The 72,089-nt window shown below is 34.5% G+C and overlaps 6 protein-coding genes across 10 annotated transcripts in view; 3 read left to right on the top strand and 3 right to left on the bottom strand.

The window, feature by feature from the left end:
* The window catches only part of LOC111914513 (pentatricopeptide repeat-containing protein At1g03540), a 2,102-nt gene extending 327 nt beyond the window's left edge, over positions 1–1,775 (top strand). Inside the window, exon 1 of the mRNA XM_023910249.3 lies at positions 1–1,775. This exon is cut by the window's left edge and continues 327 nt beyond it. Within this exon, the coding sequence (XP_023766017.1) occupies positions 1–1,701 (1,701 nt within the window). The 3' untranslated portion in view covers positions 1,702–1,775.
* Positions 1,720–4,884, bottom strand: LOC111914512 (pentatricopeptide repeat-containing protein At1g73710). Of its 2 annotated transcripts, XM_023910247.3 has the most exons (2): positions 4,742–4,865; positions 1,720–4,659 (listed from the first exon to the last, which is right to left on the bottom strand). In XM_023910247.3, coding segments are annotated over exons 1-2 (2,808 nt in total). In that variant the 5' UTR covers positions 4,744–4,865; the 3' UTR covers positions 1,720–1,853. The 2 variants fall into 2 exon arrangements, with proteins under 2 accessions (XP_023766015.1, XP_023766014.1); XM_023910246.3 differs by having other exon boundaries at positions 1,720–4,884.
* A 126-nt stretch (positions 4,885–5,010) lies between these two features.
* LOC111914453 (secretory carrier-associated membrane protein 1) lies at positions 5,011–7,429 on the bottom strand. The gene is made up of 12 exons (XM_023910192.2): positions 7,403–7,429; positions 6,969–7,046; positions 6,814–6,876; positions 6,637–6,670; positions 6,419–6,541; positions 6,254–6,316; positions 6,018–6,111; positions 5,883–5,928; positions 5,715–5,782; positions 5,533–5,581; positions 5,398–5,463; positions 5,011–5,304 (listed from the first exon to the last, which is right to left on the bottom strand). The coding sequence occupies exons 1-12, from the start codon at positions 7,427–7,429 to the stop codon at positions 5,218–5,220; spliced, it is 798 nt and encodes a 265-aa protein (XP_023765960.1). The 3' UTR covers positions 5,011–5,217.
* A 10,907-nt stretch (positions 7,430–18,336) lies between these two features.
* LOC111914514 (uncharacterized) lies at positions 18,337–19,620 on the top strand. Its single transcript, XM_023910250.2, has one exon. The coding sequence runs from the start codon at positions 18,488–18,490 to the stop codon at positions 19,427–19,429; it is 942 nt and encodes a 313-aa protein (XP_023766018.1). The 5' UTR covers positions 18,337–18,487; the 3' UTR covers positions 19,430–19,620.
* Positions 19,621–33,984: 14,364 nt separating this feature from the next.
* LOC111914515 (indole-3-acetic acid-amido synthetase GH3.10) lies at positions 33,985–44,116 on the bottom strand. Of its 4 annotated transcripts, none has more exons than XM_023910254.3 (6): positions 43,948–44,116; positions 43,728–43,819; positions 43,302–43,627; positions 42,671–42,772; positions 41,702–42,564; positions 33,985–34,934 (listed from the first exon to the last, which is right to left on the bottom strand). In XM_023910254.3, exons 3-6 carry the CDS (start codon positions 43,601–43,603, stop codon positions 34,399–34,401), a joined length of 1,803 nt encoding a protein of 600 aa, XP_023766022.1. In that variant the 5' UTR covers positions 43,604–43,627; positions 43,728–43,819; positions 43,948–44,116; the 3' UTR covers positions 33,985–34,398. The 4 variants fall into 4 exon arrangements, with proteins under 4 accessions (XP_023766022.1, XP_023766020.1, XP_023766021.1 ...); XM_023910252.3 differs by having other exon boundaries at positions 43,720–43,819; XM_023910253.3 differs by having other exon boundaries at positions 43,728–43,868.
* Positions 44,117–46,034: 1,918 nt separating this feature from the next.
* On the top strand, positions 46,035–49,407 carry LOC111908178 (nuclear pore complex protein NUP205-like). Its single transcript, XM_052769258.1, has 9 exons — positions 46,035–46,342; positions 47,606–47,719; positions 47,808–47,978; positions 48,099–48,154; positions 48,269–48,341; positions 48,473–48,663; positions 48,761–48,887; positions 48,972–49,040; positions 49,113–49,407. The coding sequence occupies exons 1-9, from the start codon at positions 46,340–46,342 to the stop codon at positions 49,275–49,277; spliced, it is 969 nt and encodes a 322-aa protein (XP_052625218.1). The 5' UTR covers positions 46,035–46,339; the 3' UTR covers positions 49,278–49,407.
* Positions 49,408–72,089: the final 22,682 nt, after the last annotated feature.

The following is a 72,089-nucleotide window of genomic DNA, read 5'->3' on the forward strand; positions in this document are numbered from 1 at the left end:
ATACATCTCCTAAACTCCATTCATTCCCACAAAAATTTCAACCAAAAACCACTCCTCTACGCTACTCTCTTGCAAACATGCACAAAGTGCCAGTCATTCAACTATGGCCTCCAACTGCACTCGCATGTCATCAAGACTGGACTCGAAACCGACCGCTTCGTAGGCAACAGCCTACTCGCACTTTACTTCAAACTAAGCTCCGACTTCATCGAAACTAAACGGGTTTTCGATGGACTGTATTTTAAAGACGTTGTCTCTTGGACTTCCATGATTTCGGGGTTTATTCGTGTTGGGAAACCAAGGTGTTCGCTTGATTTGTTTAAAGGAATGTTGGGACTCGGTGTTGAACCAAATGGCTTCACATTGTCTTCGGTGATCAAGGCGTGTTCGGAGCTGGGAGACGTAAATCAAGGTCGCGTATGCCATGCGATTGTCTTTCGACTTGGTTTCGATAACAATCATGTAATTGCTAGCTCATTGATCGACATGTACGGCAGAAACTACACCCCCTATGATGCACGTAACCTGTTCGATGAATTGCTCGAACCAGATCCCATTTGTTGGACTACAGTAATTTCCGCCTTTACAAAAAACGATCTGTTCGAAGAAGCATTAGGTTTTTTTCTCTCAATACTAAGGAAGCATAAAATGTGGCCAGACAGCTACACATTTGGAACAATTCTATCAGCTTGTGCGAACTTAGGAAGATTAAAGCAAGGTAAAGAAATTCATTCCAAACTCATCACTTCTGGAATCCAAGATAACGTGGTTGTGGACAGCAGTTTAATCGACATGTATGGTAAATGTGGATCTTTAAACAAATCCCGCCAAGTGTTCGATAGAATGTCCAAACCAAATTCAGTAAGCTGGTGTGCACTCCTTAATGGGTATTGCCAAAAGGGTGATTTCGATACTGTTATCAACCTTTTCAGAGAAATAAAAGAGGTCGATCTTTACAGTTTTGGAACCCTAATTCGCGCATGTGCAGGGTTGGCATCTGTTAGACAAGGAAAAGAGGTTCATTGCCAGTATTTAAGGAGGCATGGATGTCGATACGTTATCATAGAATCAGCTTTAGTTGACCTTTACGCAAAGTGTGGAAGCATAGATTTTGCTTATAAACTCTTTAAACAAATGGAAGTTAGAAATCTAATAACATGGAACTCAATAATCAGCGGGTTTGCTCAAAATGGACAAGGTTTAGATGCTATTCAGATGTTTAATGATATGATGAATGAAGGAATGAAACCAGATGGGATTAGTTTCATTGGTGTTCTTTCTGGTTGTAGTCATGCTGGTTTGGTCGATGAAGGGAGAGAGTATTTTATGATAATGAAGAAAAAGTATGGAATTGAAGGCGATGTTGCTCATTATAGTTGCATGGTTGATTTGTTAGGGCGAGCTGGGCTTATTGCAGAAGCTGAAAGTTTGATAATGGAGTCAAGATTTGAAGATGATAAGTCTTTGTGGACAACACTTCTTGGTGCTTGTAGTACGAGTAGTGATTTTATTGTTGCAGAAAGGGTGGGTAAGAAGATGATGGAGTTGGATCCGGATTATCATTTGAGTTATGTTCTTTTGAGTAATGTGTATAGAGCGATTGGAAGGTGGAGTGAATCGGATAAGATTATCGGGGTTATGAAAGAGAGAGGGATTCAGAAAACACTTGGGAAAAGTTGGATAGATATAGATGTGGTGTAGTTAGCTCACATAATCACAGGATTCAAACTCTCAAAGATATTTATGTTATCTATAATTTTTTTTAATCAACTAAATTGGTCTAAACATTGAATAACACAACAAAAGGTATATACATATCGTTTATATGAATACATACCAAATTCTCATTTTGTTCACACAGATAAACTTACAGAAGCTTCCCCTACTTCATCTTCACTCCCAGAATCCGGCAATGATTCAGTCTGAAAAGTCAACCTCATTTCCTGGTCAACCAATTCAGCAAGATCATGCCTGTTCACAACTTTATAAGCTTCAATAACCGCTTTAAACAAAGACTCATTCGGATCAATCTCCCCATATTTTAACTTACTATAAACCCGTTTCACCCCTTCAACCATCCCCGCTTTCCCATAACAACCCACCAAATATATATAAGTAACAACATCAGCCCCCAAACCTTCATCTTGCATCTTCATAAACACCTTCAATGCCTCATCAACCCTCCCCAAACCCCCATAAACATAAATCCCAACATTATACACAAAAACATCCAATCCCATCTCAAAGCTTTCAAAAAACTCCAACGATAAAGAGCTCAAACTCAAACCAACCACCGAAAAGACCAACGCCACCACCGCCTCACCGGAATACCGCTTCCCTTCCCGGTAAGCCGCCTCGAGCTGCTCCACCCCTTCCGCCGGAATACCGCCTTTCTTCAACACCGTGAACAACACCTTAAAAGTTCCGGCAGTTGGGAGGAGCTTCCGTGTCACCACCATCTCCCGCAACATTTCACCGCACTCGAGGAGGCGGCCGGTGGTGGCGTAACATGCCATGGCTTTATTGAACGAAGCACAATCGGTTAACAAACCGGAATCTTTCATGTTTTCTACAACTTCAATAGCTTCGTCAAGCATACCCATGTTTTTGTAAACATAAATCATGGTAGAAAAAGAAACCGCGTCTGCTTTATGTGTTTTTTTCAAATCATCGAATATCAAAATGGCTTCTGATACCATGCCAAAATCAGCATAAAGATTGATCATGCTATTCGATGCCACCACATCGGGCCCACCCGGTAATTCCTTCATTTTCTTGTAAATTGTTCTTGCTCCTTCCACAATTCCGGTTTTACTATACGCTTTGATTAAAGAAGTTAAAATTACTTGATTTGGTGAAAAACCGGATTCTTGCATGATTTTGTAATACCGAAGCGCGTCTTCGAGATTCCCGGTTTCTGCAAATCCGTTTATTAAAGAACCGAATACAATTTCATTCGGTTTAACCCCAGATTTAACCATTTCATGGTAAATCTCGTCTAATTCGTTAACCATGGTTAAACGAGAATAACATGAAATGATCCCGGAAAAAGTCAAACACGAGGGTTTAAAACCGGATTCTTGCATTTCGTGTAAAAGATTGTGTGCTTCATTTACCAAATCGCCCCCGGCAAACATTTGAATCAAGGAGTTGTAAGTGCACTCATCGGGCCAAATCCCTTGACTTTTCATCCCTTTAAATAATGAAAAAGCTCGATCGTGTAATTTCGCGATTCCATATGCTTTAATCATGACATTATACTCGATTATATCGATTAAATCGCGTTCACAATTAAAAACATATTCAGCTTCTGTCCAAAGTCCCTTTTCAGCATACGCGTCTATAATTGCAGCATAAGTTTTAGAAGATAATCCGCCTTTTTTATGACACTTTTCAAATATAAACTTTGCACAATCGATTAACCCTTCTTCCACATACATTTTAATGAGAATTGGAACAGAGTGGTTATCGATATATAAACCGGATTTTTCGATTTCTTTAATTACATTTTCGACTTCATCGGTCATTCTTCTTTCACATAGAATTTGAAGAACAGCTCTATGAGTTACAACATCTGGAAAAAGACCCACTTCACGGATCTTTCTGTAGCATTTAAGAGCTTCATCTATGTCTCCCATGGCAGCATATAGAGATAAAAAGATGTTGTATGTTTTTGTATCGGGAGATATTCCTCTTTCTTCCATTTTATACAACAAAGATTCAGCTTCTGATAAATTCCCATGACTCCCACAAGTAAAGATCATTGTGTTGAAAGTGATTGTATCCATAGCGATTCCTGACTGAAGCATTTCAGCGAACACATCGCCTGCATCTTTTAATCTCCCTGCTTTCCCATATAAATCAATCAAAGTGTTGTAAGTGGCTGTTAAACGAGGCTTTTGAACAGAGTTTTCTGTAATCATACTCTTTGTATGATCTCTCCCACCAGTTCTAAAAAGCTCGGTCAACAAGAACTGAGTCAAACTAATGGGTTCTGAACATGAATCAAATTCCAAATCATTTAACTCAACAATACCAACACACCAATCTTTGTAAAATCGATCTGCTCGATCATACTCACCTCCATCTTTCAATACTCGAACCACTGTGTTCATGGTGACTTCATCGGGAAAGATGCCTCTAAGCTTCATGTGTTTAATCCATAAAAGAGCTTCTTTCACAAGACCTGCTTTTCCATACACATCAACGAGCATTCCATATGTGTTATTAGTTGGGAAAACACCCTTATCAGCCATGTCAATCCAGCAACGTCTTAATTCATCCCATTTCCTGGCACGACCTAGGGCACGAAGAACAACGTTGTAGTGAATCACATTAGGTGAATACTCCGGCTGTGATTTCATCCACTCGAAAACTCTAATAACCCTTTCCCAGCTCCTTTGTTCTTTGAGAATCACCGTCTGTTCTTTAGGATTTAGTTTCCCGTAGTATAAATTCAGGGTTTTATCAACATCGTCTTCGGAATCCGAATCCAAAGACTTTAAAATCGAAGGCAGTAGACCTCCATATCTCTTCTTATTCTTCTTATGATTAGAACTGTAATTACCTACAGTATTTCTGATGGTACTAACAGTACTCGTGGTTGAACACTCAGTTTTTGAACGAATTTGAAGCTTGAAGTTGAAACCCAGATAAACCCTATTGGGGAATTTATCAGGTTTTCCATAAAACCTTTGAACAGAAATCAAATTGAACCAAGGGTTAAAGGTTTGAAGCTTACATGTCGAAGAAACAGCCTGTAAATTATATGGTCTGTGCAGATTCTCCCGGCTAACTTCTCTGTAACTGCAAGTTTGAAGCATTATGGCGGCTTTTTTCGGCTTGCAGGTTCCAGCCTTCGTTCCTCTACGAGAAGCCTTCAGTTTCTCCACTGCTATTTGTTTTATTTAAAATAATTTCATGAAAACCCTTGAATTATTACAACTTTTCATTTTTTGCACCTATGTTTATCTCTTTCCTTTTCCCGTGACAAGTTTACATTTTACAAGACTTTACCTTGGGTTTCAATAATTACAAAGAGCTCTACATTTAACTGTATAAACATACGGTAGAATACAAGTTCTAAGACCCAAAATTACCATCAAGATATTAAATCTTTGCAACAAATAAATTAAAAAATGAAACTAACTTAGCATCTAACTATATATACACATGTGTTAAGAGTTCTTGAAAAGTGTTTTTCTTCGATCATGCATGTCATAATGCTGCCATCATAGTTGACCTTGTAGCCTCACGTTTCATCTCTGCAGCTTTTCCACTACCACGGAAGTATGAATAAACTTGCTACATATCCATAAAAAAACCACATAAATTGAAATTAAAGAAAAAAGGGGAAGATCATGATCTGATCAGAAGATGAAGATCAATATTTCAAACCTGAATAACCCAGATGCTGATTGCTGTTTCAATGAAAAAAAATCCAAATCCAATGAGGTAGATACCCTGAAAATGAAGTCGGATGATGAACATATAATGTTGAATAAGTGTTTTCTTTTAAATATTACTACGTACCCCAAGCATAGCATTTCCTACTAGAAGATTAAAAGCTGGCAAAATCCCTCTGTAATATATAATTAAACCCAAATCAAGAATCAGATTTATAAGACACGTGTCATTCTCTTTCTCATATCTTATCATTTACAGAAAAATGTGAAGAAAAATAATAAAAATAATCGTTATGAAATGTAACTTACGTGATTGATTTCCCTTCGATGAATATAGGAGGAGCAAGTGAAGCAAAAGCACAAAAGAAGACGTGAAACTACACCAATAGAAATGTTTCACATGCAAATTTTTGTCACAAAGAAGTAAAGCAAAAATAATAATAATGATAATAATAATAAAGATGACATGGAGCTTACGCTGTATGTTATGAGAAAGAAACTAAACTTTACAGCGCTATCGCTCCTGTGAATAAAGAAAATAATAAAGAAAAATATTACAACTTATATCACGAATAAATGTGTTAATTTGACTAGTAAAGATTGGAGTTATACCTAGTGGCTCGATACAAAGGACGATACCATAAAATGTATGACCCTGGAATTCCTAATATGATGTAGATAACAGCACATAGCCAGATTGTAACACCTGTTCATTAATATATACATGAAAAGGAAAAAAGAAAAAGAAAAGAACAAAAAAGATAATTATTTCAGTAATCTATACACAAATGTTTTTTTTTTTTTGACTTAATGCAGAAAGAATGACCTAATAGAGAAAGGGTATATACCTTCTCCTTCGAACCAGGCAACAGACACTGCTATAAGATTCCATACAAGGCATACTATGATACCTTCAAATGTTACAAATGATGAAAGTATAAACGAACAAGAAAAAATAAAAAAATTTTGAAAATTAAATATTGTAGAGCTTGAAGATAACTACATTTACACACCTAGCCATGAACCAAATGCAACATATTGTACTTTCTGTAAATGGATAGGAATTTCGGATTTTATGTTGTGATGGATTATAGGGTAAAAAGGTGGCCAATTGTTTTCCTCTATAACAACTCCAGCTGCAAAACAGATAAATGTTAGCAAGATTTATGTGCATCACTCTCACATTAGATAAGAAAAAAAAATATATTTTTTCAATAACTAATTGCATTACATTTTGCAATTGCCTCCTCCCTCTTCTTTAGCTCCTGCATGATGAACATGTGTTCATAAAAAACAATGGCATAATCACAGTTGAAAATGAATATAAGTAAAAAAATTCTGAAGTCTAAATGATATATATAAATATGTGTGTGTGTGATTTGAAGTTCCTAAGTTAAAGAACATGCACCTCTTCCCTCCTTTTCAGTTCAGCTTCTTTATCCTGGAGTTCCTTTTCTATAGCTTTCAAATCCTAAATGCAAGATAAATGGAAAACATTTGAGAAAAAGCCATAATTATGCCTAAATTAAGGACAATGTGGGGGCATATGAGTAAATATATTACCTTGGTGTTATTAATAGGGATATCAACAGTTGTACCTTCTGGGGGAAGTGACGATGGATTTGAGGTTGCAGTAGGATTCTGATGATTTCCATGAATTAATAGATATTCAAGAAATGTATGCAAACACAAAAAATATAAGAAACCTCGCATGGGTTTTTGAAAATTTCAATGTAATAACAGAAAAGCATATTCAAAGAAACAAATGACACAAAAAGCAACGATTCTATTTATGTTAAACCGTTAATTATCTCAGGTTTTAAAACCCAAAAACCAGAATAACAAAACTGAATCACGAATGGATACGATAGCGTCATAGCAATCAAGAACAAGACTCCTAAAACCCATGAATGCAATAAACAAAAATCTCACCTTTTGGGATATCATAAAACAAAATGTTAATTTGAGAAATAAATTAGATAATGAAATTGGATTACCTCATTGGGATCGTTACGGCTACCCATTGGATGAAAATCAGAAAATGATGCAACAATTGGTGATTTCTTGCAATGTTGTTTTGAAATTAGTTAAAGAAATTAATGGGTAATTGAATAAGATCGAAGCTTGTTTGATTTGGTAGGAAGATAATTCATAGGAAAGAAAATGGGAAGGTTTTTGGCGGGTGAGAGAGCTTGAAAAGGCTTCATTCGTATGGTTAATATAGCGGCCTTTGCCTATTTCGGTGCTCCACTCGGTTTGACTCGTAACATCTTCGGTCAATAGGTAGTCAAATTTTGAACAAGTTACAAATTAAATCCCTGAACTTGCTCATACTGCAAGTTCAGTCCATAAACTTGCTCAATAACTTTTTAAAAAGTTTTTAGGGTTTATTTGGATGCAATTTTGTAATTCACAACTTGATGGATTACGAAAGTAATAATCATTTTTGTTATTAGCAAAAAAATATGGTCAAAAAAAATATGGTCATATTTGTTGCCAATTTTTATGAATATTTCTTGATTTCAATTTTAGTCCAAATTGTATTTTGCATACTAAATAAGTTCCTAATGCAAGGGGGTATTGACAACCAAATAAACGGGTTGAACAAAAGCAAGTTGGAAAATTCATTTCTTCATGACCCGGTGAGTAAGTTTCAGAAAATATGAAATCGGAACATGGTTTGGAACATGAAATCAATTGACTAAGTCCAATTAAACCTATTGAGTCGTTTATTTGATGTTTTAGTTCAAACTAAGTGATAGTTTGGTAGTCTTTTAAGTCAGAAATTAAGAGGAAAGCTCTTAAAAATTCACATTTAGATTGTTTGGTAACATCTTAATTTTTGTCTCTTAATTTTTAAGAAGGCTCTTAATATTTCAAATGTGGGGATGTGTCTCAAAATAAAAAAGACGCATTTGTTCCTTTTTTACCCTACGCTTCTTCCCTTTCTCACAACTCTCCCCCCCCCCCCCCCCACCCCCTCCGATGATTTGCAACCTCCACCAGCCCTTCGCCAGCAGCTCCCATCTCCGACCAATTCTAGCGCTGACCAATTCCGACCTACTCTTGCACTGGCTACCACCGATTTATTCGAGTTTTTTTCCTTCTTTTGCCCTAACTTAACTTTGACCGCCAACATCTCTGATTCACACATCTCCTATGCCACTGCACAACCCAGTTGATCGTACAGTACTGTGACATCCCCATTTTTCACGGCCAGAAAAGACCGATTTTGTTTATGCTTTGTAAAAATTAGAGTACTTCTTTTCATAAAAATGTTACGGAATTTGTTCCCAGAAAAAACACGAAAAATACGTTATCAAAACATTTTCGAAGAAACATATTTTATTCATTTTAAAACGTTTGGGATGTCATCGTCAATACAGAAACATAAGCATAAACGAAACTTACATTTATTTACACTAGTGATCTACATCTCTTTAATCTCTCAGTGTAATGTGACTTCATATCAACACCTGTGATATAAATAAATTGAGTGGGTCAGGTTGGGAAACCTGGTGAGTACATAGGTTTTCAACCTACAATAATATAATTATTATGTTTAAACAATCAAACAATCAACCCAATTACACATCCCCATTATCTTCTTTACTCTTAAGGATCTATCCTAAGAGTCAACTATGTTTATTCTGAAGTCTCTTGCTTCCAGGGATATAGGACTGGCACTAAATCCATAGCTGCCAATGCTCGTTCGTAAAACACTAATTCCATAGCTGCTATAGTTTATTCATCGGGTACTAAATCCATAGCTACCAATGTTTATCTAATAGGTACTAAGTCCATAGCTACCAATTCCTATCAGGTACTAAGTCCATAGCTACCGGTGTTTGTCGAATAGGCACTAAGTCCATACCTGCCGATGTTTATTAGGCACTAAGTATATAGCTGTCAATGTTTACTCATATCATCTTTTATCTCTCATCATTCATCTACCCATGGCATACCCAACATATTCGTATATATAAAATACGTATACAGTTTAAATCATTTAAAACATGTATAAAACGTTCATCCAGCATAAACAGCAAGTATTCAGATAATATGCACACATAGCAAGTAGTTTATATAAAATATTTCATATCTATGTGTAAGATGAAAGTAACTATGCACTCACTTGAAAGGTGGTGACTCAGCACTCGGACAACGCTTCGATACTCTCAAAACAATTTTCCTTCGATAAAACCTAGTATCAATACCACTAGAGTTTAGTCTAACGATAACCGCGACAAATTAATAGTCTGACTATTATTACTATTATATAAGCGTTAAACGATACTTATATAACTCATAATAATAGCTCAAATAATTATTTTAAGGACCTAATAACATTACTATAATTATTTGAAAGCTATATTAAAATTTGCGTAAGCGTAGCTCAGTTACAACGAATTTTAAAGAAAACTGGGTTTTGCTCGGAGCAGTATTTCGAAACCGAAAGACCATTTTTCTCGGGACTCCGGGAGCCTCGGGGCTTCATTCGGGAGCTAAGGGTTTACTTAGGGTTTAGGGGTGGTTTGAGATCCTAGAGAGAGAAGTGATTTTTGGTGTGAAAAAGCGGCTGCCCTCGCACCCATTTTATAGGTGCGAGGCTTCGCACTACGCGGGGCGTAACTTCGGATAAGAAGACCAGGTGGCGAAGGCTCGGTGGTGCGACGTGGCTTCTCCTGGACAGAGTAGGGTTATGCGAACGCGACGCGTACGAGACCGGACGTTGGGCGTAGCGAGGGGTTACGTGTCACGATCTGAGGCGACTTCAGCAATTATCATCGGATGGCTGGGAAAGCGCCACGTCAACGACTTCGTATTAGATCTCACAAAATCGAGTACAAACTTTAAAAATTCGTAACTTTCGTGTGCGAGCTCCGTTTTCGATGTTCTTTATATCCACGCGAAGGTGGGAATGTATTCTACAACTTTCGTTTAGACTCCGTCGGCTAATTTTGACTTTATTTTAAAAGTTATGTTATTAACAGACCGGGACACGATTGGTCCGTTAAAAATTCATAACTTCTTCATCCGACGTCTGTTTTCGTCTGTCTTTTTATCGTTATGCTACTATTAACGAGATCTTCGATTCTCGTTTAGGTTGTGTCGTCCAAAAACCACTCGATCTAATATTTGAATTTCATGCTGTACATTGCTAAGCCGAAACTTCGAAAAATCATAACTTTTTCATATGAAGTCAGATTTGGGCGTTCTTTTTATGAACGCTCTCGGTTTAACGTATTCTACGACTTACGTTTAGATCGCTAAGGCTAAAACTCGCTCTATTGTAAATTCAATATTTACGCTTCCTGGTGCCGTGTCGGTTTTGCCGTAAAACTTCGACGGGTCATAACTTCTTTGTTATAACTCGGATTTCGGTGTTCTTTATACGTACGGAAACCTTGTGACATATTCTACAACTTGGTTAAGATTATTTATTCTAAATAATATTTTGCCGAAAAGTCATTTTCGACACTTATTGCCTCTAATTTGACTAGCCCGGATCTACGGGAGTTACAAGTACCATCACCCTTATAATTGACCTCTCACAACACCAACACCCCATCTGCTCCAACTGGTAAGATTCTCGTCCGTGAAAAGGCTGTGATTCCTCATAAACCCAAATCAAACGACCCCATAAGAAGTCGTGACTTTTGGGTTGTTCATGTTCTAGATGTTGATTTATTTCTTGATTTTATTAATAACCTAAATTCAATATCTCAGACTTTGTCTTGGTTTCAGTCAAAGAACCATTCATTATATTTGTGTTCAATAGATAGTTTATGCGAAATCAGTTTTAAAAAAAATTTAAGTAATGTACTTTTATTGATTTCTTTACTATAGAGTCAAACTTTCACTTCTTTCTCTTAGACAATTATATTTTGAAAAATCTATTTAGTTAAAGCAATGTCATCCAAAACAAAGCAACTATGATTGCTAATTGGATTAGATTTGTTAATATATATATATATATATATATATATATATATATATATATATATATATATATATATATATATATATATATATTATCCAAGAAGTTGGTCCGGTTATATTCTAAACAAAAACATTTTTTCAGAAAATAATAATATACAAGGGTAAAATAATCATTTTTATAATTCAGATAACAATTCAGAGGTTCCAACCAAAAATCATAATAAAATTTCATATCTTAAAAATCAAGATCCTTTTAAACATTCAGACCTCTTAAAAATTCAGATCTTAAAAATTCAGATCCCGCAAAACAGTCCCTAACATTTTTGTTGTCATGGGGGAGCTAGCTTGTAACAATGTGTTTTTCCGAGACCTATCTAAATTTTTAATTCTATTTAGTATTTATATAGGAAAATTTTTAAAACTTACTGTGAAAAAAAAATAGAAACTACCTTATAGTATTAGATAAAATAAGAAACAAATAAACTAAATAAATGATGAAATGTGTTTGTAACTTTTTTTTTGAAGTACTTGGCAATAGATAGTATAGTTCATTCACTTCATTGGGGCTTGGCAATAGATAGTAAAGTTCATTAGGCCGCTATAAAATATCATAGGCGCAAGACATATATTTTGTAGGTAATCATATGCTGTTCTATTCACTTTGCTGTTTTAATATTACAACTCTTAACGTTCTAAATGTCATCATTTTGAAGCTAAATATCTTAAATGTTGATGTTCATCATTTTTTATTTTCCTTCGAACTTGAAATAATTTACTATATAACAATGTTTTGGTGTTAAATGATAAATGAACAACCTAATTTGGTTTTTAATGTTTCATTGCTAATTTACATATGATCTTATATGTATTGTTAAATTTGATATTATTTTTAAAGGCAAAAGACAAGAGTGAAACAAAAACATCCATCGTTCTTTAAAAGGTGCAAAATCATATGTTTGAATATTTTTTGAAGTATTTGAGTTATGGTTAGGGCTTGACCATAAATAGTATTTCTCATAAGACCGCTACGAAATATCGTAGACCGTAAGATATAGATTTTGTATAAATCTTATAGATATTTTATTGTAGTTTGTAGGACATAAAAACAAATGTTTAGTTAAATACTAAATATATAATATTTGTGGAATGAAAATTTTGCAAAATGTTTTACTATTCATGATTATGCAAGGAAGTGTTACATTAAGTAAAACATATAGAACCACCATCAAGGTGACATATTTGTAATTGTTTGGTATGAAACACTTTTAAATAGAGTTGATCTATGTTTAAATCCCACAAGATCCAATCTGGGTGACATTAATTCTTTAACATTAGTACACCCATAATAAAATAACTAGTTCTCAAACTATTTTTATGAGTATTTTGGATATTCATATTGTAACATCCATATAAGTTCATAAAATTATACTTTTCAAAACAATCTTTTTTTTTAAAAAAAAAATGTTTACAAAAGCCGTTGTTCCCAAAACATTATTTAAAAATTAGAATCTCTTTCAGCGTAGTTTTCAAAACATTCACATTACCAGAGTTTCCCAGAAATCATAAGTCCAAAACGCGAGGATGTGTACGACCACGCCTTCACCTTGTCACGATCCACTGAAGTACCTGAAACCATAAACAAAAATTGTAAGCACGAAACGTAGTGAGTTCCCCCAAAGTACAAACACCCAAACATATAACATATACAAATAACAGAATGCACACAGAGCCTTCAACATGTATGGACCGCCTCACCGAGCCTTCAGCCTATCTAAACCGCTCACAGAACCTTTAGCATGTCTGGACCACCTTACCGGGCCTTCATGTGACATCCCCATTTTCACGGCCAGAAAATACCGATTTTGTTTATGCTTTATAAAAACCAGAGTACCTCTTTTAATAAAAATGTTGCGGAATTTGTTCCCAATAAAACATGTTATCAAAGCATTTCCGAAGAAAAATATTTTTTTATTTATTTTAAAACATTTGGGATGTCATCGTCAATACAGAAACATAAGCATAAACAGAACTTACATTCATTATCACGAGTGATCTATATCTCTTTAATCTCTCGGTGTAATGTGACTTCATATCAACACATGCGATATAAATAAACTGAGTGGGTCAGGTTGGGAAACCTGGTAAGTACATAGGGTTTTCAACCCACAATAATATAACTATTATATTTAAACATCAAACAATCAACCCAATTACCCATTCCAAATTATTTTCTTAAGGATTTACCCTAAGGATCAGCTAACCCTTGTTCATTCATTCCTAAGGAAACAATATGAAGTCCATTGTTGCCAATGACACAGTGGTCAAGCGCTGCTGCTAATATTATCACTTAGGCGCAACTGCCAGAATTGGGACTTTTTCTATGAGGCGCTTCTGCCGGTATTGACCTTTAAACGCTACTGTCATGGTCATAAGGCTCCCTATTAGGCGCAACTGCCGATACTGTCCTTAGAGCGCAGCTGCTAGGACGTTTACCGTAGATCTAAAACATCTACGGGTTGTGGCGCAGCTGCCAATGCTCATCTATAGGGTACTAGGTCCATTGCTGCCAATCTTTACCTATAGGGCACTAGGTCCATACTACTAATGTTCCTCTATTTTAGCTTTTATCCCTCAATCATTCATCTACCCATGTTTTACCCAACATATTTTGTAGATATAAAATACTTTATACAATTTACATCATTTAAAACATGTATAAAAATCTTTCACCAGCATAGACAACAAGTATTCAGACAATATGCACACATAACACGTAATTTATATTAAAATACTTCATATCTATGTGTAAGATGAAAGGGACTATGCACTCACCTAATACGTTGGTGACTCAGCACTCGGACATCGCTTCGATACTCTCAAAACAATTTTCCTTCGATAAAACCTAGTATTAATACCACTACGGTTTAGTCTAACGATAACCGCGACTAATTAATAGTCTGACTATTATTACTATTATATAAGCGTTAAATGATACTTATATAACTTATAATAATAACCCAAATAATTATTTTAAGGACCTAATAACATTACTATAATTATTTGAAAGCTATATTAAAAATTGCGTAAGCGTAGCTCAGTTACAACGAATTTTGAAGAAAATTGGGTTTCGCTTGGAGCAACGTTTCGAAAATGAAAGACCCTTTTTCTCGGGACTCTGGGAGCCTCGGGGATTCCTTCGGCTGCTAGGGGGGTTTCCTAGGGTTTAGGAGGGTTTAGGGCACTTAGAGAGAGAAATAAACTAGAGAGAGAATGAATTTTGGTGTGAAAAACCGGCTGCCCTCGCTGCCGTTTTATAGCCTGCGAGGCCTCGAACTATGCTGGGCGTAGTCCTTGGCTACGCGGGGCGTAAGGCTCGGATAAGAACAACAGGTGGCGCTCCTTGGATGGGTCATCATGGCATGCTCCGGAACCGCTCAACCGAAGACCGTTGGGCGTAACCCTCTTCCAACGCGGGGCGTACTCGGACGCAGGGCGTTCCTCTCGTACGCGAGGCGTAGCGAGGCCAGGAGTCCGAATCCGAAGACCAGACCGTGATCAGCAAGCGACGGCCCTGATCGAGCCACGTCATCACCCTCGCACCAGCTTCGCAAATTCGAGTTCCAACTTCAAAAATTCATATCTTCCTCATACAATCTCTATTTTCGACGTTTTTATATCCACGCGAAGGCGGGAACGTACTCTACAACTTTTGTTTAGACTCCGTCGGCTAATTTTGAATTTATTTTAATTTTTATATTTTTAACAGGCCGGGATAGGATTAGTCCGTTAAAAATCCATAACTTCTTCATCTGACGTCCGTTTTCGTCTGTCTTTTTATCGTTACGCTACTATTAATGAGATATTCGATTCTAGTTTAGGTTGTGTTGGCTAAAAACTGCTCGATCTAATATTCGAACTTCGGGCTGTATACTGCTAAGCCAAAACTTCGAAAAATCATAACATCCTCATACGAAGTCAGATTTGAGCGTTCTTTTTATGGACGCTCTTGGTTTAACGTATTCTATGAATTTCATTTAGATCGCTAAGGCTAAATCTCGCTCTATCGTAAATTCACTATTTACGCTTCTCGGTATCGTGCCGGTTCCGTCGCGAAACTTCGACGGGCCATAACTTCTTCGTTATAACTCGAATTTCGGCGTTCTTTATATGTACGGAAACCTTGTAACATATACTAAAACTTGGTTAAGATTATTTATTCTAGATAATCTTTTGCAGAAATGTCATTTCGACACTTATTGCCTCTAAATTGACTAGCCCGGATCTACGAGCATTTCACTTCAGCTTGTCTAGACCATTCTTCGAGCCTTTGACCTGACTGGTCCGCCTTACATGCCTTCAATTTATCCAGGCCGACCTGGGTATGTTGGCCTTTATCACAAAGCAAGCCCGCCTCAACCCAACCACACACAAACCATGTCGACATATAGATAACAAAGAAGCATACATATACGGTACCGATATAAACATTATCGGGCTTGTTGACTGGTAGCACAAAGCAGTCCAGTCTCAACCAAACTACACCAAACCTGCTACTGGAAAACATATAGCCAGAACGAATAACAGGCAGATCTAACAGATCACCAAATATAACATCATCATATCTACCAAGATACCGATCTAACAGATCACCACAACATAGCAACATCCTATCTACCAGGATATCAATCTAACAGATCAGAACAACATGGCAACATCCTATCTAGCAGGATAATAATCCAAATGGCCGACATTGGTGCATTCAACCTAAAAGTATAGTGAGGAAAACTCACCTCGCAATGCCAAATCATACTGAAGACCTCCGACAGATGGCTTATGATATTTCGAACTATCACAACAAAACAAACATCCAATTAACAATTGGATTACCATCCTTGACTAATGATCCATACTTAGGGTAAATATCAAATTTACCTTTTTCCTAACTGGGCCAAGGCCCAAGTCCAAATCTTTGATCCAAAAGGCCCAAATTACCTCAAGGCCCATAATTGGCCTAATTTTCCAAATTGGGCCCAACTCCTTATTGGGCCTTATCCTAAGGTCCAATCCTCCAATTAGTCCAGAACACAACTACTCAGATAGTCCATTTGGGCCCAATCATCAGAGCCCAAACCCGAAGCCCAAAGTCCGAAACTTAAGCAGAGGCGTACGCGGGGCATACCTCGCCTCACATTGACCACCTACGGGGTGGTTGACTCAGTACGCGGGGCGTACATCAACTTACACGTGGCGTACCCTTGCAAGGCTTAAACTCGCATAAGTGCTTAATTGATTAAGCACTTGAGCTCAAACTTCAGATCCATGATCCAATAGCCCTCTAGAACCATAAAGTCTCAAACTTTAAGACTTTGGTCGACCAAAAAGGGCTTAATACACGGTCTTAATCCATTATGAACTCTTACAAAGAAAAGGGACCAAACTAGCTCAAGGGACCTCATTTTTATGTCGTAGGACCCATCCAAGGGTCCGAAAGGACAACCCAACATAACCAAAACAAAGCATGCACAATATTAGGACTCTAGGGACAAGAAGAATACCAAAAAGAAACCACCACAAGATCTACACAATCCAAGCATAAAGGTAGAAGCTTTATACCTTCTAAAGCTTCCAAGAAGATGATAACCCCAAATCTATAAGCTTGTTTCCTTCCTTGACTCCTTTGATGCACTAACTTCTTCTTTTGGCACACAAAAACCACACTATAAGCTCAAGATGCTCAATATGGGGGTTAGTGTTTACTCAAAACGGCTTGAGGATTTGGAGGCTGAAAGAGTAGGGCAAAAAGATCCATAATGATGCTTAAATACTCCACAAACCCTAAGAGTTAGGGTTTCACTTGGACACACGTACGCCCAACATACATATGTGTACGCCCAGCGTACTAGGGCACACCCTAGTACACTTAGCGTACTCACATGTACGCCCAACGTACTACTCATGTTCCTATAATTACCAAATTGCCACTAGGGCTTCACTTAGCCACTTCCTTCCAATCCAAGGACCAAAAATGACCTAAATAAAACTCAAGGGATGAATTAGAATTTTCTTGAAAGTTGGGGTGTTACACATATGGAGATGGTGTTTCATCCTAACCAATCCACCTCCATATATCTTTAATAAATGATTTCACATGCCTTAAGTTACGGAGAAGTTGACAATAGCCTAGTTTTCTATCCTTAATCCAATTTTCCGCCTCTTAAAATTCTATATGGTCTCTTAATTTGATGTTGATTAAGATATCAATAATGAAATCAATTTTAACTTCTTAAGCATAAACTATAATTTTTGTTGTTATAAACATAAAAATTAGGAAAAAATATCTTAATTAACAAAAATTCATTGTGATCATGTATACAAATCTGAGAAGGGCGTCCACATCTAAAGGGTTTGCATCATCAAATATATTCTTTATAGATCTTGAGTTGGACATAAACAATTGAGAGGAAAAAGAAGTAGCCATTACAAAAGATCAAACATAGACGCCGTTTGTTTTTCTCTTCTCCAAGCCTAAATCGATATATAAAGGACAATTCTAATATGTTTATTCCATGTCATTAAATATAATGTCATGTCATTTGTCAACTAATTATCTACCTAATGAATCTGGTTGCCTATGAATTGAACAAAAGTGTAAATTAATTGAGTTTTTTGATCAAATAAAACATGATTAATGTTTTTTTAACAGTTTCGAAACTTCGTTGGTCTTACAAGTCATTTTCCTAATATTTAATTACACATTATAAGTCATGTCATTCATTGACTTTCATTAGCCGGTTGACCCTAATAAGAATTGAACAAACGTGTAAGTTAGTTGGGGTTTTTAGACAAAAGATTAAGTTCGTTGAGTTTTTTTGAACATACAAAACATAATTGAGGTTTTTTTAATGGTTTGAAAATTTTTATTGGACTTATAAGTCTTTTTTTCCTAAAAACCAACTATAGAGAGGCCAACCAAATAGAAAATTAAAATCATTAAAATCATAAGTACCATCAGGATTAGCAAAAGAAATATAGGACATGCTATGCAATCTTTGACAAACCAAAGGACTAGAATATAACATAAAATTCTCATATTTCAAAGAGATTTTGTTTCTGTAACCGAATCCGGTTGGTAAGCAAGCATGGTTGAAGAAGCAAAAGCAATGCAGGCATATTTCTTACACGCATCGCTTTTAAGTTTTATCCCTCTCAAAAGCCCCTCCACTACACACACACACACACTAGAACAGACCCAAATGGGTTGTTGTTTGACCACCCCCGCAACCACCAATAAAACAGCCCACCGCCGTTTGGATGATTCCAAAAGTAGAATCGAAGAACCAGCTACGCATGCTACTCCGTCGCCACCATTTGAAAAAGAGTCAGTCAAAGAAGTCCTCTCCGAAACTCCCATCTCAATATCAATACCAATCATCCAAACCACCACACAGATTCTTCATGAAAATGACGCCGGCAAGAAATCAAACCAAGAAAATCAAGAAAATGTAACTGAGATGTCGGAGATGTGTAGTTACAATGACTATGAGAGCTTATCTGCTGCCACCACGTCCAAGGCGGCGATGATAGATACAGAAAGAGATGTAGTTGAAATCGAAGATGATAGGGAAGTTACACAGAAAATCATTACGTCTCCACCACCCAAAAAGGTTCCCAGGAAACGGCCGGAGAAGTTCACCGGCGAGATATCCAAGGAGAAGGACGGAGGTATCAGGCCACCACCTAGAAGGTTAGTAGCTCCTCCACCGAAGAAGAGAAATCGGTTCCCGTCCAATACAACGCCGACAACCCACCGCCACGGGTATGTTGGACCATCGGATATTGTCCGACGACGTCTCCGCCTTCCCGGTGAACGATCAAGGTCGCCCGCGATTAGGGGACTACGTCCGAATACGAGAGAGGGAAGCCCTGCACCTGTAAAAAACTCCGGTGATCAGATAATAGTGAAATCCGATGATCTTGAAAGAAATGTGACGGTGGTGATGGTCGGTGTTCCATCGGAGCTAGAGAAAAGTGAGTCGCTAGACCACCCGGTTGTTTCTATGGAGTGCTTTATTTTTCTTTAAACAGTAAAAGCAAATAGGTGGTCATCGTTTTGTTATTTTTTTCCCGCTATACGGTGTCGTTTGGCACATCAAAAGAATGGATATAGAGGTACGACCACATTTTTCATGAACCATGATTTTCTTTAAGAAAATATGTTATGATTTATTGTAGTAATTATTTCTTTTTCTAATAAATCATTGGCTTTCAAGTATGTTACGTCGCTTTGTAAAGACATGGTGCAAAATATCCCAAATCATCCGTTATAAAAAAATTAATGATATCAATCATGAATGGATCATCAAACGAAATCATAGAAAAAATCAATGTTGCAATTACTTGAAATCTATAATAATCAGCCACAACTTTCACTTTCCACACACAATAATAACATAATCATTGTCATTATATAAATTGGCTCAGAAAACCAAATGAAGAATATCACATTCGTGATGGATAGGGCGAAGACAGGTTTCAAAATGTAATCTTAAATAAACCATCGTTGATGGAACATTTGTGTTTGTGGGAGATTAAGTTCATTTAAGATTCAAATGGGATAAGGGTTTATTTAGCACCACTTGATATGCTATGCATATCTATCTTGAGTAGTTAGTTTTATGATCTCATCTATAAGGTTATGATATCTTATTTGATATAGTAAATGATTAAAATAGAATTTGGTTTTCCAACAACTACTATTATATATTTACAACCCAAAAAGTATGATGTATAAAACTTGATGTGCTTGGTTTCCAGAATGTCATACAAAATTTATGTTTTGGGCAGGGGTGGATCTTAGTGGAGCCCGGGGGTCCTGGGTCACTGTTTAATTTCCGGCACATAATGTAATTTTTTTTCCTATTAGGTGCACCGGCTTGAAGTACGAGTTCACCCCTACTAAAACATTTTATGTCCGCCACTGTTCCGGGCCTACATATTACGATTAAGTTAATATTGTGATTATGTGGTGTGCATGAAACCATGGTTAGTGGAGCTTTGATTAGACATATGAGTGAGTCTTAGTGAAACTATAAAAGATCAACTAGCATGTGCAAAGTTTATAGGGTTTGATGACTTTGTCATTTAAGTACACATGTAGGATAGATAGATTACAATAACAATTCTACAATATATATGGATCTAAATCTAAGTCTGCAAAAAAAAGAAAGAAACATATAGAGATTAACATAAACTTATTAGGAGAAAATGTATCAGATGGAGTTATTAAGTGATAAAAGTTAATCTTATGATTAACTAGATTTACTAAGTCCTTGAGTTAGCTATTTGTGTGAAAGAATTATTTATGTTTGATGTTTTGCAAGTTAAGATTGAGATGGAAGGTTAAGAGAGTGTGTAAATGGTTACTCTTAACTTTCAAAGAGTAGACAATATTTATTAATGGTAAAATGGTAATTTGCAAGAGTGGAGATGTAGGTAGACATGCCATATTACTAATATTAAAAGGGAAAATGATTTATCAGCCCAACGAAGCTTTCAAGCCGTTCAAAAAACTTCAATCATGTTTTGTCTCTTCAAAAAAAACCCAACGAACTTAACATTTTGTCTAAAAAGCCCAACTAAGTTACATTTTTGTTCAATTCTAGGGAAGTCAAAGAGGAGAAACAGATGACGTGACTTATTACCATATCGGAAAAATGACTTTTAAGACTAATGAAGTTTCTAAACTGTTTAAAAAACCCCAATCATGTTTTGTCTGTTTAAAATAACCCAATGAACTTAACCTTTTGAACAGACAAAACATGATTGAGATTCTTTAAACGGTTTGAAATTTTCTTTGGAGTTTTTTAGACAAAAAATTAAGTTTATTGGGTTATCTTGAACACTCGAAAACATGATTGAGATTCTTTTGAATGGTTAGAAAACTTGTTGGACTTGGAAGTCTTTTCCCATATTAAAATATTTATTTGTAGGACCGAAGATGTAGTAGGAGGTAGTGTGTTGGATTGGTTACACGGGCCCGTTATGGATTTTTAGGCCGAGGCCCAAGACTAGTTACAACTTACAAGTTACAACTTACAACTTACAAAATTGTAAAAATGGTCCCTGTGATATGCAAATTTTGGGGGTTTTAGTCCAAACCCCGAGTTTTTTGGATTCATGGTCCTTTTGGAGTTGTTTGTATGTGAAAATAGTCCCTCCGAAAATTAAAATGACTATAATACCCTTGTGTATTTATTTTTCATTTTTCTTTCATTTTTTTAATTTAATATTTATTTATTTATTTTAACAATTAAAAAAATTATAAAGGACATCTCTCTCTCTCTCTCTCTCCCCGATAGGCAACCAAAAACACCTCCATTGGAGGTGGTGTTCTTGCTGTTTTCTGGTAAATAGAGGAACAACAACCCTTTGTTACTCCTTCTTTTTTCTGTCGAGCAAAGAAGCAAAACACCCCCAAATTTTGTTGTCCAATTCAACTCTTGTTCCTCTCTTTTCCTGTTCAGCTTCTATCAAATAAACCCCACCGGAGGTGGAGATTTTCAAGCAGACAAGAGGGCAATAGCCCCTTTGAACCTTCTCTTCTTCTTTCGCTGACTCCATATCCACCTGAATTGTTGTTGATGTTGCCCTGCTTCCATCATAACATCTCTCCCCCTCACATTCACATTTCTTTCCGAGACAGAAGAAGCACATGAGCTGCTTCAACAACCCTTGCTGCTTTCGTTTCGTCTTCCCTCTACGAATCAGTGAGGTCACTGTAGGTGTTCATTCCTTGCTCAACAAACCTCGACCATCGGACCAAAAATCTTTGTTGCTTAGGTATTTCTTTCTTTTCTAATTTCATTATCCTTCTCCTTTCTTCGAACTAGTCAAGAACTAAAATTACTCCCTCCTTTGCGATCGATTGCCACCACCCTCCATAGATTTCTGCTTCCAATTTCTTCTTCCCCGAATCGAACCAACACTGAAGGCGTGTGTTTGTCTTTGATTGAAACTTAATAGAAGATCTCTTCAGATCTCAGCTCCATGCCACCTTCAACGAGAGTCTCAAATGGGTTTTTTCATCTGTGTAGTGTATATTTGTTTTTATCAGTGTATGTACGATTTTGATTTGCAGGTAAAGCGCCAGGGAGTGAGAGAGAGAGAGAGAGAGAGAGAGAGAGAGAGAGAGATGTCCTTTATTATTTTTAATTGTTAAATAAATAAATATTAAATTTAAAAATAAATGAAAGAAAAATGAAAAATAAATACCCCAAGGGTATTATAGTCATTCCAATTTTCGGAGGGACTATTTTCACATACAAATCACTGCAAAAGGACCATGAATCCAAAAAACTCGATGTTTGGACTAAAACCCAATAAAATTTGCGTACCACAGGGACCATTTTTGCAATTTTATCTATTTAAAAATATCATTTTGTTAATATTTTGGAAGGTATAATAATTACGTTTTTTGGAAAATTTACAACTATCCTTTGATATTTAAATATATTTATTGCTCACGTTTAACCATTATACTCTGCAAATGATTTAATGTTTTATCTTTTGAATTTGTTAACGATATGGTTTTTAAATCGATTAATACTGGTGTATTAAAATCGAATAATTAATGCAATAATTCAAGAAAGCCAAATTATAACTAAATGAATTATGTATGTTAGCTTCTAAATAAATGCTTATGTTTATGTAAATACAACAATAATAATCTATTTTGGAACAACAAAAATAAAGAGGATGTAGCTAGCTTGTCACAGTCAATCAGACGATGAACATATATTGATTGACGAGGAATTAAGAAAACAATTTAAGGGTGGACATGAAAGATTTGATACATAAGATTATCTTTGTTCTTTATAGAAAAAACATCATAAATGGTTCCTATGGTTTTCCAAAATCTGAAGTTTAGTACCCGTGGTTTAGAAACGTCATAGATGGTCTGTGCTTTCAAACTTTTGTCGATTGGTTCTTATTGCTAACCCCGTTAAGTTTTGTCTGTTAACTGAAGGATATTTTCATCATTTCACATCATATGGACTATTTATGATGCTTTCAGTTATTTTTTTTAAAAAAGAAAAAAACTAAATATAATTATTTAAAAATATATTCGATAACCCTCTTTTTATCTCTTCTCCATACTCTATAATTTCTCCAAACTCTGAAAATTTTAATCTCTTTTTCTAGTTTCTCATTCCATGGAATCAGTTGCCCATATGGCTTTTTAACCTTATACACATAGAGGAAGGGCATACAGAAAAGAAACTAACGATTGGGGTTCAATACACACATTGAAAAAATGAAAAACACACACTCATACATAGTGAAAAACACGAAACGGGTATGTAAACCCATTTGAGCTGAAACATCAGGAGATGTCTGTGAAGCAGCTTCATGTGTGCTTTCCCAATCTGGACTGTCGACCCCGGTTACAAAGCCATTGATATCAAATATGTATAGGATTTTGATTGGATTAACAAAAAATCAGATACGAGACTTGTATGAGAAAAAGAAAAAGAGTGCAACCCCTTTTTTGTCCTTGTTCCTAATTTCTCATCGGCGATTAAAGAAAAAATAGGGTGGCTTTGTGAAATTTTGAGCAGAGAAAGAAAAAAGGGGTTCGATTTCCCTGTTTCTGTGATGTGTGAGACACACACACATAGAAATTTTGAGCAGAGAAGAAATCCCAGATCATAAAAATCCCTAAACCACACTGTTTATCGGAGAGAACAAAATCATCTGATATCCAGTTCATTCTTCCTTCAACGAGGGTGATAAAGATGGTGTAACGACCCAAAAATCACGACTAAAAATTTCTTTTAAAACATTACTAAAACTAGATTTATATAAACGTATCATAAGTCAAAAATAATTTTCAAGTATTAAATTCAAAACATAATCTCATTATCAGAGTATAAACATCCCCAGGCTAACTGACTATGGTGTGTGCACTGCAATCTTCCCGAGCTCCTCTTTTGAAAACCGAGTACTTGAAACCAAAACAGAAAACCGTAAGCACGAAGCTTAGTGAGCTCCCCCAATCTACCACATACCACACAATAACATATAAAGCACATACTGGGCCTTGCCCACTACATCGGACCGAAGTCCGGACTAACTGGGGCCTTGCCCCCTACATCGGACCGAAGTCCGAAGCTGACTGGGACTCCCTATCCCCTACATCGGACCGAAGTCCGAAGCTAACTGGGACTCCCCGTCCCCTACATCGGACCGAAGTCCGAATCTAACTGAACATAGCATAAACATATCAATTAGCATAAACACGTAAATCCTGTCTGAGCTACGAAGGCATCAAACACACTAACTACTACATCAGATCAAAGTCCGGAAACTACTGCTAGCTAAACGGGCCGGCATTGTGGCCTTAGACCCGTTCCTACTGGGAGGAAACTCACTTGAACTGCTGAGCTCTGCTGATAAACCTCTGGCTGCTACTCATCAATCCACTGAGCTGCTGCTCCTCTAGCTCTCCGAGCTACCAATATCAATATGACACTTAGTCTGACAGTCAACTAAGTCAACTCTGGTCAAAGTCAAAATCCTGGTCAAATTCAACCTTCCAGGTCAACCCTACTCGCCGAGTCCTCCTAATGACTCGCCGAGTTCATATGCTCAGGGTCTTTCTATTCACGACTCGACTCGCCGAGTCAGTCTATGACTCGCCGAGTCCAACTAGTTCCAAGTCCTGTCCTGTCCAACTCGCTGAGTCACCACCCGACTCACTGATTCGAGTCTCAACTCGAAGGGTTTGAGGTTTCGCGACCTGACTCGCCGAGTCCAAGGCAATCTTCAACCAACTCGTCGAGTTGTTCTTCCAACTCGCCGAGTTCATGCTTAACTTCATCCGACTCGACGAGTTGTTCATCCCACTCGTCGAGTTCCTCCTCATCTTCATGCTACTTGCCGAGTCCACTAGAAGGACTCGCCGAGTCTATTCAGTCCTTAATCCATGCAGTGGCTTTTTGAGCCAAACCGGGCTTCCAACTCATAGATCCATACTTCTAAGGCCTATCCCCCACGTAAAGTGGCAAGCTTTACGTGTAGATCAAGAGATCTAGGCTCAAAACACAATCAAAATAGGGTTTATGGCAAACCTACTTCTTCAACATACCAAGGGCTGATACTTTAGGGGATTCTAGACCAAAACAAGCATGGATCTGAGGTAGCAACCTCAGGTCTGGACCTCTAACTCGAAGTGGTTACTTATCATGCCAAAAATGTCCAAAACTCACACATAAGAATAGATCTAGGTGCAAAAGGGAGTCCAAGCAACAACTTATTACCTCCAATTGGTCTGAAATGTCTTCTCAATCCCGGATCTACAGTCCCTTCTTGCACATCCAAGGCCTTTCTTCTTTTTCCAAGCTTTAGTGCACTTTTCAAGGCAAGATCTAGCTCAAAAAAACGGATATGGTGGCTAGGGTTTGGTGTTCTGGGGTAGAGAGGCAGTAAAGGAACCTTAGGGAGGAGAATGAGATGTTTAAATAGGCTCCAAGTCCCGGATTTAGGGTTTTCCTTGCTCAGACCAGACTCGCCGAGTCACCTTGGCCGACTCGCCGAGTCGGTCGCTTATACCTCAACCCGGATCCCGCTCGGACTCGCCGAGTCCCTTCATGGACTCGCCGAGTCTCCCCTTAAAATTGAGGTTTTCTTTCTTTTCTTGGCTTTCCAAACTTTGGGGTGTTACAACTCTCCCCCACTTAAACTAAACTTCGTCCTCGAAGTTTGCTATGACCAACTGTCCTGCGGACTGCCTCCAACTCTCTGCCTGGGAAATCTAGCACCCCTTTTTGCTCATCACTCCAACCACTTACAGTGCTAGTCACTACTGTTGGTACATACTGAATCCTTCTCTCTTCCAAAATTTTCTTAACGTTACTTCCTCCGACTGAGAATTCTGTTACCCCTCATCCGCCTATCGGATGCACTGAGACTACCCTGGTCTAACTAATCTGCCGATACCTGAGTTACCGGACTCCCACCGGTCACTACACTCCATCGCAATCTCCTAGTCGCTCCCCACGACTCCTGAAGATACTTCGGCTATCTATAACTGTTCTATCCATTCTGCCATCCATACTGAATCGATGCTGTTGGATCCAACCTACTTATCTCTCATTTGACTTCTCAATTCCTACTAACTCGAGCCTTCCATCCTGAAAGAAAAGCTACCTGCCTAGCTATCCTTACAGATCACTTATACTTGGCAGAAGGCTCAACTAATCCTACTGAGAGGGACTTGCCATTAACAAATCAACCAACTATACTAATACTGACCCTCACACTGCAACTATCCGAAACACGGAACTGCCTGAAACACTGATCTGCTTGAAACACTGAACTGCCTGATACACTGAACTGCCTGAAACACTGAACTGAATGAAACCCTGAACTGCCTGAAACACTGAACTGAATGAAACACTGAACTGCCTGAAACACTGAACTGCCTGATACACTGAACTGCGCGAAACACTGAACTGCCTGATACACTGAACTGACTGAAATACTGAGTTCCAACTCAACTGTGGAGTCAAAGGACTCCTCACTTAGTCGCTTCCACGACTTCTGAACGAAATCTTTCTCTGGAACTAGTTTCCACTAGTTATCATGTCACTATGGTTCTAACAACCTTCCGATCCAACCGATCGGGACCATACGTCACATCCTGACATCATCAATTCCACGACTAACAACATGATGGCTCCCAGACTGACGGTAGCCCTTAACATACCCGAACCCTAACGGTCCACTGCTACTCTGATCTCATAACTGATGTGACGATCTATAGCCAAAATTGCTGACTTAGCCATAACTGAACCATTTGGGAAATCCGAAATCTAACCCGTGGATTCCCATATCCTCACTGTTGCACCCGAACGGGTGGGAACTACTGCTTTCCCGCGTCCACAACGCGATCATGCTGCCTGCCAATCTGATAAAGGCCACGGCTACCCCCGTAGACTTACACCCGTAGACTTACAACACCACTACTACTATCTGACTGCTAGTGAATGCTACGGCTACCCCCGCTGACTTACAACACTACTACTACTATCCGACTACTAGTGAATGCTACGGCTACCCCCACAGACTTACAACACTACTACTACTATCCGACTACTAGTGAATGCTACGGCTACTCCCGCAGACTTACAACACTCTACTACTATCTGACTGCTACGGCTACCCCCGCAGACTTACAACACTCTATTACTATCTGACTGCTAGTGAATGCTACGGCTACCCCCGCAGACTTACAACACTACTACTACTATCTGACTACTAGTGAATGCTACGGCTACCCCCGCAGACTTACAACACTCTACTACTATCTGACTACTAGTGAATGCTACGGCTACCCCCGCAGACTTACAACACTCTATTACTATCTGATTGCTAGTGAATGCTACGGCTACCCCCGCAGACTTACAACACTACTACTACTATCTGACTACTAGTGAATGCTACGGCTACCCCCGCAGACTTACAACACTCTACTACTATCTGACTGCTAGTGAATGCTACGGCTACCCCCGCAGACTTACAACACTACTACTACTATCTGGCTGCTAGTGAATGCTACGGCTACCCCCGCAGACTTACAACACTACTACTACTACTATCCCGAGGACATCCTGACTATCCCTAGTTCCGCTAGTGATTCCTCATCCTGATTTCTCAAAACCAGCCCTCAGTCTTTGAATACTGCATCATCCTCGACATCTTATATCCTTGATATACTTAGTGCTTTGTCGAGGAACTCTTCGGCTTGGTTCCCAAACCAACCGTCTACTGATCCGGATACAAGAAGCTATTGTTGGGAAGTTTCCAAACTTCCAACTCCTGAATCTACACAATCTTGCATGCTGAATCTTCCACTGGCTACTAATACGAAGACCTCTCTTGCTAACCGTTCTCAGGATCCTCATTCCGACTCACTTGAGCCCTACAGGTGGTCCTCCAATCCTGGATTCCCAACCAGCTTCTAACCATCTCGATTACATGGACTAACTGTTGGGAAGGTCCTCGAACCCCCAATTCTGAACTTCTCAATCCATCAATCACTATGCTACTATCTTTTCTTCTCAGAGGTCGTGCACTCATTCTGGGTCTACGTGACTCTTATCCTTGTACACTCGGAGGATTCTCCCCCACTTGGATTCGGCTAACTCCTTACTGCTCATTGGTCGAAAGGATTCCTGATCCTTCTTACAGTGTACTGATCCTGCTAGAACCACGCTTACCCTTTCTAGTGTTTTCAACACCAGTTAATCCAAGAGATCACTCAACTTCTAAAAAATTCTGAATAAATCTCCGGTAATAACCCGCTAGACCTAGGAAGCTCCGAATCTCAATTGGAGACCTCGAAATCTCCCACTGCATCATGGCCTCTAACTTGGCCGGATCGACTAGAATATCCTTCCGATTGACGAGGTACCCAAAGAAATTACACTCCGCGCAACCAGAACTCACAATTAAAGAACCTTGCGAAAATTCTCTTCCTCTTCAAAGCCTCTAGCACCTCCCTCAGGTGTTTCTCGTGCTGCTCCTCGGTCTTGGAATAAACCAAGAGGACGTTGCACTCTCCCAATCCCGCAATCTGGGGAATTGGTCGATCACTATTCGCCAATGCTTCTCAGTATGCAATTGGAATATGACATCTCATAAAAATACAATTCAAACACAAACTGAGGATAACTCAGGATTACCCTTCTCAAACCTCTGGAACGAAAGGCTCCCTTGTGCAGTTTCCTACAAGTGCTGCACCGATTCTGACCCCGCTGGCCTCTCAGAAGCTGATCTGAAATCTACGGCCTCCTCCCGAGACCCTTCACTATAAACAACTGATCTGGTTCCCTCTTAACAATGTGCTCCAAGTCCATATCCCGCTCTCGAGCTCTAGGAGTCATATCATTCACGGTCTTGCACCCCGAGATACTCCTAATCTCCCTGCTATCATTCTACAGTATGTCCTGATAACTTTCCTTCTTCATTTCCTCATCTACTGCATACTGTGGTACCATATAAGCTCTTTCCCGAGGCTTGGCAGTGATCTCTGCCACAGTCTCATTCGTTTGGTGAGGATCTAACAACTCTGGCGCCAACTGCTGCACCTCAATCGCTTGGGCACACTCTGCCCATAATCTGGTCTGGAAGTCATCCCATGACATAGCATCAACCACATCATCCCTCAACTCACTACCAACCTCTTCCTATCAAGTTCGTGCTCTATCCCTCAAGAGACAGGAAGTAAGTCAGATCTTGTCTCCTTTCGAGACAACGTCTGGTACGAAAAGTGTTGGCAACATCTGCCAACCATCTGCAGCTAACAATGGGGTCCCTAATCCCCATGACAATCTGAAGCCTCGCAAACTATGAATTCCCGAAACATCAACGTACGGGTCTCTATCATGACTGCTATCTCAGTGCAGAATGCACTCGGTCTCTCATCACAAATCTCCATAATGCCCTCCTTGATCATATTGAGGATCACAGGAGTCTGGTCAGTGATACTGCGTAAAATTCTCAAATGAAATGAACTCTCTCATCTGATCATCAATCTGCCCGGCTCCAGAGTCCGAGCCTGATCCCCTGTCGACACCAGAACTACCATATGATCTATCGCGTAGCATCACTATACTCGGCAACTTGCCATCACTAACATCCCAATACTCATCCAAACTTGAGGGATCTCACACACTACTGCTGAGGGATCTCTCACACCCTCTACTAGTTCCCTGGTTTTGCCTTGGCCCCCCTTGAATCGAGTACGGATCCTCTGCTTTCAGTAGTATGGGCCCCTACTACCTTCCACATCTATCCGTACTTTCCTCAAGAGTTACCTCAACTCCACCAATTCCCCTTTTCTCTACTACTGATCTCTGCTACTCTCATCCTAGGCTTGCCCTAGGGAAATCTCTGACTCCACCCAAACAGTCCTCAGCTGCTGAAGGCCTCCTTGTAATGCCAATTAGTCACCACCTGAATACCATCACATGTGACGAGGCTCAGATAATCCTTCAAGTAAAAGACTCGTCCCTACAACGGTTGGACTCAAACAAGAGCTGCGCAATAGGGCCAAATCCAGCACTCTGAGATTATTCAACCCTGATCACATGTGATGTGACGTATTCACCTAATGGCTAACTCCCATCACTCAGAATCCCACAAAGCACAAAGCAAGCAGCATTCAGATAAAGGAAAAACACTCATGCAAAACTATTCTCATAACAAGAAACTGGACTAGCATACAATACTAAGCTCACACTATCAGGCATAACCTACGCAGGCTATCCTACTACTGTCTACTCAATACTAGCATGCAATTCTTATCAAGCTGAAACACATAAAGCAGGCACATAAGGCATCATCCTAGATCCTTAGTCCTATTCTAGCATGCTGTTCTACTGAAGCTGAAACTGAAACTGAACTGATAATCATAACATAACTTGTATGGGTAAATTGGGTGTACTTACTTGAGCTCGGCTGATTGCATGCACCACACCCTTTTCTCTTTTCAAAACTCTTTTTGCTTTTTCTAAAACTCTTTTCTTTATACTTTTCTAAAATTGTTTTCTTTTCTCAAAATCCTTTTGTAATTATGGTTTTTCTTTTGAAAACTCTATACCACTTCCTTAGTTTGAGTTCAGACACACTCGGGAGTGCGCCCGAAGCCCTCAAACCAAGGCTCTGATACCAACTTGTAACGACCCAAAAATCACGACTAAAAATTTCTTTTAAAACATTACTAAAACCAGATTTATATAAACGTATCATAAGTCAAACATAATTTTCGAGTATTAAGTTCAAAACATAATCTCATTATCAGAGTATAAACATCCCCAGGCTAACTGACTATGGTGTGTGCACTGCAATCTTCCCGAGCTCCTCTTTTGAAAACCGAGTACCTGAAACCAAAACTGAAAACCGTAAGCACGAAGCTTAGTGAGCTCCCCCAATCTACCACATACCACACAATAACATATAAAGCACATACTGGGCCTTGCCCACTGCATCGGACCGAAGTTCGGACTAACTGGGGCCTTGCCCCCTACATCGGACCAAAGTCCGAAGCTGACTGGGACCTTGTCCCTTACATCGGACCGAAGTCCGAAGCTGACTGGGACCTTGTCCCCTACATCGGACCGAAGTCCGAAGCTAACTGGGACTCCCCGTCCCCTACATCAGACCGAAGTCCGAAGCTAACTAAACATAACATAAACATATCAACTAGCATAAACACGTAAATCCTGTCTGAGCCACGAAGGCATCAAACATACTAACTACTACATCAGATCAAAGTCCAGAAACTACTGCTAGCTAAACGGGCCGGCATTGTGGCCTTAGACCCGTTCCTACTGGGAGGAAACTCACCTGAACTGCTGAGCTCTGCTGATAAACCTCTGGCTGCTACTCGTCAATCCACTGAGCTGCTGCTCCTCTAGCTCTCCGAGCTACCAATATCAATATGACACTTAGTCTGACAGTCAACTAAGTCAACTCTGGTCAAAGTCAAAATCCTGGTCAAATTCAACCTTCCAGGTCAACCCTACTCGCCCGAGTCCTCCTAATGACTCGCCGAGTTCATATGCTCAGGGTCTTTCTATTCGCGACTCGACTCGCCGAGTCAGTCTATGACTCGCTGAGTCCAACTAGTTCCAAGTCCTGTCCTGTCCAACTCGCTGAGTCACCACCCGACTCACTGATTCGAGTCTCAACTCGAAGGGTTTGAGGTTTCACGACCTGACTCGCCGAGTCCACTAATAGACTCGCCGAGTCCAAGGAAATCTTCAACTAACTCGTCGAGTTGTTCTTCCAACTCGCCGAGTTCATGCTTAACTTCATCCGAATCGACGAGTTGTTCATCCCACTCGTCGAGTTCCTCCTCATCTTTATGCTACTCGCCGAGTCCACTAGAAGGACTCGCCGAGTCTATTCACTCCTTAATCCATGTAGTGGCTTTTTGAGCCAAACCGGGCTTCCAACTCATAGATCCATACTTCTAAGGCCTATCCCCCACGTAAAGTGGCAAGCTTTACGTGTAGATCAAGAGATCTAGGCTCAAAACACAATGAAACTAGGGTTTATGGCAAACATACTTCTTCAACATACCAAGGGATGATACTTTAGGGGATTCTAGACCAAAACAAGCATGGATCTGAGGTAGCAACCTCAGATCTGGACCTCTAACTCGAAGTGGTTACTTATCATGCCAAAAATGTCCAAAAATCACACATAAGAATAGATCTAGGTGCAAAAAGGAGTCCAAGCAACAACTTATTACCTCCAATTGGTCTGAAATGTCTTCTCAATCCCGGATCTACAGTCCCTTCTTGCACCTCCAAGGCCTTTCTTCTTTTTCCAAGCTTTAGTGCGCTCTTCAAGGCAGGATCTAGCTCAAAAAAACGGATATGGTGGCTAGGGTTTGGTGTTCTGGGGTAGAGAGGCAGTAAAGGAACCCTAGGGAGGAGAATGAGACGTTTAAATAGGCTCCAAGTCCCGGATTTAGGGTTTTCCTTGCTCAGACCAGACTCGCCGAGTCACCTTGGCCGAGTCGCCGTGTCGGTCGCTTATACCTCAACCCGGATCCCGCTCGGACTCACCGAGTCTCCCCTTAAAATTGAGGTTTTCTTTCTTTTCTTGGCTTTCCAAACTTTGGGGTGTTATAGATGGAAATAGATAGGGCTTTCTTGTTGATTAAACCCGTCTCTACCGATATAGTAATACCACAAAGATCAATTTACAAGAGATGAAAACAAAGGAAACTGATGGATCATGCATCAAAAACCCTAGATTCCATTACTCTGATGAATGAAGAATGCAGTGGGTTTCCGGGTTGAGGAAAACGACTAAGTCTCGACAGGAAAAAAGAGAAAGAGGAAAGATAATGGAGAAGAGATAAGAAGAGGGTTATCTGGTTCGCCGCCGACGGATCTGTGTCGGGCAGACATGGTTGAAGGTCATGAGCACCAATGGTGGTCGTTTTTCTTTCGCTGGCGATGGGATAAAGAGAGGTGTAGGATTTACATATGGAATTTTGTTTTCTAGAGAGAGAGAGAGAGAGAGAGAGAGAGAGATTATATATTAAATAATTATATTTAGTTTTTTATTTAAAAAAAATGATTGAAAAGATCATAAATGGTCCTTGTGGTGTGAAACGGCAAAAATATCCTTCAGTTACCGGACAAATTTAACAGAGTTAGCAATAAGAACCAATCGTCAAAAGTTTTGAAAGCATCGGAACCATTTATGACGTTTCTAAATCACAGGGAAGATTTATAATGTTTTTTCTTCTTTATATTTAAGTGCTTTATTTTTTTTGTGGTATGCATTGCATTTGTATTTGTATTGTTTTCCGTTTTTATTCTCACGTGCCAATTAAGGATTTTTTTATTTTTTTTTTGGTTAACTCTCATCATTTTTTGGATGGAGGTATGACTATTTACATCAAACATTCATCATACCAGACCGATCTTATACGATCTTATACGATTTGGGTTTTATGTGGATGTTGAGCCAACCACCCCCCACCCCCTCCTTCAATGGCCCGATCCATCTCTTTTAAATGGGCCACAAGTACACAATCAGCTAAATTCCCCCATATCTAAAGCCCACCGTCTATTTTTATATCCCGTTATTTTAAAATCTTGGCTACTCCCATATACAAAACGCAATGTCCAAGCTAAGATAAATACAAGAGTACATTCCTATCTTATGACATTATCATAGACAAGTCCTCTTTTCAGGCTAAGATAAATACAAGAGTACATTCCTATCCCTATCTTATGACATTATCATAGACACGTCCTCTTTTCAGTTTTAGCAAATATCACTTGTGAATACGTCCATATCACAAGTTAAACCACTTTACGATATGTGTCATGAATTTTTTGCCAACTCTAATCGAACTTGAGATGCGTACAAGAGTGCACAAGTTTTTAGTTGAATCAAGCAACCAAATTTATTAGCATATGATGTCCCCAATGAGTTTATATATCCCTCTTGAGTTCACAAATCACTTATAAGTTGTACTATAAAACCTCTTTACTGTATATAGATTTAAGATCTTTAACAAAGCCTGATTAGTTGTGCACCTTGGAGTCTTGAACTGGCTCATAGTTGCACCATTCCCAATAAAATGTTCCATGATCTTCTTGAAGGTACCTCGTTCCACAATACAAAGCTCTAAAGGCCCAATTGAGTTGGTTTTCCTAGAGACAACATAACCATAATCAACAAATGCTGCATCTATATCCTTGCAACATTGACCCAAAATCTGGTCGTTGACTTCACCCTTGATCTCCCAGTACACTATGTAGTGACCCGGATGGTTTGAGATGTCTGCATGGCTCGTGAAATCGACTAATTCGGCTTGAGCCTTGATGAGTGGTTGGGAACCCTTTTGGACTGCTAGCTGAAGGTCTTTTTCTGTGTTCTTGTCGATGTTTATTGTGAGGATTAGCTTCCTCCTACATAAAAAATTGAGTTTTGGTGTTTCTTTGTAAAAACCAGCCACTTCCACCACATCTCCTAATCTATATCTATAAAGACCTGAAATCAGAAGACAAGAGATTATAATCATTATCTATTTATTTTATAAGAACGCATCTACTTCGATCGTTAGTTGGTAGAAAAAAAAGGCATTAGTACTCATCAATCAGAGTCATGACAAACGTTATTTTATTGTAATAATATCGACTGAACCAATGTTTCTAATTGGTAAAATAATGTAAAATGTTGAATAAATACAGAAGATATTATTGAATAATGATGGACCCACTGTGGTATGCATGTGGCAGAGTACAAATGTCCTTGTAATATAGGACATGGTGTCTAAGATATTCACGCTTGAAAGGCCACTTTTGTTTGACATATATCAAAATTTTTAAAACTTTTAGATTAATTTATAAATTTGGTCCCAATTCTTTACTGACAATTGCAAATTTAGACCAACTTTGAAATTATTACTGAAACCATTCTTGGGTTTGCAATTTGTTTTAGATTTAGTCCCTTTGACTAACACCGTGAAAATGAACCGCTAACCCATTATAAAATGAGTTTTATCCCTCTTTTGGACAATTTAGTATAAAGAAGAAAGATGTTAACTACGTCCTAAATATAATTGATTCCAAAAATCCAGGTGAGAGAACTCATATACGAAATCCAAAAATCAATTGCTTGCTTTCTTTATCGTCTCCTTTGTTTGTCTCTTTCCCCAGTCTTTTTTCAACCAGTCCCTAAGTATACCTAAGTAGGTTATGATATAATGAAACCATCCATGGCAAATTTATACAATGGATATGAATATTGATAACGATTTTGATTTCAACACTTGATTTTGAAATTGCTCAAGACGAGGAAGAAGACAAAGAACTCTTCATATGTGTTTGATTTTTATTTTGCAATTTACTCATAAACAATAATAATAATCGACAAAAGAAGTATAAGGACAACATTGGGAAAACTCTAAAACTAGGACCACACTTCGGAAAACTTCAAAACTAGGACCAAACTTGGGATTTATAGTAAGAGGACAACTTGGGAAAACTACACGAATGATCGTTTAAGATAACTTGCGCGTTTGATCTTTAATTTTATTTTCAACTCGAATCTACAGAGTATGTTTTTGCTGCGGCTTTTTTTTTTCCTACACTACATAAAAAGACTATTTAGCTCTTAATAATTTCTTTAAATTAATTATTATTATTATTATTATTATTATTATTATTATTATTATTATTAAAATTGAAATAGATCTATATTCATCTTCTTCCCCCTTTCCCTTTACCCTTCTATTTTACCTTAACACAATAATCCACCAGAAATCCAAACTTGTTGGGAAACCAAAACTGCCCCATCTCCTTCATCTCACTTGGAACACAACGACATTTTAACATCGGCCAGGGGCTAAAGATGCAACACAACCTACTCTAGGGTCCGTCTAAGTTACCAATAAATATATAAATAAAAAAAATAAAAGTGAAAAGCGTGAATTATACCAAACCACAAAAACTATTTATGGAAATTAATCTTTTAATTAACTTTAACGTTTGCACTAGATTTTAATATTAAATTTTGTCATTAGTTAAGTAATTACATCTTGTTCTAGTTTAAATTTTTATTTACGTTTGTTTTTAGTATATATATATATATATATATATATATATATATATATATATATATATATATATATATATATATATATATATATATATATATATATATATATATATATGGGAAAAGTGAATATACCCTTAAGGATATATAAGCTTAGGTACCCGAACACACCATAATACGTCGTTTTGTTTGATATATTCATTATAATGTTCATAAACTTCAATCTTAAGTTGATTTACTTTCAAGATATATTCGAAATTTCCGTATAATCTTTCTCTTACATCACATATTTTTGCCGAACACTTATTAGGCTATATATTGTAGATGAAAATGATAATTATGTAAGAGAAAGATAAATGTGTAATTTATAAAAATCTTGGAAGTAAATCAAGTTAGAAGTTAAATTATAAGAACATTAGACAATTAGAATGTATTATATGATACAAAACAACGTATTATGATGAGTTTGGGTACCTAAGCTTATATACCCTTAAGGGTATATTCACTTTTCCCTATATATATATATATATATATATATATATATATATATATATATATATATATATATATATATATATATATATATATTACATCTTGTTCGTTGTTTTGAATTAAACAACAAGTTCAATTGTCATCGTACAATGAGTGAGATGACAAACGGGCAACAAGCTGTGCTGCTAAGCCTTTTTGGATGGTAAAGCTAATTCTTTTAAAGACAAATCCGAAGATCTAGGGGATATAACATTACTATGCATTCAATCTTGTTCTAGTTTAAATTTTTATTTACGTTTGTTTTTGGTATATATATATATATATATGAGTAAATTACACGAATTGTCCCTATGGTTTGGGGTAATTTGCGCGCTTGGTCCCTAACTTATTTTTTTAACTCGTAAAGTCCCTACTGTTTGTTTTTGTTACGCACTTGGTCCTTACTTTTTGTTTTTGTTATGCGATTGGTCCCTATTTTACCTAAAAAACTATTATTTAAATAGGAAAAAATGGTAGGATAGGTAAGGTAAGGTGACGGGGGTTGGGGTTAGGGTGTATTTAGTTAAATATTTTAAAAAAATTAAGGGCAAAATAGTTTTTTTAGGTAAGACAGGGACCAAGCGTGTAACAAAAACAAACAGTAGGGACCTTCTGAGTTAAAAAAATAAGTTAGGGACCAAACGTGCAAATTACCTTAAACCATAGGGACCATTTGTGTAATTTACTCTATATATATACATATATATATATATATATATATATATATATATATATATATATATATATATATATATATATATATATATAAAAGGTGAAGTTCAATAAAAGACCATAATTAACCAAGGAACCAAACAATCAATCTTTTTTTCAACTTTTAGAACTTATTTTTTATCAAAAAAAAAAAAAAAAACTAAAAATACAGAAATTCATAACTTTTTATTCTTTTTCCAATTATATATAATTCGATTTTTTTACGTCAAATTCACAATGTGAATCTTCGAAAATTTACAACGTGAATCCGGATTCACACGGTGAATCCAAAAAATATTTCACATTTACAATGTTAATATATGAATTTAGATATTTTTATATTTTTTTTCAATAAAGAATAAGCTCTAGAAATTGAAAAAAAAGATTTGGTTCCTTGAAGAACCCATAATTATGATTCTCTATTGAACTTTCTCTCTCTCTCTCTCTCTCTCTCTCTCTCTCTATATATATATATATATATATATATATATATATATATATATATATATATATATATATATATATATAAAATAGAGAGAGGTTCCGCTGAGATTAATAAAATAAAGATCGAAAGATACAACCTCAGCTAAATATTTCACATTTGCAGCTCTAACCCTTCAGCGTAACGGGACGACATGTCTGTTATAATCATAAATGATTATATAACACCAATCGTCCCTTTTTCCTCCGCCACCATCCCTACCACCACAACGCCACAGCCACCACCACTACCACCACGTCTGACACCAACTGACCCTACAATTGCCACCTCCGTCACTTATAATACCGCCACCTCTGCCACCACCACCTCTTCTGCTATCAACTATTGTAATCATATATGATTACTTAATCTGTGAACAGTGAAATATTTATAGTCATTTATGATTAGGCATATACGCATAAACATGTATAATCATATATGATTATACCTCTCTAGTAGGCATACTTCGATGTTGCCGGTATGCTGAAGCGTTAAAGTGGCGAATAAGAAATATGTGGCTGAGGTTGAATCTCAAAATCTTTATTTTTTTTTAATATCAAGTGAACCCTATATATATATATATATATATATATATATATATATATATATATATATATATATATATATATAAATATATATATATTAAGAATAAAATATTTAGTAGGATGTGTAAAAAATGCACTATCTGCATGATTTTTGGCGAATAACCAAAATAAATCTATAGATAATACAAAAATAATATGATTTACAAAATAAAATTAAAAAAAAAGCATCCATGGTTTATTTTTGTTAAGACTCATTAAAGTTTTCTGAAAATAAATCAAAACTTGATTTAGTAAAAAATGAACCAATAATATATTTTTTTCAAGAATCTATTTTATGAATGTTATTATTTTTGTATAATATAATGATTATTTCGTTGGTTAACTAAAATACATGTAAATTGTGCACTTTTTACATTTCATATATATATATATATATATATATATATATATATATATATATATATATATATATATATATATATATATATATATATATATATGAGATGATTCTATGGAAAATACATGATTTTGGCAATAAATGTAAACAATGAAAACATGATAACACATCATTTAAGATTAAACAATATAAATGACTTCTCCGATACATTACTTACACAGTGACGGAGCAAGATGGGGTGTTAGGGGTACTACAGCACCCCCAAAAAAATTATTTTATCTATATAAAAAAAATATTTGTAAACAAGTTCTATGTTATTGTACCCCCAGCTAAAAAGATTATATCATGTTTTTTAATGCCCAAGATATGATAACTATATAAAATATTTATTGATAATGTTTGTACCCTCATATAAAAATTTCTGTCTCCGCCAAAACAATAATGGTGAGAATAAATGTTATTGGGGACGATATATTTACCAAGTGAAAACCAAATCGAGTATAATTAATAAGTTAAAACGACGTATTTTAGAGGTTTAGTACCCAAGCTTAGGTGGGGCTGTAATGTATATTCACTATCCCCATATATATATATATATATATATATATATATATATATATATATATATATATATATATATATATATATATATATATATAGGATATAGATCTGGTAAGAAATTTTTTTTGGTAGGAAGGTAAGAAGTTTTTTTTCTACATATTTTTTGACGAACAAAAGAAATGAATCACTAGATGATTCATTTGTAAGATGATTCACAAGAAAAAATTCCCAAAAAAACATCTTTATGATTCATTTTTAAGTAAATTAAGAAAAAAATCATTTTTGTGACAAATTTAGTGAATAACAACAAAATCATTGTATAAATGAATAATCGAGATGTTTTTTTGAGAATTTTTTCTTGTGAATCATCTTACAAATAAAACATCTAATGATTCATTTTGTTTGTTCGCGAAAAAAATATGTAGAAAAAAACTTCTTACCTTCTTACCAAAAATTTCCTTCTTATTTGATCTTGATTATATATATATATATATATATATATATATATATATATATATATATATATATATATATATATATATATATATATAAAACTTATCATTTAAAAGTATTAAATCAATTTTTAATGTAATAAATATTTGTTCATAGAAATAATCATCCAATCAATGTCATTATTTTGTAACCGTTTTTTTAGGCTATCTGTTAATATTAAGCATTAAACATTAAGAAATTAAAATTCCACTTATATTATATTCTTACTATCTTTCTATCCAGGTTAAATGGTGACAAGTGGACTAAAATATTATTAATTTTATTAAATATGTCATTAAATATGACATATATCAACATTTGATATGGTACGAAGATAAATAAGAATAAAATGTAGGAAAGTAAAACCCTCCTACATTAGTAACCTGACCACATCTTTCACTAATCGTAAAAATGGTTAACAATTATGTAACATGTCAAAGTTGCAAACTGAAAATTTGTCGGCGCTAGCTTTGTGCAAGATCTTAAAAAAGTTTTAATTTTTTTTTTTTGGAAAAAACCTATTTTAAAATTATAAGAACAATTTTACAACTTTTATTAAATATTTGGAAAGCGTAAGAGCAATTTCATAATATTGAAATATAAACTTTAAGTAATATAAATTTTCAAGTTTTTCTTTTGTGTTGGGTATCAATTTAAATTTTATTTGGAATCCTGCAATTGAAGGGTTGTAAAATTAGTGGCCCTTTTGTGATTGATGATTGATGAAGAATGGGATCAAATCAATTTGTTAAAGGCATTTTCATAATATGGCCACTTTTGTGATTATCTCAAATAAATAATAAAACTATTTTTCACAAATAAAATGATAGCTCTAGTAATATTTTGAGTCTGTCAAACCTTCATATAGAATTTCGCACGTTAAATATCTAATATAGAATTTCACACGTGTTAAGAAATATATAAAATAGTATATGATAAAAGCAAATTGCTTTTTATAGTATGATATATAGAATTTCTAGATTGTTTATATATGGTTGCATTTTTCTTTAAAAGAATATTGTTTGTGGTATGTAGTGTTTGCTGTCGCTACCACAGACAAGGTACCCGCGGGTCGGGGTCTGACATTGACAGCCATATTTAACTCTTCTGATTATTATTTATCAGAGGATCCAAACGTGAAATGCATGTGAAAAAGGTAAAATGCAAAGGAAGATAATTGAATTATTAATCTCGAGTAATAATATTTATATAAGAAAGAATTGAAGTAATATTTTCTAGTGGTTAGAATTTATAATTTAAAGCTAATGAAAACAAGTGACTTGTTAGCATAAAAGTATAAACAAACAATTAATATAATCATTACCATTTTCAAGGCATAATTTTTTTTTTTGTCTTTGGACGGAAATGCACTATGGCAATTTCAATCCTAGTCCTTATCAAACTATCAAATCGAGTCTATTATATGTCAGTTCTTGACATGTGAATCCGGAGATAGAAGGGGATCAATAAGTTCAAGATTTACCTGTGAATGTCGTAAGGACAATCTCGTACTGTTGACCAATCTTCACCCTAGATAATGGTACTGGATCATCTTCTACGTAGTCTTCACCACCACCACCACCACCACAAACACCATCACCAGCAGCAACGGCTTCGCAAGCTTTATGATGTGGCCGGTGCAATGGTATGAACTCAAAGTAAGAAAATGTCGGAACCACCGTGAAAGTCACATTCTCCGGTGCACAAGAAGGGTCCATGTTCACCCCAATCCAACTCTCAGTGGACCCGTACTCTGCACTCACTAATGGCAAATGGTCCCCTGCGTAATGCCTTAGTTTTTCAATATAGGGTTGCATCGAACCTGTCATTATCGAGTACACATACTTTGCATTTGGCCACAACATAGGTATCAATCCGTACCAATCTGATGCCTCTAACTCCTCGCATTTTGATCTTATCGACTTTGCTAAACCGGAGTTGGGTTTGATCAAATCTAGAACTGATCTTCGGATGTATGGGATCGTGATCCGAGGACTCAAAGTTCCAGTCGAAATATCGTTGCATAGATCTCGCCAATAATCTTCGAACAAGGTAAGTGATTGGACGATGCAGTAGGCGAATGTCGAAGTGATGAATTCAACTTCTGGAGAGTAAAAGAGTCCGAGAAGGAAGTGGCAATACGTTGATTGCTTGTAATCGCCACTGAAGATGACTTCCTCGGGGCTACAAGTGAATGACTTTGTTTGTTGTTGTTTGAGCTTAAACTCTTTGCTTGCAAAGTAATGTGTTGTTGCTGTTCCTGCGGATAGCCCACCCTTCGTTTTGAACTGTTTGCTGCTGTAGATAAACTCAAGAATCTTGCCTCCTTCCCTTGTTGGATAAACCCTTCAAAAAATTTCTCAGAAAAAGTTAGAGAGAGAGAGAGAGAGAGAGAGAGAGAGAGAGAGAGAGAGAGAGAGAGAGAGAGAGAGAGAGAGAGAGAGAGAGAGACCTTGATCTATAAGCTGCAGCTAACTTGAAGATTTGGAGAGTGGTTTTAGAGCTATGGGAAGTGAAGGGGACGTATTTTTGTCTACCTTCAGTGGTTCCAGAGCTGTACAAGACACCACGAATGAGAACTCTTTATGTTAGCATTCTCGGAGAATAATCTTTTGAAATAAAGCACAACAATATATAGTGACTGGACTTCTCTCCGTATATAAAATAGTTTTATCACATGTTGGGTATCTATTGAATTACTTTCCATGTATATATTCATTTCCGATGGAAGATGCTTTAGAAAATATACCCTTTGTCTCTATAAAAGAAAAAAAAGGGAATTTCGTGTTCAATTTGTTTCTTTTTAGTATTTCCACATCCAGAGATCTCTAGAGTCGGAGACTTTAGTCCAACGTTTGACGCAACTCACCCACTCATTTAAATCCTTAAAATAAGGAAGGAAAGTAATAGAGATATGGTTTATTTTCATGGGGTTCTCTTTGGTTTCTTTATCGTTTCTTTGTATGTGTTCATATATATAAGCGATTCATAGAAAAAAAAAAAATCCCAAAGAGATACTATATATAAATCATCTCTTCGATCTTGAGATCTATAATGATATATATAGAACTATGTATATATACCTTAAGGAGAGAGTTGTGATTGGCTGCTGAGTAAGTAAAGGACACGTCTCTCCATCAGCAATCCTCTGAATATACGGCTCTAAATCTGCATGAGAAGCTAATGGCACCATTGATGTGTAAATCGACTGTAATGCTTCCGCATCCATCTTATCAACATCGATATCACCCAACCATTTCTCCAGATATTCCACCCCATGATTCATTTCAAGAATCATTTTCAGTATTTCCATCTGAACTTTCCCAGCATTCTTTGCTACCCCTTCAAACCAATCAATCATATCGTCACTAGAACTTGTTGCCATTGACGGGGATCGATCTTTCTCTCTCTACGAAGAATAAAAGAGATGATTGAAAAACTACGAATGGGATAGAGGCACCACATTTAAAATAAAAAAATCTGGACACATAAGGGGCCCACCTTCTTACACGTCAAGAAGCTTTATAACATACATGTCATTATCCTCTTCACTCTCTACTCCAGTCCTTAGAGCTGCAACAGACAGCAAGAACATTGAAGCCTGCACAAAATTGGATTCTAGTGCTGATCATTGTATCCCTTTGATTGACCTTAAGGGAAAAAACTAAAGTCACCAGCTATACTTAAATTATATATTGATTCATGTACAAGGAGAAGTAATGTTTTTACCTTTAAATCTGAACAAAATAACCTGTTCTGATGTCTACAAAGCATCCACAATTGTTACCATAAGTTTGATCAATTTTAATAAGAAGTTTGATATCTGGATCGAAAACTTTATCTGATTTTTCATTTTCACTCATTTGCTTTATATGTGTGGTTGTAGATTCAACAGAAGATTTCTATATGGATTGTCTGAACATGGTGGCAATAAATGCTTATATTGATAGAGCTAGGAAGGGGGACCAGGAACAGTCTGATAAAAATCTTCGTAAACTCACCCATACTTCCCCTTCAACTTTTCAAACTCATACCTACCGCCTGCCCGCCGTTTACTGCACAACCCATAATTGCAATAATACTCAAACTTATTGTAAATTATTTAAACACCCATTTCGATCAAGATCTTACAACAATGGAATATGACTGATTACCTCAAACACGGAATACATAGTTTATAAACCATGATGTGATATATATGGCGCTCACAAATACCAACTTTGCCAAGGTGATTTTTTTTTTTTTTACATTAATGCTGTTTTCTTTAAGCTTTGGCATAAGAGCACATTACTTTCAAAAGGTAATTCGGTTGTGAGTTCGTCAAATATTACTTTGAGACAATATCAAAATTAGTTACCCACTTTTGAAACTGAAACCGCTTTGGAACTGTGTGTTCTCATTTTTTTCAGAACCGCTATGTGCCATATATCACTACAAGAAAAATCCTAAATAGCTACGGAAAGTTACTATGGAATGAAAATCCGTTACAATTTTACTACGGAATATGCTACGGAACGACTTGTCGTAGCTATTTTGCTACATAAATGGTTACGGAATTGCATTATGTAGCTAAATCTTAAATAGCTACGTAAAGTTGTTACGAAATCTAAATTCATAGTTATTTTACTACGGAATATGTTACAAAATGGTTGGTTGTAACTAATTTGCTACAAAAATGGCTACGGAATTGCATTCCGTAGCTAAATCTTGAATAGTTGCTACGGAATTAAAATCCGTAGCTAGTTTACTACAAATAATGCTACAAGTTTTTTGGTTGTAGCTAGTTCTCTATGAAACTTGTTACAAAATCCATGTATGTAGCTAGTTGGCTACATAATTGGCTACAAAATAAAAATCCGTAGCTAGTTAGCTATGGAATTAGGATCCGTAGCTATTTTGTCAGGAAAATTTGCTACAAAATAAAATTTTGTAGCTAATCTATTATGGAATAAGTTACAAAAAGGTGAATTTGCAAAATAGCTACGAAATCAAAATCCATAGGTATTTGGCTACCGAAAATTCCGTAATTAAGTAGTTACGGAATATGTTTCCGTAGCAAAATATAGAAGATTATTGAAAAAAATATATTAAAAATACATAATTATTTTTGAAAACTCAACAACAAAAATAAAATATTATTTTTTATTTTTTTGAAAATTTAATTATAATATAATTTCTACATTATAAATATTATGTAATTTGCCACTTCGCATAACTGTAGGGATTCGAATAGAAAATTCTGCATACTTCACAAAACTTTACTCCTAATGCGAAAGTGGGTAGTAACTTGAGCCATGCCGTTTGTTTGAATGTTTATTAGGCCAAAGGGTATATTCACTAGGTATTCACTAGAAAAATCATGTCATCTATGCGACACATCCATCCACTTACATGTTTACTAATCCTTGGAAATGGTTATCACTCTACATTGTTTTTATTATTTACTTTTTTTTTTACATTATATTAAAAAAAACACAATAAAATATAAAAAAAATACACTAATAAAAAATAAAAATAATATTTTTTTAATTTTTTTCCATTACATTAATGGTGTACTTTGTTTTGTATATTGTTATATATTTTTTATAAAATTAAGTTAATATAATATAATTAGTAAGGATATATATTGGAAATATAGAAATCGAAAGAGGTTATATGTAAATAATATATAATTGGAAAAGGTGATATATGTAAACAATATATAACTTAAAGGGGTGTTATATAAAATTACCTCTAAATTGAAACGAAAAATAACAAAGCTGTACACCAAATTTGTCTGTGATGTGAATATTTTGTTTTGACGCGTATTAAAGCACACCATACCTCATGGCCTTATGAGAAAATTAGTAAATCTACACAAATCTACTTCTTCCCCAACCCCAAATTAGAGGTATCACGTTCAAAAGATCACATCTCTCCCTCTCTCAACCGGCCGCCATTGTTGCTTAGCCATCATCACGTCGGTCGTTGCTACTCACAACATTCTGATTTGTCAATCGCCGATCACATTCCTCATTCCTTAGATCACTTACGCCATTATCGATCGGAGCTCCTCTCACTCTCATTTGCTTTGTCGTTCGATTCCTGCTCTGTCAACTAGTAGATTTTTCTTGATCGTCAAATGGTAACATTCTTCTCTCTTCTTTTTGCATCATTTTCTCTTTATCATCCAATGACTTGAAGGATATTGATCTCGATCGTCAACTGGTAAATTTTTTATTGATGAATTTGATTGATCGAGTTTATTGCATTTGATGCGAATTATGGATTTTGATGCAGTGATTGCTAATCTGACATGATTTAATAGATTTCATTTAACAATTACATTCCTAAACAAACTTGAGTGTCGACTGATATCTCTCGTTTTTATCGGCATCAAAACAACCACTGGCTGCTGTAAACTGATATCCCTCGTTTTTATGATCCATTGCTAATGAGTATAAATGAAATGTCTTAAGCTCCTCGTCTGAATAGTCTAGGTAGAATCAATTAATAATCAGGCATCAAATTTATTATACAACTTTCGTCTTTAGAGGTCGAGATCAGGGTTTTTCTTTTTCTATTGGATGTAGTGTCTTCAATAGCTTCTTTTGGTTTCCTTTCTTGTTGTTGTGGACTTGATGGTTAGATATGGCGACCTAAAAGAAGAAAAAAAGTTTATTTCAAGGATGCCTTTTCCACCAAATGCAAGCATATGTCGAAGCTTTCTTGATGGTTGTCATAGACAAAGAACAAAAACTCAAGCATGTTAATAATAATTATATATGTTGAATCTTTATAGTTGTTCTTTTTACATATAAATGGTCGATTGCAGTTTCTTTGCATAAAATGGCATACCTAATACCAATGCATGATAGGTGTTTGATAAAATGTCTGAATAAAACTTAAGCACCTAACACTTCCCTTAACCATTGAATCACACAGATTGTTGTATCTATCAGTTTTGGGTTTGATCCTGAATTGATCCAGTTTTGTTAAGTACAAGATTCTCATTCTCATTCTAATATAACACATCGACAATATAAATTGGTTGAAAATATGATATGTATTATAATTAGATCGTTGTTGCATAACTTAATGGAATTTCACACAAATAAGAAATGCGTTAAATACCCATAATTGTAACACATATATTTTCATTTTGGACAATCTTTCATTTTGCACAATGGTTTGTGTATGGTACTATTTATTATGAAACAAACAAATTAAGTAAGCTAAATTAGACAAAATGTCTGGACGTAAATAATGAAGATGTTATATTAATTATTTAAAAAAATAGAAGAATTTTTAGCATGATTTTTTTGTGACATTGTTGACTTGTTGGTAGAAAGAAAGGAAATATAAATAAAAGTCCTTGTTGACTTGTTGAAGAAATTCTTTTTTGTAGGCTGATGATATACTTAGGAATCCATCAACTTATGAAAAGGGAGGTGTGTATTACTACTCTGAACGAGGGGATCGATTGATTGACCTAAATGCATTTCGTGACACCCTTTGGCAGGTATTATATAATTTTGCATCATTAAAATTTCTTGGACCATATTACCCTTCTTACGCTAATTGATTTTGTGGCTTATTTTGCTCTTCAGAAGTCCAATTTTGAGAATCCACAGCTAAGTACTTTTGGGAGTGAAGCTGAAGTTGACGAAGTAAGAAATACTATTCAGCAGCTTCTCAGATGGGCATGGAAACACAACAACAACCTTGACGAACAAGCTGCTCAACTCCATATGTTAACTGGATGGGCACAAATTGTTGAGGTAAATGCAAGAAATAGCTATATACTTTCAAATTTCTTCTTAAAAAAAATACCCAATTATGATATTGAAAATTGATTTGCATTTAACCCTAATCTTATGTATGTGTGTCATCTTTATCAGATTTCAGCTTCAAGAAAGTTATCCTCAATGGAAAATCGATCAGAAATATTATTTCAGTGCGTTTTTTTTCTTTGTTTCTCTCTCTCTCTCTCTCTCTCTCTCACTCTCTCTACCCCTGAAATATTTTTATAATATATTTTTGTTAAACAGATTTTTGTCTTTGGCAACAGGTTGCTTGATGCATCTTTAAATGCTTCTAGCTCTCCAGATTGTTCGTTAAAGATGGCAGGAATGTTAACTCAGGTAATATAAATTCATATATATATATATATATATATATATATATATATATATATATATATATATATATATATATATATATATATATATATAATTTGTTGTTGAGTTGTTAAATGATTTTTTTAAATATAAAGGTTTCAATTACATGCATGGCTAAACTACGGGATGAGAGGTTTATTAACCCATGTGTGTTGAACTCGGATACTGTGACATGTCTTGATGTTATCATGACAAGGCGAATGTCAAATGGTGCATGTCACTCTATCCTATATAAGATTATGATGGCAATTCTGAAACATGACACATCAGAAGCATTGAGGAGAAGGTAACTATGGTTACAATTGGAAATTCACAATAATCTTTTTTTTTTTTTTTGTATATAATGCCTGATGATGAGTCTTGATAATATGATTAAATTTTAGGCAATACACTTTGCTTTTAAGCTACTTCCAATATTGTCAACACATATTGGATCCAGATGTTCCTACTATTGTTCTTCAATCTTTGTTAGTGGAAGAACAAGAAAGTGGAGATTTGGATCTTGAAAAGGTGACAACTTTCTAAATCTATGATTTTTTCAGATTCTAATTCCTTTAAAATACTAACTTTTACTTTTGGGTTCAAATTGACCAGGATCAGGCTGAGCTGGCACGTGCAAACTTATCCATCCTAAGAAAAGAAGCTCAATCAATTCTAGATTTGGTATATTCCATGATGTTGTATATTGTTATTATTATATTACAATAGCAGTAATTATTATTATTATTTTTAAAGGCCATAAAAGATGCAACTCAAGGCAGTGAGTCAGGAAAAATAATGGCTTTCTTTGTTTTGGATGCATTAATATGCATTGATCAAGCAAAGTTTGAACAACTTGCACAAGCAATGAATGTCATTAACAGATTGAGTGAACAGGTCAAAACTTTTATTAATCAATGATAGAATATTATGTATCGAATAACGTTTTACGTTAAATTTGTAGCGACTTTTAATTTTGAAATATGTATATTTTGATGTATTGGATATTTCTTTTAGTTTCTATAGAAATGCTTTGTTATTTTTGGTTTTATATTTTGATGTATTGGATATAATAAGTCAAATTAAATAACCGAATTTTATAGAAAAAATGGTATTGAATGATTGTTATGGAATTGACTACAAAAAATTTGTTACGGAATTTGCAACGGAATGAATGACTACGGAATTTGTTACGAAACGAATGGCTATAAAATTTGCTACGGAACAATTAGTTACAGAATTTGCTATGGACCAAATGGCTACGGAATTTGCTACGGAACAATTAGCTACGGAATTTGCTATGGAGCAAATAGCTACGAAATTTGCTACGACCAAATGGCTACGGAATTTGCTACGACCAAATGCCTACGGAATTTGCTACGGAACAAAATAGATACGGAATTTGCTACAGAACTCATTGTTACGGAATTGTGATGGAAGTGTGTTGTAGTTGAAATGCTACGGATAGACGTCGTAGCAACGGTCATAGGAAAATTGCTACGGAACTATAATTTCGTAGTTAAACATTTTGCTACAAGAAATCTTACTATGGAATCTCATTGGCAAATTCTATAGCAACTTCCGTAGTTATTTAGGTTTAGCTACGGAATTACATCATTTTGCTACGGAATTTTTCCGTAGTTAAATCGAAATTTTCTTGTAGTGTATATATATATATATATATATATATATATATATATATATATATATATATATATATATATATATATATATATATATATATATATAGGTGTAGAATTTGCTACTCGGTACCTGTTTCGCCGATTGCCGAATAGCGAGTGCTCAGGAGTATTTGGATTCGGTAAACCATGTAGAAGTATTTTTAGGGAAATTATATATGTCAAAATCATAAGTTGATTGAAATATATAACAAAATTATATACATGTGAATACACAAAAACTGAAAAACACACAATGTTCTCACTTCGTGAATAATTACTGAAAATTTAAGAAATTTTTATAAAATCAACATACGTGTGTGTGTGTGTGTGTTAAATGATAAATCACACACTGTTCGCTTTAGTAAGGGGCTGATCGGGGATTACTTGAATTTTGTAACTCGTATCGATAAAGGGCCGAGTAGGAAGTACTCGGCCAACTCGGTGAGTTTTACAACTATATATATATATATATATATATATATATATATATATATATATATATATATATATATATATATATAGGGAAGAGTTATATGGAAAATGAATGATTAGGGCAACACATATTTGAACCAATGAAAACATGACAACACATCACTTCCACAATAACTTCCACAATACATTACTTGTGAAGAAAGAAATGGACACGTGTCATTTGATTATTGGTTCCGGTAGATGTTGCCCTAGTTATTTGTTTTCCGTAGAACTCATTCCTATATATATATATATATATATATATATATATATATATATATATATATATATATATATATATATATATATATATATATATATATATATATATAGGGCTAGGTAATTTTGCTTCTTACATCTATTGTGTGTCCGTACGCACAATTCTAGACCAATGGATGAATAAAATCAATGTTCATGATCTGAGAGTCTACGATATTACAATAGGGTAACATGTACCATATAATCACACAAATTTCAGCAGAAGGGTGCTTTGGTCAATTAACCTACATTAAAAAAGCAAATTTCTAGATTTTAAGGGATAATTAATTTCTTTTTTTTAAATCTGAATTTTTTAAATTAATTCAAATTTAATTCTATTATAATTTGTAATACTAACTGATTTTATTCTGTCAGAATGACAAAGAGTCAAACATAAACTAGTAAATATATTTTCGATTTTATTCTTGCAGAATATGGTCCATTCAATATATATTTTTTATAATTAACATGCTTCAATATATTATCAAGAATAACATTTTCTAAAGGAATACATATTTTATTTTTTAAAAATCACTAATTACATTAATTTATAAAGAATACAACTAAACAATTGTTACATTCATTCTGAAAAAAAACGATTAATAATGGTTTAAGAATTACATTTATTCTTAAAGATTAAAACTAAGAATGGTTAAAAAAAATAAAAATAAAACATCAAAATCTAACAAAAACACTAATCCATTATGAAAGAATATTATTGTTAAGAAACACTTTATACATTCTGACATAATACATTATGCTAGAATACTCTTGTTCTCTATGTTTTCTTCTTTTTCCAAATCAATGGCAACCTCTTCAAAATCTATATCCACAAAGAAAACATAATCAATTTTAAAATAATAAAACTTTTAGTATATTCTAAAAGAATAAAAGTATAAATTCTAATAGAATGTGTTAGACATTAAAGACTTTTTATTTATTCTAACATAATGTAATACTCGAGCCACTTGATTAAGTATTCCCTGAGTCACTTGATCCAAATAATCAACTTAATCTAATTACAATGATTCTAGAGCCTACATTGTAGCTGACACAGAGGGCAATACATTAGAAAAAGGTCATATTATTACAAGCAAGAATGTGGGAAATATGACAGTTCAAAGATAATAAAATTTTTCTGAACAAAGTAAAAGTGCTAAAAATATAGCTGTAACATCCATTGTTTGAAGGACTGTAACTCAACCAATATTAATGCAATTAAAATGACTTCAGAACCTAACTTGTAGCTAACATAAATGAGAACATGCATAAAAAAATTTCAAATCATTCCAAGCTAGTATGAGAGAGATATGATACTTCAAAGATTACAAAAAAATTGGCTGAAATATTTGATTCAAGCATTTTAGCAAACAATTGGCGGGCAAAATCGGATGCTAAGATCTTTATACTCTATTTGATGAAACATACAACATATGTAATAAATACATGAATGTGACTAAATTTACAATAAAAGAGTGTATACCTTCAAATACTAATGAGTAATTTGAGATTCCATGCCATAAAATCAAGATTCCATTATGACAGAATTAGAACTTAATCTTCTATTGCAGCATAACTATTGTCAGATACACCCATAATCAAAAATTTGTGGTAATTATCCAATCAAGACCACTACTCTGTACATAAAAATTATACTTTTAATTTTTCAAATTTCTTGTTGGAGCAAAAGCCTTTAAATTTCTTGTTAGAGAGAAAACTAAAAACACAAACAAAAAAAAGAAAGTTCCAACCAGACTATAGGGTTAGAAATTATCCCCATAATCTGGTTTCTTTTTTCCTTCATCCCTAAAGTTGTGTTTAGGGTTAGAAATCAAGTAGAAGAAAGATTAATAATTACTCACCAAATTGGAGGTTCTTGATGAAGAAGGAAGAAGGGTGCGATAATTATCAAACACAAAAGCCTTTCTTTAATCGAATATGAAACAAAGAGAGATTATGTTTCTATTTCTATTCGTTCCTGATGAAGAAGGAGAATCAAATCAGGGGAAATATGGTTTGTGTGGGGGATTGAGACAAATGGTTTGTAGAATGAAGGAATAGAAGAAATTGGAGGGCTTATTGTTATGGGGAAAGAAGATGGTGTGTAGCCGTAGGGAAGAAGGAGGGTGGTGGCGGTGGTGGAGTCCTCTGATTTGCGTTAGTGGTGGAGTAAGAAGAAGAATCGCAGGGGATCAACGTGACAACATAGATATGGTGGAAGAAAATTAAAGACGACAATTGTAGGGTTTTTTCTACAGGTTTTGACTCTGACATCCCATATTTAAAGGGACAATAAACATACTAATTATCTACCATAATTAAATATGCAAAGATTACTATAATACCCTTAAATGATTTATTTAATGGTTTATTATTTCCTCCATTCTCATTGGTGCATACATGCATACAATAGTTTCTAGAAACATTTGAACCTAACTCTTTCTCTCTCTCTCTCTCTCTCTCTCTCTATATATATATATATATATATATATATATATATATATATATATATATATATATAGGGTCCGGATCCGGTAGGAACCCAAAACTTGGTAGGAACTGCGAGGACTAATCTTAACCAATCAACCTCATTGTTGTGTCGTAATTTTTACACCTGTTAGTTTTACCAACTATCTAACTAACTATTACGACTAGGCAGTGGACTTTCTCGCAAATAATATAACACAAACAGTTAGGTATCGTACACAAGGAACATATTTAACTTACTAACCTAAATACTAATAGATTAATCAATCAAAAGATAAAAGGGTTTTTATCTGATTTTTCAAGTTCAGACAAACTTAAATACTTAACTAACAATTTTAATCAATATACTAAAAACACTTTCGTTTAGTTCGAATCCACCTTTTCCCTATGGTTAGTTACTAATTATGGATTATTAAAGTTGGTTACCAATTATTATGCAATTATCAATTCAAGTCCAAATTTACTAATATTTTCACGAATTCATGAACTACCTTGTATGGTCATACACAAGCAAAACACAAAATTAGTTATTAATTATAGATGGACTATGTAAGATTTATCTAAGCAAAACACAATTATGGTCACAATTTATGTTCTGCAGCACAATTAAAATTGTTACTTTTACTACATATATAAGATTTGGTCGATCCTAGTTAAGGGTTTTAGTATACTACAACATCCTATGGTGCACATACAACCCTAAGGGGGTGTTTGGTATAGAGAATTGGAAGGAGAGAAATGGAATCAATTCCATTTCTCATGTTTGGTTTGTGTTAAAAGTGGAAAGAAATGGAAAAAAAATAAATTCCATTTCCATCAAAACAATTCTCTATAATTAATAGAGAAAAGATGGGAAATAGAAAAGCCAACTCTTTGAGAAATAGAAAAAAAGAAAGCGGAGAAATAAACAGGGCCGACTTCGAGCCCTACCAACTGCATCCAAGGTTCTAATTAGGCTTCTTATAACTATATTTGGATTTCTCAAGCGATCATTTTTGGAATCGACTAGTTCTTCTCTTTTGTCTTGGTTCCTACCTTACGTACTGGTATCCCACACTTTGCCCTACTAGAATATCGTTTTTCTGTTGCTTCTTCTTGGTTGATTTTCAACAAATGTCCAATTTAAAGTAGTAATGACTTTATTGAATCTCAATTTAAGTCCAACTCATGATGTTATCGCTATTCTAGATGTGCGAAATTAAACCCAGTTCCTTTCCTAACTTCATATTAATTCGATTTGTGTTGATGTGCGAAATTGAACCTAAATTCTTTGCTAACTTCATATACAAGTTACCATGTAAACCATTTACTGGTAATCATTTTTAGGTCGAAATCTTAAGTTGGATTTTGACTCTAGCAAGAGGCAGGGGCATATTATATTATGGGGCAGTGGTGATTAAAACTTTTATGACTTTGAGCTTTGTAATCGCTTTAGATTACACTTGTAGAGAACTTGTGGATGAAAGTAACATGGAGTTCAGATTGAGAGTCTACACTGCTGTTGAATTTTTGGTTGGAGCCAAGATGAGCAAGAGTAACTTTTTAGCATGTTCTGTACTTTGTTTTGTGTATGTATATAACAGTCAGTTTTACTTAAAATTGCTCAATGAGTTTCTATTTCTCTAACATGTAATGATTGAAAACATATATCTTTTCTATATGAATTTTCCCGATTTATTTCTAGTTATAGTGTGTTTTATGTAACGTAGATTGTTAGTCATGTGTTTCAATCAAGTTTGAAAAGAAAAATGAAAGATATTTGTTGTTCGAAAAAATGAAGATGCAGAATGTTAATCAACAATTATAAAAAATAATTTGTAAAAAAGTATGTTGGAAAATGAAAATGGAAAATATAGAAATATATAATGTGATAAATTAATATATAAATCATAAGGACATTATTTAATCAATGTTGTTTGAAAAAAGATGAAAGCTAAAAAAACTCATTTATATTCCATTGCATACTATAAACAAACGACATAATTGATTCTCAGATAAATGTCTCTGATGAACTCTCTATTATACCAAACAATGGAATCAATTCTTTTTCTCAAGTTTAATTCTCTATCTCCACATTTCCATTCTTTGCTTCAATTCCATTTCTTTGTACCAAATGCACCCTAAATACCTTGGATCTATGTTTTCACTAATTATACATGTAAATGGTTTCCAAGGCATTAAACCTATAACTAGCATGCATTCTCATATACCAAATAAGATTCTAGTTAGAGTAACATACCTTTTGTGTTGTAGCTTGATTCCATGGAGCTTAAGATCCTAGTGCCTCAATTGTGACACCTCAAATGGTTTTCACAACACCACCAACATTTGGAATAACTAAAGAATAAGGATACTTAGGTTCATACTCATGAAATTGGTTCGCCCTCTTTGTGTATACACACTCTAGTGTCTAACACCCATTTTATGAACCATAGACCTATTTATATAGTGTGGAGGATTAGGGTTACATTCATGTAAACCCTAATACCCATGACCTTTCATTTTCATAGGATCCATGGGTTAACCACTCCATGGACTATCCATGGAAGCTTAGCCCAACCTAAATGAACTTGGCCCACCATATATATATATATATATATATATATATATATATATAAGAGTCCATATTTAATTAGTTCCTTTTTGATCACTTGAATTAATTCTAAATTAATTTTTGATCAATACTAATTAAATAATACGATTTCATATTAATATATTAGAACTTATATTATATTAATATAAATCACTAGTATCCTTTATCTCATTTTGTCTATCCAATTGTTCCGATGCCATGCAACCCAAATGGACCATGCCAAGTCGGGTCAAGTATACCAATTATAGTTATGGACTTAGACACTAATCCAATAGTCTCCCACTTGGATAAGTCTAAAACTAATGTTTTGTATGACTCCAAAACCCGACTAGCAATCGTATCTCTTAAAGCCGCTGCCTAACTCTGAACAAATCAATGACGCGTCCATTAGATAAGGATCATATGTTCCTCTATTCTAGATATCATATGGACTGAGACATGGATTATAATCATTCTCTTTGTCCATTTTTTGTTTCTCGATTTCCTATTTATGATGATCGACTAATTGAACAAATCAAATTAGTCCAGGCTTGGCCAAGCACTTCGGGGTGTCATCACTTAATCATCGAGGGGCCCATAGATATCGCTTCTATCCTTTCAAGCTTAAAAGGAATGAATAAACTTTGACTCATATGCTTGTTCTACTACTTGCTGAATCATACACAAAGGCACGTTTTATAACATCGAGTTACCAATGCGTTCTCGTGCAATCAATGTATGACCAACTCATAATCAACAACTCATATCTCTAGGTTTGAAGAATATAAGATATTATCATCTCATGATTACTCATGATAAAATCCATGAAGTGATTCAAATGAGTGTGGGTTGAATCCAATACTTATAACTTATGAGCACTCATGAGTGTTGTAGCAACCCTTGCCATGTCCAACATCTTAGATATCTACAAGCCAACTTCATGACAGTCTTGATTCATATCTACTTCCAACATATGACCGACTGTGGATGGTTTGAATAACTTAGTCATTTAGGAAGAATGACCTAGTTGTTCTGGAAGTCAAAACATGCAAAGTGAAACACAAGAATTATCGAATCCAATATGGTCTCAGAACTTATGAATATAAATAGAACACCTTTTATTTATCACCATATTGATTACACATTATTCATTGTGTAATGTTTCAACTAATCAACTTTATACTTGAATCAAAACACTAGTTATGCCATGCTCTAAGCATGTACACTATGTTTATCCAAACAAAAGCCATGCCATACACCAAGTATGCACACTATGTTTGTCCAAACATTAGTTATGCAATACACCAAGTATACACACTAAGTTTGTCTATGATCTTTACTTTGTGAAATAGATCGATTGAAGATAATTCCAATGATTCTCATTTCACAATCCCAAATCCTTACCGCAACTGCAAGAATTCTAAATTCCTTCCATTTACCGAAATCTGTTAGATTTTAAACTTATATACACTTATCCTGTGTGATGATTATGCACAAAGTCACAAAGACTTGTTAACAGACATTATAGAGTATTCCAATGGAGATCAACTCCATGGAAACAAAGTCTCATATTCAAAGTACATTGCTTTGAACATCCTTCTTGCATTAAGTTTTCTAATCTTACACAGATTGAATAACTTCCACCTACGGAGTCATTTCCATATTCCCATTTTGACTATCACTTCTGACCAAGAGTTGCCTTCTTTCAGAATATGTCAATATGGTCCTTCCAAAATTAACACTATACTTCCAACTCTCCCTGAGCAACCAATCTTTGGTAAACCTTAGATTGTCCTCGACAATTGATTAATAATTTTAGTCATATCCAATTCTAGACCTTTTTCCCCTCTTAATGTCACCAGGCATTTGAAAAAATTTAGAAAAATATATATAATAGCACATGCAATCGATCCTACACCCGAAACATATGGGACACGATTCATGATGTCTCATATAAAGACATGATTTTAGACTAGTCTTTTGCTACAATATATTTTTTTTATTTGCTGCGTTTTCATAATTCGACTATGAAGAGGGATGTCGTAATCATAATCGAATATTGAGAACAATATATATATATATATATATATATATATATATATATATATATATAGAATTTCCTTAAGTTGAGCCATTCCAACATAAAATTCATATATATATATATATATATATATATATATATATATATATCCTTGACTAAAGATGATTAAAATCTCAATCTAAGCTTTTAGAAAATGAAGTATAATTTCCTCTCCCTTAATTATAGCAAAACAAATTTTCCCAATTGAAACTTTTGTTTTCTATAATTAATATTGCTAACTTGCAACACTTACCATAATTATCATGCTCCCACTAACATGATGATTATTAGTATAACACTTATGCTCCCACTAGCTTTGATATGTACCCAGAAATCAGCTGAAGTTCTAGAAATCAATACTTTATTGACTTTCTTACCAGAGTTCAGATTTCTGATGCGAGATGCTTTGATATATCTTTATCAAACTCATACACCTTTCCTAAGATAGCACACTTGTGCGTCTAAACAATTTCAGAACTATGAAAAGGATGTCGTAATCATAGTCTCAATTGTTTAGAACTTTGCCATTCCTCACAACTCCATGTTAGTGTGTTGGTTAACCACACACGCTCCACTAACTACTTTGAGAATGCAAATATCACAATTGCTATCTACTTAAAATCACTTAGTGAAAGCGTTTCCTCACTATCATTTTCATGAATCGGAGAGAAACCTTATGACACTTAGATTTTATGGTGTATGTGTTCCTATCCATGTGAATTTGCCAAAACCATAATCATAAGACACGGTTAATGACAAACCCAAACTCATATGGATTGAACTTGTGCAGTCTTAACTTCTTGCCACCTGGCAGCACAAGGGCCTACCTTTGCTTCCAAGTTGTTATGTAACCAATTGAGAACTCTAAGAACTCATATGCAAAGCCAACTTTAACTGGAATGGGCACAGAAATAGGAATATGTCAACACGATAGGTTATAAACCTCAAGTCGTGAGCTAGTGAGAAACTACAGGTTTTATTCTTGATTAGATCTTGAAATTCTTTCAGGATCTTTTAGACTCCCACTGTCCTCTTGAAATATAAGACTCTCTTGCCAGGACCCATTCTTTGACAAAAAATATTCTAGAGATAGTGTGGATTCTTATCAAGACAAACACTTCACACAATTGGCCTAAGTTGGTCTCTGTTTTATCCAAAACATCACAACTTACCAATTTTAAATGTAGAAGAATAGGACACATTTTATTCTTACATTTCTCAAGTGTTATTAAACCTTTTTTAAGACATATCACTCAAATTACAATCTTGGAGTATGACTCTAAGACTTGTTTTGGAACGAAGTATGACTCATCTTCTTGATTTAACCATTTCAACAATTCACAATTCCTCTTCTTAGCCATAGGAATGCACTAAGATGTCCTTAGAGGACCAATTGTGATATGGTTTCTTAATCATTGAGATGATCACAAAACTTGATACTATAGTACTCTCCCATCTTTTCAGATTTGAGAAACTTTTATCTTTCTGCCTAATTTGATTCTTCTCATTCGTTCTGCCATACATCGAAACTTTTCCAATGTTTCAGAATTATACTTAAATTGTTAAGTATAACCATATTTACTAAACTTTAATAAATCATGACGAATATTCTTATCGATATTTGTGGTGGACTTGACCAGTGCACAAGAATGTGTACTTGATCCCTTAGTCCTTTACTTGACTCACATATACCTGTGAACAAGGAATTAGTCTTAATTTTTCCAAAGATGAAAATTCTCATTCATCATACAACTTGCATGATTCCAAGTTTCGGTCCAATTGAAAACTTGGGTGATGAGAATCTTTCCTTATCTAGTAAATTTAGACACTACCACAAATGAAAGAATTAAATTCATATTTCCATTATTGCTAGAAACATACAAACATCAATTTTCATAAATACCATTGCAAGGAGATATAAAATAAAATAAAACAAAATTTTATTTATTTATAAAATGCAGAAAAACTGTTTCCTTACAATGCAATTTTAAATGAAAACTATGCTATTACATATTTTCTAGTAGTATATCATAACTCCTAAGTAGTAGCTCAAGAATCCGATCTTCGAACCATGCGATTGAAATCCATCTTCGCGATTAGATTCAACATACTCTTCCTTTAAGTTTCCTTCCCTTTGCTTGATCCTGCCATACATCAAAATGTATTAAGAATCTTCAAATATGAACTTAAGAGAGTTAGATAGTGGACTTACCTGAAGCAGAGTCAAAAATTTTTGACTTGACATTCTCTCAGATCTTTCAGGTAGTTAAGGCAGAACCAATGCCCCTTCCTTTGTCAATAGAAACATATGGACCCTTTGGGAATGGTAAACGAGACTATCTAAGACTTAGCCTTTCTCTTTACCATTTGGTCAACGGAGTTGACTATGGTCGATCCCTTTCCATTGGGAAGAGAAAGCTTTTCTGGATATCCAATGTTACCATTGTAAATGTCCATGGTAGTTTGGGAAGTTGATCTTCTAATCAAATTTGTTTTACTAGTGCTCCAAATCATTGTTGATTCAGTAGCACCAAACAAATAGATAAGATCATTAAGGGTCATGTCATAGTCTGTTACATAGTAGTCCTTAAAGAACTCACTATGTGACTTAGGAAGTGATTAGTCAACATCCAACTTCCTCAAGATTTTGACACCCAACTCTCCCGACTTGTCAATATGTGACTTCATCTCCAAGATGTGATCAAACATAGACCTTGCTTGCCAATAGGGCTTGAGTGACCTTGAACTTGTGAGTTAGGGAGAATAATTGGAGGAGGTGGAGTATGATTTCCATGATATTTGGGAAGATCATAGTTGCCTGAACCAAACATCTACAATGGGAGAAATTCAATTCAGTTGATTTAAGTTCCTTAATATAACACCCAATATGAAATATTAAGGCTAGGACCCAACACAATATTTTATAACTTGGAAGAGGGATGCCGTAATCCAAGCTATAAAATATTTGAAGGTAGGCGAATGACGATTCACCAATTTCCACCATGAAAAAAGGAAATAATTTATTAGGTTTAATTGGATTTGAAACTCCTAGATCTTTTGAGATTCATTGTACATTTCAATGGCATGTTTCAATCTCGATTGTGCCCTCTCATCAAGACTGGGGTGCCGAGGATCACAAAACAAGGTGTGAATAACCATGCAAATATACTTGGTACCCTTAATATTTATGACTTAATCGATGTGCCAGTTAACCAAACGCGCTCCACCGATCCTATGATAAACATTAAGTTACTCTTTGCATACCTTGTTCAATCTAGGTTAGTGCGCCGGTTAACCACATACGCTCCACTAACGATTTAAGCAAAATGCAAAGTGTAATTTCATGGGTTAGCACCAAATTCATATTTTCCTAAAGTAACTAAGATTGGGAGTTTATAAAAGGTTTAGTTACTTTATATTTATCATTATACTTATAATGAAGGGAGAATTATAGTCCTTGACCTACCCGTTCGGCTAACGACCCTCCACCAGTCAAGGAAGCGGTGGGTGAGAGTGGACACCCATTAAACTGCCATTTTATAGGCAGTAACCTTATACCCCCTTATAGAACAGCTTTGTGAATGAGGCCTACTAACGGTAAGATTGACTTTGTTCTTATACATATATATTATGAACTTATAATACTATAATGTATAAGGGTTGAATTTTAACTTTTAAAATTCTAAGGGTTTCACCTGGAATTAAAGTACTCATGAGGGGAAACTTTACAAATTCCAAAACTTGAGGGCAAGTTTTGAACTATTCAAAAACTTATTCATTTCCATAACTTATGTGTTTAAAGTAGTTTTAATGAAAAACTCTTCAAGTTCCATAACTTGAGGACAAGTTATGGAAGACTTTAAAACATTTAAAAATGAGACTCTTCATTTTCATAACTTATGGTAATCTTATGAGTTTTAAAAATCATAAATGTGACTTTTCATATAACTTGAGGACAAGTTACAAAAACACATTTTATGAATAACTTTTAGATCTATTTGGATTGAAAACACATTATCACATAATTTTTCTATTAATCTTTTCAAACTCATAAGAACAAGATGATTCAAATTAAACAATTTTCATGTAATTAGCCTAATCATTAAACTAATACAAAACATGAATCTATTGACAATTATCTTTTGAATTGGATTAGAATGAACATTACCACATCAAAAACAAGTTTATTGGTTCAAAAACAGCTTAGGGTAATGATTCTAGTCCAATTCAAGCCTTAAGTCGAAAATATGCTATCAGGGCTCCTACTCGTCGAGTGTATGAACCTACTCGATGAGTAGGATGAATTTCTTCATGGACTCGGCGAGTTCAGTGCCCAGATAGCCAGAATTTTCTATTTTTAAGCTATTTCAGCAAGTATAACTCGAAAACAAGCCTAGGCTCTGATACCACTGAAGGGTTTTAGTATACTACAACATCCTATGGTGCACATACAACCCTAAATACCTTGGATCTATGTTTTCACTAATTATACATGCAAACGGTTTCCAAGGCATTAAATCTATAACTAGCATGCATTCTCATATACCAAATACGATACTAGTTAGAGTAACATACCTTTTGTGTTGTAGCTTGATTCCATGGAGCTTAAGAGCCTAGTGCATTAAGTGTCACACCTCAGATGGTTCACACAACACCACCAATAATTGGAATAACTAGAGAATAAGGATACTTAGGTTCATACTCATGAAATCGGTTTGCCCTCTTTATGTATACACACTCTAGTGTCTAACACCCATTTTATGAACCATAGACCTCTTTATATAGTGTGGAGGATTAGGGTTACATTCATGTAAACCCTAATACACATGACCTTTCATTTTCATAGGATCCATAGGTTAAACACTCCATGGACTATCCATGGAAGCTTAGCCCAACCTAAACGAACTTGGCCCACCATATATATATATATATATATATATATATATATATATATATATATATATATATATATATATATATATATATATATATATAAGAGTCCATATTTAATTAGTTCCTTTTTGATCACTAGAATTAATTCTAAATTAACTCTTGATCAATACTAATTAAATAATACGATTTCATATTAATATATTAGAACTTATAATATATTAATATAAATCACTGGTATCTTTTTTCTCATTTTGTCTATCCAATTGTTCTGATGCCATGCAACCCAAATGGACCATGCCAAGTCGGGTCAAGTACATACCAATTATAGTTATGGACTTAGACACTAATCCAACACCAAGCTCTAGTAATTTAATGGTCACTAAATCACTATGTAATCAAGTTCATGTAATTTAATGGTCACTAAGCTACACTTAACTTGAACTTAAGCAACAAAATCACAACTTTAACATGCTAGGTAATGATAATCAAACACAAGCACAAAACGAACTATTAAAATCCATAAATTAATAAACAAAGTCATAGAGTCAAAGTATCATCTAACTAAACGAATGCAAATAAGTTCAGATACTCATGGCTGAAAATAAAGCATAAGTTCAACATAAATCGACATGATTAAATTAAGCAAACCAATGTGATGATATGTTCTTTAATCTCTTAATCTTCAAGTGAATTCTCCTTCGAAGGAATGTTTTGTGCACTTCTCTGAACTCTAATTCGGTTATCTCAAAATACCTCTCTTCCCAAAGGCTCTCCAAATCGTAAGAGTGAATGAATATTTATAGTTTTGGAAAGTACTTGCTTCACGACATGAAAATAGAGTGTCACGTTGTGAAATGGGTGTTTATCTTTATTGGGCAAGGATTTTGACTTCCCCTGTAGTTATCTTATTGAATATCCTCCTCATGTCGTGAGGTTGATTTCCATGTCGTGAGTTGGGTTTTTTCGTTGGAATTTTCTTCTTTTAATCTTCAATCCTCCAAAGTTCCAATCATTGTCAATTCTGGTCCATATTCTTCAAGCGTGTTGAATTTGGCTGCAAAATACAATTTAATTCAATAAGTACCAAATATCTTTACAAATAACTAAAATATTACTTAAAATGTATTAAAATATTGCCTAAAAATGTGTATAAATATGACAATATCACTAATTAAGGGTAATTTCGTCAACAGAAAAATAAGTTGGGTTGGGCCAAGTTGAACACGAAGTTTTCAAGTTTTTTCGTCTCCTTCATCAGGTTTAAAATAGATATCGCCATATCAAAACCAAAATTAGATCATATATTGTATCTTCATTCGATTCAGCCTAAAATCTACAATTTCTTGGTCGATTAGGTTAGTATCGTTAAATAAAAACGATTTTATGTAAGTTGATTACATAAATTAGTTGAATTTACTACAAAAAACATTGTTCAAACTAAATCGTTCAATTTGCTCATTCAATTCACGAACAAAAAAATAATTTATTATGTTTTTCTGAAATCATGTTGATTCAATATGGATAATCAATATGAATCAATGCAATTTCTGATGGAAAACCTAATTTAGAAAGACAAATAAGGATTTTTTACAAAATCATTTTTTTTTCAAATTACTCCTTCACTTCATGAAAAAAGTATGTATTGTTTTCTGAAATCGTGTTGATTTAGAGATTTAACTGATACGATTCAATACGATTTCAATTGAAAAAACTGATTTAGTAAAGGAATTTGATCTCTACCTTGTTTACAATTTTCAGGTTAAAATTTTGAAAATTTCAATTTAAAACTAATGTTATTTAATCGAAATTCATTAAGTATGGTGATTAAACTAATGATTGAAAATTAGGATATATATTGTGCTCTCTTTAAATTAAATGATAAAAGGGTTATCGTCTGATATTTAATGATGTCTTACAGATGTTTGATGAAATGCCTAAGAGAATTCATAATTTATCTAGTTGTGTCAATCTTTCCCACTTTAATTTTATGTTTAGTGGCTATCTTTAGGGTGTCTTTTATTTCAATAGTGTGTATATTAAAAGTGTCATAGTGTTTTTTCGTGATCTTATAGATGTGTTGATAGTGAATTCAACTTGATGTACATTTGATGGTCTTGTGTTTAAATACTTATTTCTGTTGGTTGCTAAATGTTTGTATAAATTTGTTTGTAGTGGACTCCTTCGGGTGGTCTTGTTGGTTAATTTGAAATTGTATGTCATAGATCATGATTGAGGGTATATGCTTTCTCTTGATATTCATCTTATTAATTGTATAAATTGGAGTTTTTTTTATGGTATATCACATGTTTGAATCATAAACTATTGGTATCAATTCCTTACTGGTACATATTTTATGGTTTATCATATGTTGAATTGCAAAAATTTTGTGATTGGAGCATTAAAGACTTTTGGATCATAATATATTTGAAACATAATATTTTTTACTCTCATATCATTAATTTGTTATACTTTCTGGATAAGAAGAAAGCATGTATTTGATTATCACATCAGTTGTAGCAATTGATCATAACATGTTTGGATCATCAGAGTATTTGAAGAATTGTATTGTTTTGGATCATAACACACACAGACAACACACACACATGCACACACACACACACACACATATATATATATATATATATATATATATATATATATATATATATATATAGTATAATTTCAGATCACAACATAGATGCATCATATAATTTTGGATCATAAAAATCAATTTAACAATTTGCTTTCGGATCATAACAATTACTGATTTATGATCCATAAAAAACACAAGATTTATGATGTGCACGATCTATGATCCAAAAAACACGATCCATGATAAATGAAGATAATTTTGCCACATGACAATCTCTAATGAGTTTTGACATTTGTCATTTTGTGATAGTTTTTCAATAAATACTATCCACATGTCAATTTATGGTTTTTAAAAAAAAAATTAAAATTAAAAAGCCACATCATACTTATACTTATATATGTAAATTATGAAATGTAATAAATATTTTATTAAATTGCAATTAATATGTTTCTTCATTCCTTTTTTCAAAAAATTTAAATAATTATTATTACATTTTAATATATTATTTTTTTAATCAACTCGTGTAATACACGGGTTTTACATCTAGTACACAATATACAAAAACTATGATCCAACATTTATGATGCACACGATCTATCATCCAAAAAACAAAAGATATAAAACTATGGATATTTATTATTATCAAAGTATATAGCTGAAGTACTTTTATAATAAGAAAATATTAATAATCAAAATACTTCTAACTTATAATTCAAAATAGTATCATCTAAATTAACATGATCAAAATATTTACCATCCATATTTGTGTGATGCTACAAAAAATTTGATCCATACGATCCAAATTAACATGATCAAAACATTTACGATCCATATTTGTATGATGGGAAAAAAATTGATCCAAAATAAAATGATGCAGATTTTAGAATTTATAATTATAAGATTCAAAACTTTATTTGATACATAAAAACACAATCGAAAGTTTAAGATTCAAATTTTTTTTTATGGGTGTTTAAATTATCCACACACTCATTTTTGCATCATAAAATTATAGATCATAAAATTTGCATCATGAATCACTGTTGATTATATATTTGTATATCATAAAGTTTGATAGCTTATTTTATTTTCTTATTTTTATTAGTTTATTTTCGATTTTTAGCTCTTTTTATTAGTATTGTATTGTATATTCTTTATTTTCTTTATCATGGATTTTATAGGGGACTTTTTATTTTGCATGAGGAATTTTGCAGGATTTTGGAGCTCATTGCGGTTGCGGTTGTTGGATTAGTGTCTAAGTCCATAACTATTTTGGTATGTACTTGACCCGATTATGCATGGTCCTTTTGGGTTGCCTTCACCAAAGCAACTTGATAGGATGAATTATGGAGAGATAGGATTAATTATGATTTATTAAAGGAGAAATCATATGGTTTAATTAATGTTAGTCAATAATTAATTAAGAATTAATTTTGTGGCTAAAAGAGATTAATTAAACTTGGGGGACTAGAACTATCAGTTGTGTGATAGTTGAATATTGAGCTAATGGACTCCATATTAGAGGAGTTGACGAATTCTATGGGGAAACCCATTAGAAATTGTCCAAGGCCTCTAAGGATGGAGTCCATGTGCTGCTTAGGGCCTAAGCAGTCAAATTAGGGTTTCCTTGTTAGATAACCCTAATAGTCTCACATATTTAAGGACCCCTAGGGCACCAAATATGTAACTAACTGACTCCTTAAGGTTTCTAGACTTTTTTGGGTGCCTCTCCTCTTCTCCTTCTTCATCCTTTTGCTCTTGGTGTTTATGAGCCATTAGAGGAGTGACACTTGTGACTCTAAGCTTTCAGAAGCCAATTACAAGGAGGATTTGAGATTGTTATTGCTACATAACAATCAAGGTAAGATCTAAACCCTATTCTTATGTTAATATCAATTATCACATGCTAGATATAGGGTTTAAAGTCTTGGATGAATGCATGTATAATAGAAAAACCTAGATCCAAGCATTAGGGTTTGCATGAGCACTTAGGATGTTCTTATGGCTAAAACCCATCAGTGGTATCAGAGCCTTGATTGGTTTCTATTGTATTGATGCCTTGTGTTTCATTCATGCTTAGAAAATCAATTTTTTGCTCCTCTGACTGACAAACTCGCCGAGTCCCAAAGTGAACTCGGCGAGTAGGAAGAACTCGGCGAGTCCCTATGGGGACTCGGCGAGTCATGCTGCCAGAAAGAGGGATTCTCAGGATTTCATGCCTATTTTGTTGTGGGATAATTGGTAAATCATTTTTTATTGATAAATTACGAACTTTATTCATATTGGATGATTATCCTTTCCAAAATAAAAGATAATTTCAAATTAGTCAAATGTTTACTTCCTTATATGATAAGTGTTAATTTTTGGATTATTTGATCATTATCTTGCATGAAAATTGAATTAGATCATAATTAGATAATCACCAATTAATTGTTTAATTGCCTTATTTGTATTTTGATCTAATAGTTTTGAAAGGTTTCAAAACTTGCCCTCAAGTTTTGAAATTAAAATTTTTGATTAAAAAGTTTAATTTTGAAATATTTAAATTCTAAACCCTAATGATTTGAAATGTTTCAATATTTGCGCTCAAGTTTTGGAATTTAAAATTTTGATTAAAAAGTTTAATTTTGAAATTTTAAATTCTAAAACCCTAATTTTTCAAAAAGTTCAAATTGCACCCTTATGGTTTTATTAAATTAATTAAGTGTATAATTAAAAGAGAGTTAATAAATCCATAGTGATTTGGTTTACATTTAATTAAATTAAAAGTGTAATTTGTTAAATTAGATCACCCCGTATTTTAAAAGTGTAAAATACACCCTTATACTATATATAACATTAAAGGTCTAATATTATATATGTATAACTTAACAACCCACCAAAGTTTAGGATGCAAAAAATGTGATCCAACTTTTATAGTAAAATAGCATCAAAGTTAAAAAAAAAACATCAAACAAAACAGTGCATAATAAACACAATCCAGAAATCCATCATAAACCCACAACTACTATGTTTAATATCTAAACCTTACAACTACTAAAAACTAGATATATCTAAACCAAATTTCTAAAAAACAAACAAACATATCCAAGTAACATTGTTTCTTAACTAGACATCATACAAAACCATGAAAAAACTACACTAAGAATGAAACATACATATGTAAGTAATGTTGTTACTTAACCATAACTCACAACAACACTGAGAATCTACAATTGAGCAAAAGTCTTCTACAACACCTAAACCACCAATAATATAGCTCCATATACTTAAACATACACTTCAGAATAATGGAAATGACCTTCAATATAAATCTTTTTCTTCTTGTAACATATCCAACTGCCCAACGTCCTCCATATTTTAAAGTAGGAGGTTGCAATAAATAAATAAATGAAAGTAAAGTTATCTCTTTACACTTCTAATCTTTATTTTGCTGACCGAAATTTGTATAAAAGGAATTGAAAATAATGAAAATAAGATCCAATGTGATTTTTATATAAATCTTTTTTCTTCTTGTTAGTTGTCAACTTCAGTAATCTTTATATCAGTATTTTCTTTCCATCTAAAGATAAAATATATTAGTTTAAAACAAAATCAGTTGAGCATTGTCATAAACAACTACATTAGTACTTCATACACATATATAAGCAAACGAAAATAGAAAAATATCTCTGAGATTTCAAAAAAATTAGGCCATAGTTTCTTTGAGACATTTTATCGAACACATTGTGGGCATCCTTGTATTCAACTACACTTGATGTTTTTATCTATTCTCCATCTAAAAATATTTTCAAAAGTCAAGAAATTTATCATTAATCTTGGTATCAACTCTTTAACATTGAATCTCAAACCCAAAAAAGCAAAAAACGAAGCAACAACAAAAAAATCGAAAAGTAAGGTTTACATGAGCAGACAAAGAAAGAAAACTAAACCAATAATCAAATAATCAAACAATTTCAACAAAGAATATAATTTGGCTACTTCAATTAACTTAAAATGGAAAAAATGAAGTAAAAAACAGAAAAATTTAGAATAGAAGGCTTACATGATTCCATAACTTGAAATTGTAGTCAGACGAAGCTTAAAGATGAAGATTCACAAACGATTACGAGAATCTACAAAAAAAAAAAAGTGAAAAATTAGTTGATGTTAAATGTCGACCTATAAAGGAGAATGAGGGTTTTAGTTTGAATATAGAGATGTAACCGTAAAGAGAATCTAATCTCAGTGAATTTTACGAAAATGCCCAATATATTTTACCATTGGCAGGAAAAACATATGAATGGTCCCGATTTGTCCTCGCGGTTCCTACTGATTTTTGGGTCCTACCCGATCTTTTATATATATATATATATATATATATATATATATATATATATATATATATATATATATATATATATATATATATATATATATATAATAAATGAAGGTCAATTTTGATACATGTCAATCTCTCATAAGTTTTCACACTTGTCATTTTGTGATGTTATTTAAAATAAAATAATATCTACTTGTACTTATACTTATATATGTAATACTTATACTTCAACAAAATAATTTTTTCAATTTTTAAAATTAAAATCACATAATACTTATACTTATATATGTAATGTATTAAATGTGATAATAAATTGCATTTAATATGGTTTCTATTCCTTATTTCAAAATTTTATTTTAAAAATTATTTATTATTTATATTTTGATATGTAATCTTTTTTAACCAACCTGTGTATTAGACGTGTTTTACACCTACTATATATATATATATATATATATATATATATATATATATATATATATATATACACACACACACACACACACAGAGGGAGAGAGAGAGGAGCGTTCAATCGAGAACATTTTTTATCGCGAGAAATTTGAGAACAATTTTTTTAAATTAAAATTATAAAATAATATTCATATAAATCAAAAAATAGTTACAAACAATTAAAAAAACTCACTAACTAAAACACTCACCACCCAACAAACACCACCCACCAACACTACCTACCACCCATCACCACCATGCATCACTAACCACCAACACCAACCACCAACCACTACCCACCACCCACCACCCATCACTACCCACCACCCACCACCACCAACCACCACCCGCCACCACCACCACCTGCTACCACCACCACCACCCACAACCCACCCATCACAACCACCACCCACTACCACCACCAATCACCACCACCTGCCACCACCATCACCACCTAACCACCACCACCCACCACCTGCCACCATCCACCACCCACCCACCACAACCACCACCCGTCACCACCATCACCACCCAAGCACCACCACCCGCCACCACCCATCATCATCACCCAACCAACACCACTCACTACCACTACTTACTATCCATCACAACCACCTTCAACCACCACCACCACCACCACCACCACCCATCACTACCCACCACCACCAACCAACACCCACCACCTACCGACCACAACCTGTTGGATTAGATGTCTAAGTGCATAACTATTATTAGTATGTATTCGACCTGATGGATCCATTTGGGTTGCACTTCACCAGAACAATTTGTATGGATAGTCTTTTGAGAATAGTATGTCTATGGTTTATTAATATATTATGAGTTGTAATATATTAATATGAAATAATATTATTTAATTAGTATTGATCAAGAATTAATTTAGTGATCAAAATGAACTAATTAAATATGGACTCTTATGTATAGGGTGGGCCCAGTTCATTTAGGTTGGCTTAAGCTTTCATGGATAGTCCATGGAGTTTTTAACCCATGGATCCTATGGAAATGAAAGTTCATGGGTATTAGGGTTTACATGAATGTAACCCTAATCCTCCATACTATATAAAGAGGTCTTTGGCACATGAGATGGAACTAGTGTGTGAGAATACAAGAGTGGGCTGATTTCAAGTGTGGTTACTATTTTCTTAAGCTTTCCAAGGTGTTTTTGGTGATTTGTGATTCCACTTGAGGCTTCCACACTATTGGGGCTAAGCTCTTTAAGATCAAGACTTCAAGCTCCATCAAAAGGTATGTCATCTAACTAGGCTTTTGTAATATAGTTGCTTCATATTATGCTAGTTAGAATGAAACCTCAGAATATTGATTATTTGCATCCTCCTTAATAAATGAAAGTTTTTTTTTTGCCACATGTCATTCTCTCATGAGTTTTGACACTTGTCATTTTGTGGTATTTTTGAAATAAATATTATCCACTTGTCAATTTTTGATTTGTTTCAATTTTTAAAATTAAAGTCATACTTATATATGTAAAGTATTAAATATCATATACATATATATCCTCCTTAATAAATGAAAGTTTTTTTTGCCACATGTCATTCTCTCATGAGTTTTGACACTTGTCATTTTGTTGTATTTTTGAAATTAATATTATCCACTTATCAATTTTTGATTTGTTTCAATTTTTAAAATTAAAGTCATACTTATATATGTAAAGTATTAAATATCATATATATATATATATTACATTGCAATAAATATGTTTTTTTCTTTTTCGTATTTTAAAGTTATACATTAAAAAGTATTTTCTATTTATATTTTAATTTAATATTTATTTTTTTTTTTAAAAATCAACCCGTATAATATATGGGTCTTACACCTAGTGTATAATAGAGAAAACATAGATCCAAGGTTTATAGGGTTGCATGTACACCATAGGAGTGTTAGAATGCTCAA

This window comes from Lactuca sativa, chromosome 3 (genome assembly GCF_002870075.4).
Source record: "Lactuca sativa cultivar Salinas chromosome 3, Lsat_Salinas_v11, whole genome shotgun sequence".
Classification (NCBI taxonomy): domain Eukaryota; kingdom Viridiplantae; phylum Streptophyta; class Magnoliopsida; order Asterales; family Asteraceae; genus Lactuca; species Lactuca sativa.

Excerpts from the sequence above, each read along its gene's own strand:
- LOC111914512 (XM_023910246.3), bottom strand. The coding sequence starts at position 4,823 with ATGCTTCAAACTTGCAGTTACAGAGAAGTTAGCCGGGAGAATCTGCAC.
- LOC111914453 (XM_023910192.2), bottom strand. The coding sequence starts at position 7,429 with ATGGGTAGCCGTAACGATCCCAATGAG. Across the intron at positions 6,877-6,968 it reads TCCCTATTAATAACACCAAG|GATTTGAAAGCTATAGAAAA; the intron begins GTAATATATTTA and ends TCTTGCATTTAG. Across the intron at positions 6,317-6,418 it reads TGCATTTGGTTCATGGCTAG|GTATCATAGTATGCCTTGTA; the intron begins GTGTGTAAATGT and ends TAACATTTGAAG.
- LOC111914514 (XM_023910250.2), top strand. The coding sequence starts at position 18,488 with ATGGTTGAAGAAGCAAAAGCAATGCAGGCATATTTCTTACACGCATCG.
- LOC111914515 (XM_023910254.3), bottom strand. The coding sequence starts at position 43,603 with ATGGCAACAAGTTCTAGTGACGATATGATTGATTGGTTTGAAGGGGTA. Across the intron at positions 42,773-43,301 it reads ATCACAACTCTCTCCTTAAG|CTCTGGAACCACTGAAGGTA; the intron begins GTATATATACAT and ends TGTCTTGTACAG. Across the intron at positions 42,565-42,670 it reads GCTGCAGCTTATAGATCAAG|GGTTTATCCAACAAGGGAAG; the intron begins GTCTCTCTCTCT and ends AATTTTTTGAAG.
- LOC111908178 (XM_052769258.1), top strand. Across the intron at positions 47,979-48,098 it reads GATGGGCACAAATTGTTGAG|ATTTCAGCTTCAAGAAAGTT; the intron begins GTAAATGCAAGA and ends CATCTTTATCAG. Across the intron at positions 49,041-49,112 it reads CTCAATCAATTCTAGATTTG|GCCATAAAAGATGCAACTCA; the intron begins GTATATTCCATG and ends TTATTTTTAAAG.